Genomic DNA, 72089 nt, shown 5'->3' with positions numbered 1-72089 from the left:
TAGTGGGTTGAGCACTAGCATGTAACTCAGGGATAGGGATAAAGTAATGACAATTAAAAATCCAGTTTAACTCAATGTACATGTTCACATACATGTGTGCATACATATATACTTTTATAAAATGCTGGGATAGGAAACAAGACTTAACATGTACTTTAAAATTTTAGCCCGAATTGTAGCTTAACTGTCATATAACAGTACCCACGAGCTATATGGGCCCCAGATCTCACCCCTTGGTCTGGTCCTAGTACGTGTAGCCACACGGACCAAAGAATAATCTTATATATATGCATAAGGGACTCGAACCTCCCAATTATATACTAAGCTGACTTAAGAACCCGATCATGTAATGTAATATGGGGGACTCGAACTTCACAATCATATAACAAGATGGACTCAAACCACCTGGTCAAAAGTAAGGGGACTCGAACCCCAGGCCATTTAGACCTTCATGCTGGTAAATACGGTTTTCAATATTAGTCCATCGGGACCTCCACTTTCACAGCCTAGATATACAATCCTCTTTTAAGCCTCATCTAAACATTTATCACACATTCTCATTCATTGAACCACAATATACATTTAGGCATACATTGTTGGTATCATCATACCAACTACACTTGCAAGGTAACATCATCATGTCATTATAATTTTCATTAACTTGAGAACACCAACTCTCTTTGTTCATTAAATCAAAATATCATGTTTCAATAATCTCTTTATATCATGCAATTGTTCCGAAAGTAGCTCAACGCAATTTTACTCATACTCAAAACCACTTTCACAAAATTAAATTGGGTTTATTACCAATTCAATTATCAATATTTAAAAAATTTAAGAAAATCACAATCCCCTATGTTATTCACCATGCCCATGCACCCCACAAGTTTAAACCATATATAAAGCATGAAAAATGCATAATAAACTATGGGAAAATTTTAAAGAAAAATTCATTCCAAAACCCTCGACCCATATCAAAATCCATGTTCAAATTCACATAAACAATCATATAATTTCATGCTTTAAGTAAAATAAATTTAGGAGTAGAGTCACATGCCTGAAATATCAAGAGTTATGGAGAGAATTTGCCTTTGAAAGCTCTAATTGATCAACTCCTTGGAAATTCTAAGTATCTTGACCTTGGAGAATTGAGAGTGTTTTATAAGTTATTTCAATTTATTTTGGAGTGATAAGGACATCCTAAAGGAGTTTTAAATCGCGGGTCATGATTTAGGGAAAAGGAAAAATATCCAAAGTGTTCTTAATTAAAAACTGAAAAATTATCGCCAGTGACTACGAGTCACTAAACGACTCATAAGGACACGTTGCAGCTCGTCACCACGAGTCGCAGTCAAGATAGTAACTGAAAGACCCTTCTTTGGTGACCCTACAATTCACACCATATGACTCGTCAGGTGACCCTATGACTCGTAAGGTCTAAGTCATAGTCAAGATAGAAACACTTGGAGCACACACTAATTTGGCTATGGATAAGTCCATACAACTCATTTTGAGTCTTTACGACTCATAACCACCAGTCGTAGTCAAGGCAGAACATCACGCTAGCACAGTGGTCTAGCTACGCTTGGGTCCTTAAGACCCGCAGTGACACGTTACGACTCGTAGGGGGAGTCATAGTCTGGACAGAGAGTTTAAAAACTCAAAAATATTTCATGGACCAAAATCCGAGGTGTTTCAATATAGAATTCAAATTATTTTTATTTTTATGTGGTAAATGTTGAATTTTTTAAAATATATTTATTTTCTTATATTTTAAATTTTTTAAGTGAAAGTTTTGACTCTATTGAAATTTTAAATATCCAAGCTTCTAATATAATTAGTTTTTTGCCCAACTAATACTGTCACACATGAACTTGGTGGGTTAAAATCTAAAGTTGTTAATCAATTTCAAGATATTTCTTTTTGTTAGTTATCAAATAATTTTATAGAAAATATCATTAAACCAATCTATATATGTTTTACTAGAAATAAAAAAGAATTACATATATGATTGTAATACCCCATATTTTTTTAGCCTAGATTAACTCTCAGTACATGAGTGATCCAATATAATTTTTTTCTAAATACTCAGTATTTTTCAGTTTAGAGTCTTTCATTGCGTAGAAAATTGAATTAACTTTTCAATGATATAAAATTCGCCTAAATTCGATAACTGGGTAAGAAGTTATGACTATTTTAAGTTTCAGTCGCCAAACATCGTCATTTAGGCCAATAGCGCATCGCGAAGTATGTAAAAATGACAATTGTTAGTTTTCAGTGAGGTACCGTGATACCGGTGTAGCGCTCCACAACTTATTTTTAGAATTTTCAATTTTTAGTAAAGCAACGCGATTGTACCGCATCGCGCCAAGCTTTCAGGTTCAATCCAGTATTGCAACGCGATTCCACCACATCGTGCCACCAGCCACATTCCCAGTTATCATTTTCCAGTGGCTTGGTAGGATAGTGGCGTGTCGCGCCAGGGGGTAATTTTAGAAATTTTTTACGAAAATCCAAAGTTTCGTCCAGGGTTAAATTGGTCATTTTCCATAATTTTAATCTGCCCAGTTATGGTATTTAAGTCCTAAAAACATTTGAAGCTTATTTTTTAATAGTTTTACCACAAACCATGTAGCTCTCTTTCTCTACAATACAAAACCCTAACTTCAAGAAACCAAGAGCAATCTCAAGAATCACCAAGAACCTTCAAGGATTAATCCTCTCAGGTATGTTAGGTGTTCATCTATGGGACCCTTTCACCCATAGAATCCAAGAATCTACTTTTAAAACTTCAAGATTTATGATTTATGAATTCCATACTTGAAATTGAATGTATTTATGTTCATGATAGAAATTAGGATCCAATTCATGTTTAATATAAGTTTTCATGAAATTAAGATAGTTATGTGATGGAATATATGAATTTCATGCTAAACCCTTGAAATTGAAATTGAGTAGTTAATTATGATGTTCATGTGTTGACCATTATCATGTAAACAATCCATGCTTCCCAAGTGTTTGCTAAATTGCCTATGTGAAGTAAATAGTGGAATCATGACATGTTATTATGTGGTCCCAATCATGTACAAGCTTATTCCCTATAAGTGTTTGATGAAATGCTTATGTGATTCGACTAGTGAAAGCATGATATGTTATTATGTGATCCCATTCATGCACAAGTTCATGTATATCAAGTGTTTGACAAAATGCCTAAATGAGTGCATTGATAGCAAGTAAGTATTATTATGACTTTATGCTCATAATATTTTCTTCATTTTAAGCTATCGAGTCTTGAGGGTATTTAATACTCGATAATTTAGATGTGTACCTAGAACCAGTGTCAGTTACAGAATAGTATCAGTCATGTCATAATCAGTAGAATACAGTCAGTAATAGAACTCAGGAAAACTCAGTATCAGTCCAGTCCAGTTCTGTATACTCTGTTCATTATCTTTCAGTTAGGTGTAGGGTTTAGCATCGAGCAAGTATAGGGATGGCGGCTTTCCCGCCAGAGAGGCAAAGTCGTTAGCATCAGTCCCTGTACTCCAAAACTGCATAGCCAGCACAGGATAAGGAGTCACCTGTCAGGCTAGGTTTGACTACTTTCTAAGGGTCACACATTAGATTAGGCTTGGCTCCATTCAGGTGTCACCCATCAGTTAAGCTTGGCATCCTAGTTTTCCAGTATTAGTACTTGTGGCATGGTATTAGCACCCTTCTAACTGGGGGTCATAGGTTGGACCCCTAACAGATCAGATTTGGGGCATGTCGGTTAGATGATTACCTCCCACAGTTTCAATATCAGTCTTCAGTTTAGAACTTAATTCAGTTTTACAGAATTAAGACTGTTAGATACTAATAATCAGTATCAGTACATCAGTTATTAGTAACTTCAGATAACATTTACTTAGTTATCAAACTCAGTACTCAGCTTCAGAAAAGCTCAAATACAGTATATATCTATGTATGTCCACAGTATTGTATACTCAATGTTTTTAGTAGTATCAGTTATCCACGTACTCTTGTGGTCAGTTACTCTATATCATTCATTCTGTTACCGTTTATGCATATTAACCCTTATATTTATCCTTACCTCATCTAGCATACCAGTATATTTGACGTTCTGACATATACTCTTTCTTTGCGCTATGATGTCTCATATCATAGGTTCAAATGCTCAGGATCTCGATCGTTCTTAGACAAATCCAGTTAGTAGTCGTAGATTTAGTAGTGAGTCCTCATCCATCGGGGATATGCTTTTATTTCAGTATTTTTTTTAGATGGAGTTAGTTGGGGAATTTTCCCATCAACTCCACTTTTAGACAGTTATAATTAAAGGCTTTTCAGACTAGATTTTTAGATGGTATTTAGTTTTATGGATTGTTATTTCAGATGTTATATGTTATCAGTATTTTAGATTTTGAGCCTTATGGCATTTTAGCCTAATTCAGCATTTATTTTAGTATTATTATCTAGTGCTCACAGCAGATATCAGTCATGGGTTAGCTTGTGGTCTTTTGGGATTGTAAGCACTGTGTGACGACTAGGGGGTAGTTTTGGCTCATTACAAACCTGGTATCAGATCCTAAGGTTCAACAGAATCTTAGGGAGTCTGAAAACCACATTGAGTAGAGTCTTGTGCATAGGTGTGTAGGGCGTCATACTTATGGATATGAGGCTATGAGATGCTTTAAGAAAATTTCCCTTCTTTCAGTATTTATGTCGTGCGTGTGAGCATGCGCTCAAGTTAAAATATCAGTCTAATTATTTCTTCCTTCTATTACAGAACATACCTTCCAAAAATACTAATGTAAGGAGAACAGGAAATTTGTCAACACCTCAGCCCGTTTAGTTAGATCCCCTGGGTGAGTATTTCTCTCATACATAATTTGGAGCTACTTTCACTACTTTAGCCTATTAAGAAGTTGCTCAAAATAACCTATAGGCTATTTTCCAATCTAGGCTTGGGGTTCATACTCAACAGAGTAAGATGAAGAAGCATAGAAGAAAATATAAAGAGAATAAGAGAGTCAGAACAAGTGGTTTTAGGCCAAGGTCAAAGGGTGGTAACCGCTTCCAGTTCCGTCAGAAATTCTCAGCCTCAAATCCTTCTATAACTAGTGCTCTAGTACCAAAGTTTAGAAATGACACTCGAGGTAGCACGTGAGGCTCTCTGCCTCAAGGTATCATAAAAAGAGGTCGTACCTATCCGCTTTGAGAAGAACGTGGTAGAAGCCATCAGGGTATTTGTAGAGCTAGCAGCGATGTATGTTTTGGATGTGGTAAGCCATTCTATAGGTTGCAGAAGTATAGAGTAATGGCTCAGAGGGGAAAAGATTTGTACCAACAGGGTCAGTCCAACCGTCCTTCAGCTTAGTCCAATCGCTTGAATCAGCAGGTGCCATTTCCAGTGCCGCCAGTGGGTAACATCCAAACATGCTTTATGCACTTCATTCTAGGAAAGATTAGGAAAGTTCTCATAATATGGTCACGGTTACCTTACATATCTTCCATTTACATATTTATGTCTTATTAGGTACAGGAGCTTCTTTGTCTTTTGTAACTCCTTACATAGCATTCGATTTCAAAGTCAAACCAAAAGTCTTAACAGAACCATTCTCAGTCTCTACCCTAGTGTGCCAGCCTATCATGGCCAAACAAGTATACAGAAATTGCTTGGTTTTAGTATTCTAGAAAATTTCTTCAATTCAGTTCAGTTGTAGAGTCATTCAGTTTCAGTTTCTTGATGAACCAGTCCTTGAATGAAGGAGTAGTACCTCAGTTTCACTTGATTTAAGTTTGAATCTCTAGATTGAACTAGTAGAGAAGGAAGTTGAGAACTCTAAGTTAGTCAGTGTTGAGGTTTCTATATGATAATTGTTGGTGTAATAGATATCTAAGAATCATATATCAGAAGGAAGTACTACTAGTGGACCTTATATTTTCAAGAGTAGTCCTTCCGAAGGAGTTTGGTGTTTATGAGTATCGTCATATCTCAGACTCCAGAGTAAAGTGGTTTCAGTTTGATTTAGATTTTATTTGGGCGTTCAGAGACTTAGAATAATGGCTTTAAGCTAAGGGGGAGATGGTAGAACAAGTAACCAAATCAGACTTTCAAATTTTAGTAGTAATATCAGTAGGTATGGAGAAGCAGTGGGAGAGGTTGATGTCCAACTCGTCCTTACCTCAGTGAAAAATTTTTCACATCAGCTGTCACGTTATCTATTCATGCCTTACATGTCAGCTCTATGATCATAGATCCTATTCATGAACATTATCGAAAACTATATACGCTTACAGTTCCTAGTATGACCAGTTCCAGTTCACTCAGTGTTATGAATCATGTTTCATGAATACAAAAACTCCAAACTTAGGTCATGCAGCCTATGACTCATGTACTCATGCTTTACAGTATGCTCAGTTCCCATGGCTTATGCTATACTCCTAATGATCAGCTAAATTCAGAATTATGTCATGTATATCCTCAGCTTAGATCTATTGATAAAGTGTAGGATGTTGATGTTCTATTACTCAAGCCTCAGTTAAGTTTCATGTTTGGTATAGTGTCCATTCATGATTCAGGTCCTCATGGTTTAGCCTTTCAGTGAACTCTCCTTATGAGATGATGTAGTGATGAGCAATTACTTAGAAGAGAGAGAGTAGGGTAAATGTCTCATGTTAAGAAAAGATTATTGCATTCTTATTTTACACGAGGCTTTAGTTATGAAGATAGGCTTGAATATCATATTGATGTGCAAATGGCTAGATACATTTTGAAGATTTGAGTAGACTTGAACTTAGTGGGATAATTTAGTCCAGCTCAAACCTCAGTAGGTAGAGTTACCAGTGCCCATGTAAGTATTTTTTGTAGCTTCAAATGAGATGTGGTGTTGAAGTAGAAATTACAGTTAAGGGGATAATTGAGAAATGTGACTAAGATGGCAAGTTATTAGTTGCAGTGCATAAGGCTTAGTAACTCTATCTTAGATGAGGTTTCGTAGGCGTTAATTCATAGTATATAATCTTAGCCATGTTGTGATTTAGATGTCTTATTCAGACTATGCCAAGATTTCCTTGCTCCCTAAAGTCATTAGAACCTTGTAGAAAGAGTGTCGAATAAATGCTCCAGTTGAGTATAAGTTTTCAGTATGTGTTAGTCCGTAAAGCCAAGAATTTAGTTTGGCAGTCAGGCGGACAAGTTTGTATGATTTCCTCATCTTTCCACCAAGTCGTACTATCCGCAGTTTCATGAATATGAATGTTCAAAGATCGAGAATCCTAGTAGTTGTGAGTTTAGCGTAGTTCATGTATCATGCCTAAGTTTCAGACCCTAGATATTCAGTCACGATTTATTCATAGGTGCCCCATATATTGTCTCGATTTTTTCTTAGTAACTTATCCAAGTCAGCATTCTTCGAGGGACATAATGTCTCAAGAGGGAGATTCACTATAAAACTCAAACTTTCATCTCCTAAACCGTCTAGTTTCTCTTCATGTAATGAATCCAGTTTGGAGTAGTGGGTACGCATAAGTTGAACCTTAAGTTCAGATCTCAGCCATATGACATGTACCCAAGAAATCAATTCAGTTCACGATATTTAGTTTATGTATCACGTTTCAAACTCAGTCATGGTCTCATGGTCCTATTGATATATTCAGTAAATGACCTCAGGGTGTCATTAATATTCTCAATTTAAGGTAACAGTCCTCCTTAGCTCTACTCCATTTCATGTTCAGTTATAGTTTTAAACTTGGTATCCGTTACTATTGCTTAACCAGTCATGCATTAATGAATTAGTTTAGTCATGTATTTCATGCATCAGATATGCATGTTCAGTATGTAAACTCAGTGTATCAGTGTTTCTCAACTTAATCAGTCTTATTCGAGGACGAATATTCCCGAGGGAGAGATATTATAATACCCCATATTTTCCTAGCCTAGATTAACTCTCAGTACATGAGTGATCCAATATAATTTTTTTTCTAAATACTCAGTATTTTTAAGTTTAGAGCTTGCCGTTGCGTAGGAAATTGAATTAGCTTTCCCACAATATAAAATTTACCTAACTCCGATAACCGGGTAAGAATTTATGGGTATTTTAAGTTTCAGTCATTAAACACCGTCATATAGGCTAGTAGCGCATCGTAAAGTATGTGAAAATGGAAATTGTCAGTTTCCAGTAAGGTACCACAATACCGGCGTATCGTACCACAACTTATTTTCACAATTTTGAATTTCTAATAAAGTAACGTGATTGTACCATGCCGCGCCAAGAATCTAAGTCCCATCTAGTATTGCAATGCATTCCACCGCGTCACGCCACCAACCACATTCCCAGATGTCATTTTCCCGTGGCTTGGCCCAATAGTGGCGCTCGCTCCAAGGGGAAATCTCAAAAATTTTCAACGAAAATCCAAAGTTTTGTCCAAGGTTAAGTTAGTCCTTTCCCATAATTTTAATCCACCCAGGTGTGGTATTTAAGCCCTAAAAATATTTTAAATGCATTATTGTTTAATAGTATTCCCCCAAACCATCAAGCTCTCTCTCTACAATACAAAACACTAACTTCAAGAAACCAAGAGCAATCTCAAGAATCTCACCAAGAACCTTCAAGGATTAATCCTCTCAGGTATGTTAGGTGTTCATCTATGGGCCTCTTTCACCCATAGAATCCAAGAATCCATTTTTGAAATTTTCATATTTATGATTTATAATTTACATGCTTGGAATTGAATATATTTATGTTCATGAAAGAAATTGGGATCAAATTCATGTTTAATTATAAGTTTCCATGAAATTAAGATAGCTATGTGATGGAATATATGAATTGCATGCTGAATCCTTGAAATTGAAATTGATTAGTTAATTATGATGTTCATGTGTTGACCATTATCATGTAAATAATCCATTCTCCCCAAGTGTTTGCTAAATTGCCTATTTGAAGTAAATAATGGAATCATGATATGTTATTATGTGGTCCCAATCATGTACAAGTTTATGCCCTACAAGTGTTTGATGAAATGCTTATGTGATTCAACTAATGAAAGCATGACATGTTATTATCTGATGCCATTCATGCACAAGTTCATGTATATCAAGTGTTTGACAAAATGTCTAAATGAGTGCATTGTTAGCAAGCAAGTATTGTTATGCTTTTATGATCATGATATGTGTTTCTTTTTATGCTATCGAGTCCTGGGGATATTTAATACTCTATAATTTAGCTGTGTACCTAGAGCTAGGTCAGTTATAGAATAGTATCAGTTATGTCCCAATCAGTAGAATCCAGTCAATTACAGAACTCAGAAAATCTCAGAAAACTCAGTTCAGTGTCTTTCAGTTGGGAGTAGGATTTAGAACCAAGTGAGTGCAGGGATGGCGGCTTCCCCCTCAGAGAGGCAGAGTCGTTAGAAGTAGTCTCTGTACTCTAGAACTGCGTAACCAGCGCAGGATGAGGAGTCACCCGATAGACTAGGCTTGACTACCTCCCAGGGGTCACCCGTTAGATTAGGCTTGGATCCGCCCAGGTGTCACCCATCAGCTAGGCTTGGAATCTTGGTTTTCTAGTATTAGTAACCGTGGCACGGTATTAACACCCTTCCAATTGGGTTCACAGGTTGGACCCCTAGTAGCTCAGATTTAGGGCATGTCGATTAGATGATTACCTCCCACAGTTTTAGTTTCAGTCTTCAGTTTAGAACTCAATTTAGTTTTACAAAATAAAGACTGTCAGACACTGTCAATCAGTATAAGTAACTTTAAATATCAATTACTCAGTTATCAAACTCAGTACTCAGCTTCAGAAAAGCTTAGATACATTATATATTTATGCATGTCCACAGTATTGTATACTTAGTATTTTCAGTAGTATCAATTACCCCTGTACTCTTACATTCAGTTACTCTATATCATTCAGTTAGTTACTATTTCTGCATATTAACCCTTGCATTCAGCCTTACCTCATCTAGTACGACAGTACATTTCACGTACTGACACATACTCTTTCTTTGGGCTATGATGTCTCATATCATAGGTTCAGACACTCAGAATCCCGATCGTGCTTAGAAAGATCCAGTTAGCAGTCACAGATTTAGTAGTGAGTCCTCATCCATCGAGGATATGCTTTTATTTGAGTATTTTTAGTAGATGGAATTAGTTGGGGATTGTCCCATTAACTCCATTTTTAGACTATTACAGTTAGAGTTTTTTCAAAATAAATTTTTTGATAGTATTCAATTTTATGGATTGTTATTTCAGATGTTATATTTAATTAATATTTTATATTTTGAGCCTTATGGTATTTTAGCAAAATTCCACATTTATTTCAATATTATTATCTAGTTCTCACAGCAGATATCAGTTATGGGTTAGCTTGTGGTCCTTCGAGATCGTAAGCATTATGTGACGACTAGGGGGTAGTCTCGAGTTGTTACAAATTTGGTATCAGAGCCTATGGTACAACAGAGTCCTAGGGATTTTGAAAGCCGCATCAAGTGAAGTCTTGTGCATGGGTGTGTAGTGCGCCATACTTATGGACAGGAGGCTATGACATGTTTTTGGAAAAGTTTCCCTTCTTTCAGTATTCATGCCGTGTATGTGAGCATGAGCTGAATTTAAACTCTCAGTTTAATCCTCTCTTTCTTTCTGTTATAGAACATGCCTTTCAAAAATACTAACGTAAGGAGAATAGGAAATCAGTCAGCACCTCGGTCCATTCAGGCAGATCCCTTGGACGAGCATATCTCTCATGCAGGATTTAGAGCTGATTTCACTATTTTAGCCTATTCAGTAGTTGCTCAGAACAACCTACAAGTTGTTGTCCTACCTATGCTTGGGGTTTATACTCAACAAAGCAAGAGGGAGAAGCGTAGAAGGAAAGATAGAAAGAATAACTTTAGCTGTTACGATATCTACTCATGCCTTACATGTCAGCTCTATGACCATAGCTTCTATTCGAGCACATTATCAAAAATCATGTTCGCTTACAGTTTATAGTATGACCAGTTCCAGTTCACTTAGTGTTACAAATCATGTTGCATGAATACAGAAACTCCAAACTCAGGTCATGCAGCCTATGACTCATGTACTCATGCTTTACAGTATACACAGTCCCCATGGCTTATGCTATACTCCTAATAATCATCTAAATTCAGAATTATGTTATGTATACCCTCAGTTTAGATCTCTTGATAAAGTCCAGGATGTTGATGTTCTATTCCTCAGGCCTCAGTTAAGTGTCAAGTTCAATATAGTGTCTATTCATGATTCAGGTCGTCATGTTTTAGCATTTTAGTGAACTCTCCTTATGAGATAATGTAGTGATGAGCAATTGCTTAGAAGGGAGAGAGTAGGGTAAATGTCTCATGTTAAGAAAAGATTATTGCTTGCTTATTTTACCCGAGGTTTTAGTTATAAAGATAGGCTTGAATATCATGCTGATGTGTAAGTGGCTAGATACATTTTGAAGATTTGAGTAGACGTTCAGTAAATAATCTCAAGTTCATTATTATTCTAAGTTTAAGGTAACAATATTCCTTAGCTATATTCCATTCCATGCTAAGTTACAGTTTTAAACTTGGTATCCCTTACCATTGCATAACCAGTCATGCATTCATGAATTAGTTAAGTCATGTATTCCATGCATCAGATATGTATGTTTAGTGTGTAAACTTAATATATCAGTATGTCTCAACGTAATCAGTCTCATTTAAGGATGAATGTTTCAGAAGGGGAGATATTATAATACCCCGTATTTCCCTAGCCTAGATTAACTCTCAATACATGAGTGATCCAATATAATTTTTTTTCTAAATAGTCAGTATTTTTTAGTTTAGAGCCTGCCATTGCATAGGAAATTGAATTAGCTTTTCAATGATATGAAATTTGCCTAAATTCGATAGCCGGGTAAGAAGTTATGGCTATTTTAAGTTTCAGTCATTAAACACCATCATTTAGGCCAGTAGCGCATCGCGGAGTATGTGAAAATGGAAATTTTCAGTTTCCAGGGAGGTACCACAATAGTCGTGCATCGCGCCACAACTTATTTTCATAATTTTCAATTTTTAGTGAAGTAACATGATTGTACCATGTCGCGCCAAGCTTCCAGGTTCCATCCAGTATTGCAACGTGAATCCACCGTATTGCGCCAACAACCACATTCTCAGATGTCATTTTCTAGTGGCTTGGCGCGATAGTGGTACGTCGCGTCAGGCGGTAATTTCGAAAATTTTTCACAGAAATCCAAAGTTTCATCCAGGGTTAAATTGGTCCTTTCCCATAATTTTAATCCGCCCAGGTATGGTATTTAAGCCCTGAAAACATTTTAAGCTCATTGTTTAATAGTTTTACCACAAACCATAAAGCTCTTTGTCTCTCTACAATACAAAACCCTAACTTCAAGAAACCAAGAGCAATCTCAAGAATCTCACCAAGAACCTTCAAGGATTAATCCTCTCAAGTTTGTTAGGTGTTCATCTATGGGTCCTTTTCACCCATAGAGTCCAAGAATCCATTTTTAAAACTTCAATATTTATGATTTATTATTTCCATGCTTGGAATTGAATGTATTTATGTACAAGATAGAAATTGGGATCCAATTCATGTTTAATTATAAGTTTCCATTAAATTAAGATAGTTATGTGATAGAATATATAAATTGCATGCTAAACCCTTGAAATTGAAATTGAGTAGTTAATTATGATGTTCATGTGTTGACCATTATCATGTAAATAATCCATGCTCCCCAAGTGTTTGCTAAATTGCCTATGTGAAGTAAATAATGGAATCATGACATTGTTATTATGTGGACCCAATCATGTACAAACTTATGCCCTACAAGTGTTTGATGAAATGCTTATGTGATTCGACTAGTGAAAGCATGACATGTTATTATGTGATCCCATTCATGCATAAGTTCATGTATATCAAGTGTTGGACAAAATGTCTAAATGAGTGCATTGTTAGCAAGAAAGTATTTTATGCCTTTATGATTATTATATGTCTTTCTTTTTATGCTATCGAGTCCTGGAGGAGTTTAATACCTGATAATTTAGCTGTGTACCTAGAGCCAATGTCAATTATAGAATAGTATCAGTCATGTCTCATTCAATAGAATCCTGTCAGTTACAGAACTCAGGAAAGCTCAGAAAACTCAGTATCAGTCCAGTCTAGTTCCGTATACTTAGTTCAATATCTTTTAGTTAGGAGTAGGATTTAGCATCAAGCGAGTGCAGGGATGATGGCTTGCCCTTTAGAGAGGCAAAGTTATTAGCAGCAGTCCCTGTACTCTAGAACTACACAGCCAGCGTATGATGAAGAGTCATCCATCAGAATAGGCTTGAATACCTCCCAGGGGTTACCCATTAGATTAGGCTTGACTTTACCCAGGTGTCACCCATCAGTTAGGCTTGGCATCCTGGTTTTCCAGTGTTAGTATCCGTGGTACGGCATTAGCACCCTTCCAACTGGGGTCATAGGTGATTTGGGGCATATCGATTAGATGATTACCTCCTACAGTTTCATTTCCAGTCATCAGTTTAGAACTTAGTTCAGTTTAACAAAATAAAAACTATCAGACACTGTCAATCAGTATCAGTGCATCAATTATCAGTAACTTCAGATATTAGTTACTCAGTTATCAAACTCAGTACTCAACTTCAGAAAAGCTCAGATACAGTATATATATCTATGTATATAGACAATATTGTATAATTAGTATATTCAATAGTATCAGTTATCCACGTACTCTTATATTCAGTTACTCTATATTATTCAGTCAGTAACCGTTCATGCATATTAACCCTTGCATTCAGCCTTACCTCATCTAGCATACCAGTACATTCCACGTACTGATGTATACTCTTTCTTTATGCCATGATGTCTCATATCATAGGTACGGACGTTCACGATCCCGATCGCACTTAGACAGATCCAGTCAACATTCGCAGATTTAGTAGTGAGTCCTCATCCATTGAGGATATACTTTTATTTTAGTATTTTTAGTAGATGGAGTTAGTTGGGGGATTGTCCCATCAAATCCACTTTCAGACAGTTACAGTTAGAGGCTTTTCAGACTAGATTTTCAGATAGTATTCAGTTTTATAGATTGTTATTTCAGATGTTATATTTTAGCAGTATTTTAGATTTTGAGCCTTATGGTATTTCAACCTAATTCTATATTTATTTTAGTATTATTATCTAATATTCATAGCAGATATCAGTCATAGGTTAGCTTGCGGTCCTTCGGAATCGTAAGCACCATGTGAGGACTAGAGGGTAGTTTCGGGTTATTACAAACTTGGTATCAGAGCCAATGGTTCGACGGGGTCCTAGGGAGTCTGAAAGCCGTATCAAGTAGAGTCTTGTGCATGGGTGTATAGCGCGCCACACTTATGGACAGGAGGCTATGACATATTTTTGGAAAAGTTTCCTTTCTTTTAGTATTCATATCATGCCTGTGAGCATGATCTCAAGTTAAACTCTCAGTCTAATCCTTTCTTCCTTCTGATTACAGAACATGCCTTTCAAAAATACTAATATAAAGAGAACAGGAAATCAATCAGCACCTTAGCCCATTCAGGCAGATCCCCTGGACGAGCATGTCTTTCATACAGAATTTGAAGTTGCTTTCACTACTTTAGCCTATTCAGTAGTTGCTCAGAACAACCTACAAACTATTATCCTATCTAGGCTTGGGGTTCATTCTCAATAGGGCAAGAGAGAAAAGCATAGAAAGAAAGATAAAGAGAATAAGAGAGTCAGAACAAGTAGTTTTAGGCTAAGGTCTGAGAGTGGTAACCACTTCCAGTTCTATCTAAAATTCTTAGCCCCAAATCCTACTGTAACTAGTGTGCCAGTACTTATGTTTAGAAATGACACTTGAGGTAGCATGTCAGGCTCTTCGCCTCAGGGTAGCATTAAAAGAGGTCGTACCTACCTGCTTTGCAAAGAATATGGTAGAAATTATCAGGGTGTCTGTAGAGCTGACAGCGATGTATGTTTTGGATGTGTCAAGCCAGGCCATAAGATGTGAAAGTATAGAGTAATGGCCCAGAGGGGAAAATATTTGCTCCAACAGGGTTAGTCCAACCATTCTTCAGCTCAGTCTGGTCGCCCGAATCAGCAGGGTGTCACTTCAAGTGCCACCAGTGGGCAATGCCCAAACAGGCTTAATGCACTTCAGTCCAGACAAGATCAGGAAAGTTCTCCTAATATGTTACGGGTACGTTATAGATCTTCCATTTACATATTTATGTCTTATTAGGTCCAAGAGATTTTTTATCTTTTATAACTCCTTACATAGTAGTCGACTTCAAAGTAAAACCAAAAGTCTTAACAAAACCATTCTAAGTCTGTACCCCAGTGGGTCAACCTATCACGGACAGACGAGTATATAGAAATTACTCGGTTTCAGTATTCCAGAAAATTTCTTTAGTTGAGTTTAGTTATAGTCATTCAATTTTAGTTTCTTGATGAACCAGTCTTTAAATAAAGAAGTAGTACCTCAGTTTCAGTTGATTTAAGTTTGAATCTCTAGATTGAACTAGTAGAGAAAGAAGTTGAGAACTCTAAGCTAGTCAGTGTTGAGGTTGCTATATGATAATTATTGGGGCAATAGAAATCTAAGAATCATGTATCAGAAGGAAGTTCTACTAGTGGACCTTATATTATAAGAAGTAGTCCTTCCGAAGGAGTTTGGTGTTTATGAGCATTGTCATATCTCAGACTCCAGAATAAAGTGGTTTCAGTTTGATTAGGAATTTATTTAGGAGTTCACAAACATAGAATAATGGCTTTAATATAAGGGGGAGATGGTAGAGCAAGTAACCAAGTCAGACTTTTAAATTTTAGTAGTAATATCAATAGGTGTGGAGAAGCAGTGGGAGAGGTTGTTGTTCAACCTGTCCTTACCTCAGTGCAAAGTTTTTCACTTCAACTGTCACAATATCTACTCATGCCTTACATGTTATCTCTATGATCATAGCTCCTATTTATTCACATTATCGAAAATCATATACGCTTACAGTTCCTAGTATGACCAGTTCCAGTTCACATAGTATTATGAATCATGTTCCATGAATACAGAAATTACAAACTCAGGTCATGCAACCTATGAATCATGTACTCATGCTTTATAGTATGCTCAATTCCCATGGCTTATGCTATACTCCTAATGATCAGCTAAATTCATAATTACGTCATGTATATCCTTAGTTTAGATCTTTTAATAAAGTCCAGGATGTTGATGTTCTATTCTTCCTACCTCAGTTAAGTATCAAGTTCGTTATAGTGTCCATTCATGATTCAGGTCCTAATGTTTTAGCCTTTCGGTGAACTCTTCTTATGAGATAATGTAGTGATTTGCAATTGCTTAGAAGGGAGAGAGTAGGTTAAATGTCTCATGTTATGAAAAGATTATTGCATGCTTGTTTTACACGAGGCTTTAGTTATGAAGATACACTTGAATGTCATGTTGATGTGTAAGTGGCTAGATACATTTTGGAGATTTGAGTAGACTTGAACTTAGTGGGATATTTTAGTCCAGCTCAGACCTCAGTAGGTAGAGTTATCAATGCCCGTGTAAGTATTTTCAGTAGCCTCAAGTGAGATGTGGTATTGAAGTAGAAATTACAGTTGAGGGGATAGTTGAGAAATGTGGCTAAGATGGTAAGTTACTAGTTCCAGTGCATAAGGCTTAGTAACTCTATCTTTGATGAGGTTTCGTAGGCCTTGCTTCTTAGTACAAAATCTTAGCCATGTTGTGATTCAGATGTCTTATTCAGACCATTCCAAGATTTCCTTGCTCCCTAAAGTCATTAAAACCTTATAGAAAGAGTGTTAAGGAAATGCTCTAGTTAAGTATAAGTTTTCAGTATGTGTTAGTCCGTAAAGCCAAGAATTCAGTTTAGCCATCAGGCGGACAAGTTCGTATGATTTCCCTATCTTTCCAACCAGTCGTACTATCCGCAGTTTTGTGAATATGACTATTCCAAGATAGAGCATCCTAGTAGTTGCGAGTTCATCTCAGTTTATGTATCATGCCTCAATTTCAGATCCCAGATATTCAATCACGATTCAGTTCGTAGGTGCCCAGTGTATCGTCTCAGCTTTTCCTTAGTATCTCAGCCAAGTCAACATTCTTCGAGGGACATAATATCCCAAGGGGGAGATGCAATATAACCCCCAATCTTTTATCTTCTAAAAATTTTAGTATCTCTTCACCTAACGAATCCAGTTTGGAGTAGCAGGTACGCATAAGTTGACCCTCAATTCCAATCTCAGCCGTATGGCATATATACAAGAAATCAATTCAGTTCATGTATCACATTTCAAACTCAATCATGTTCTCGTGATCCCGTTCATACGTTTAGTAAATGATCTAAAGTTCATTATTATTCTCAGTTTAAGGTAACAATTTTCCTTAGCTGTATTCCGTTCCATTCTCAGTTACAATTTTAAACTTGGTATCCCTTACCATTGCATAACCAGTTATGTATTCCATGCATCAGATATGCATGTTCAGTGTGTAAACTCAGTATATTAGTGTTTCTCATCTTAATCAGTCTCATTCAAGGACGAATATTTTAGAGGGGGAGATATTGTAATACCCCGTATTTCCCTAGCCTAGATTAACTCTCAATACATGAGTGATCTAATATAAAAAGTTTTTCTAAATACTCAGTATTTTTCAATTTAGAGCCTGCCATTGCGTAGGAAATTGAATTATCTTTTCAATGATATGAAATTTGCCTAAATTTGGTAATCGAGTAAGAAGTTATGGCTATTTTAAGTTTCAGTCGTTAAACAACACATTTAGGCCAGTAGTGCATCGTGGAGTATGTGAAAATAACAATTTCAGTTTCTAGGGAGGTACCGCGATACCTGCGCATCGCGCCACAACTTATTTTCATAATTTTCAATTTTCAGTAAAGTAACGCGATTGTACCACATCGCGCCAAACTTCCAGGTTCCATCCAGTATTGCAACGTCATTCCACCTTATCGCGCCACTAGCCACATTCCCAGTTGTCATTTTTCAGTGGCTTGGCGTGATAGTGGTGCGCTGCGCCAGGCGGTAATTTCGGAAATTTTCAACGGAAATCCAAAGTTTCGTCCAGGGTTAAATTGGTCCTTTCCCATAATTTTAATCCGCCCAGGTGTGGTATTTAAGCCCTAAAAATGTTTTAAGCTCATTGTTTAATAGTTTTCCCCCAAACCATCAAGCTCTCTCTCTCTATATATATAATACAAAACTCTAACTTCAAGAAACCAAGAGCAATCTCAAGAATCTCTCCAAGAACCTTGAAGGATAAATCCTCTCAGGTATGTTGGGTGTTTATCTATGGGCCTCTTTCACCCATAGAGTTCGAGAACCCATTTTTAAAACTTAAGTTTTATGATTTATGATTTCCACGCTTGGAATTGAATTTATTTATGTTCATGATAGAAATTGGGATCCAATTCATGTTTAATTATAAGTTTCCATGAAATTAAGATAGTTATATGATGGAATATATGAATTTCATGCTAAACCCTTGAAGTTGAAATTGAGTAATTAATTATGATGTTCATGTGTTGACCATTATCATGTAAATAATCCATGCTCCCCAAGTGTTTGCTAAATTGTCTATGTGAAGTAAATAGTGGAATCATGACATGTTATTATGTGGTTTCAATCATGTACAAGCTTATGCCCTATAAGTGTTTGATGAAATGCTTATTGATTCGACTAGTGAAAGCATGACATGTTATTATGAGATCCCATTCATGCATAAGTTCTTGTATATCAAGTGTTTGACAAAATATCTAAATGAGTGCATTGTTAGCAAACAAGTATTGTTATGCTTTATGATCATGATATGTCTTTCTTTTTATGCTATCGAGTCCTGGGGATATTTAATACCCAAAAATTTAGTTGTGTACCAAGAGCAAGTATCAGTTACAGAATAGTATCAGTCATGTTCCAATCAGTAGAATCTAGTCAATTACAGAACTCAGGAAACTCAAAAAACTCAGTATCAGTCTAGTCCAAATCTGTATACTTAGTTCAGTGTCTTTCAGTTGGGAGTAGTATTTAGCACTGAGTGAGTGCAGGGATGATGGCTTCCTCTTCAGAGAGGCAGAGTTGTTAGCAGCAACCCCTGTACTCCAGAACTACATAGACAGTGTAAGATGAGGAGTCACCCATCATACTAGGCTTGACTACCTTCCAGGGGTCACTCGTTAGATTAGGCTTGGCTCCGCTCAGGTTTCACCCATTTTTTAGGCTTGGCATCCTAGTTTTATAGTGTTAGTACCCATGGTACGGTATTAGCACCCTTCCAAATGGGGTCATAGGTTGGACCTCTATCACCTCAGATTTGGGGCGTGTCGGTTAAATGATTGTCTTCTACAGTTTCAATTTCAATCTTCAGTTTAGAACTCAGTTCAGTTTTACAGAATCAAGATTGTCAGATACAATTAATCAGTATCAGTACATCAGTTATCAGTAACTTCAGATATCCGTTACTCAGTTATCAAACTTAGTACTCAGCTTCAGAAAAGCTTAGATACAGTATATATCTATGTATGTCCACGGTATTGTATACTCGGTATTTTCAGTAGTATCAGTTATCCACGTACTCTTACATTCAGTTACTCTATATCATTCAGTCAGTTACTATTAATCCATATTAACCCTTGCATTCAGTCTTACCCCATCTAGCATACCAGTACATTCCACGTACTAACACATACTTTTTCTTTGCGCTATGATGTCTCATATCATATGTTCGGACGCTCAGGATCCCGACCGCGCTTAGAAAGATCCAGTTAGCAGTCGTAGATTTAGTAGTGAGTCCTCATCCATCGAGGATATGCTTTTATTTCAGTATTTTCAGTAGATGAAGTTATTTGGGGGATTGTCCCATCAACTCCACTTTCAGACAGTTACAGTTAGAGGCTTTTCAGACTAGATTTTTAGCTAGTATTCAGTTTTACGGATTGTTATTTCAGATGTTATATTTTATCAATATTTTAGATTTTGAGCCTTATGGCATTTCAGCCTAATTCCATATTTGTTTCAATTTTATTATCCAGTGCTCACAACAGATATCAGTTATGGGTTAGCTTGTGGTCCTTCGGGTCGTAAGCACCATGTGACGACTAGGAGATAGTCTCAGGTCATTACAATGATATTCATATAAGGCTATGAACGCACAATTTTATATTCACTTATGAATTGTAGGTGTAATCATAGTTGACGTGCATATCAACTCGCAAAAAAAAAGATATTTAAAAGATTAATTTTTGAAAATGATTGAAGTATATTAAATGATTAGTGTAAAGAACTATTATTATACTAGTTTAATAAACTTGCTTTGCACGTGTGTCTCGTGTTAATTAATAAAATAATACATAAAAAATTATTAAAAATTTTAAAAAATGATTTTGACTTTATGATAAATGCTGTATCTATTTAAATGAGACTTTGATCATTCACAAAGTGCAAAATCTCTTAACCATTATTAACCAATATAAAGTAATAAAATAATGACTCAAATTTCATGTATAAACTTAAAAGCCAAAAATAAAAATCATTACTTAAAATTGATTTCAATTTACCTAAGTTACATGATGGAACTCTTTAAAATTAACTATAGAAAAATTATAAATTTGTATTAAAAGTATTCTAAAAAAGACATCTTGAAAAATAAAACAGTGAGACAAAAACACGCCATAACATTTGTCATCAAAGCCTTTGTTCCTTCAGAAAGCAAATCACAAACTATGTAATCTCATTAATTTTCGTTCTTACCACTCTTAGATTCTATTTTCCCACTTTCCTTTTCATAGTAGAACACAACTATTAAGCTGAGACAAAAGCTCCATTAATAAGATTTCAAAATAAGCTTCTAAACATAGTAAGTCATTAGTTACTTTTTCGGGGCCTTAGCTCAAAGAAAGAAATCAACTACGCGGAAGAAATCATTGTTTCAAGTTTAATTAGATTATGTAAATCTTATATATTCATTCAAAGAGTAGAGAATAAATAATATATTATTATTATTATTATTATTATTATTATTATTATTATATTTAAGTTTTATTGCCCCCTCTCTCCTCCCCCTTCACTTTAAGCAAATTTTATTATTTAATAAAAAAAAAGAATGAGATAAACCTTGATTTTTTTTGGCTACTTTATTCGTCAAAAACAATATACTTGTTTCATCCAATTTTTTTATCTGAAATTGTCAATTGACAAAGAAAACATGAGAAATTCTTAAAAAGGAAGAATCCATTGTCAATTGTTACTATAATTCAAATTAAAATTATTAACTAAAAGGAAAAAAAAGAAAGTAAAAAAGGATGATGATAGTGAATGCAAGAAAATGACTAATTAAAACAATAACAAAATAATAAAAAAACATAAAAGTAGAAGAAAACGATGTTCTTGTCAAATTTAATCGAAAATATTACTTGAATAGAATTTTTACCTTAATTTTTGGCTACTTTATTCGAACACAACAATATGCTTGTTTCATCCAATTTTTTTGTCTGAAATTTTCAACTGAAAAAGAAAACATGAAAAATTATTAAAATAAAAGAATCCATTGTCAATTGTTGATTATTAAAACTATTAATTAAAAAAAAATTCAAAAAAGATGATGATAGTGAATGAAAGAAGATGACTAACTGAAACGATAACAAAATAAGAATAAGAAGAAAATGTAAAAATAGAAGAAGCCAATGTTTCCTGGCAAATTTGATCAAAATATTACTTAAATAGAATTTCAGAATTTTTTTATTTAAGGTAAATTTTAACTAATTTAAAAGTGTTAAATTCATGATTTCTTACCTTGTTCAAATAAAGATCTTAAATAATTTTAAAAATCCAAATAATGTATAGTATTGAATTCTTTTAAATAATAATCCTAAATCGGTCGTAAAAATAAGTTTTGGTAAAAAAAAACTAAAAAGAAAGTCCTTAATCCTAAATCTATAAAAACTTATGTACTGCTAACATCCTCCCACTTTTTAACTAACCAAATTTTTTTGTGTGCTTTTTTAGCTAAAAAAAAAACGTTTACTTCCTTAATTATTAATAGTTTTTCAAATAATTCTTACCATATATTTGTTGTTAGTTATTATTATATATTTTAGGACTTTTTACTTTGTAAAACTTGCCATATATATTAGGATTTCTTACTTTAAAATATTATAAATATAATTAAATAATAATTTAAGAAAAAGGTGAAAATTTTTTTTTGTCTATTGCAAACTATTTTAATGAAGGACAAAAAGTTCGAATCACCTTTCTAAGGGTATTCACACTTTTAATATATTATAGATTATATAAATATATTTATATTTAAGCTTCCATAAAAGTTGAAATTTGTAATCTTAAAAATAAGAATATATACTACTCCATCCATTGCTTTTTATCTTTTCCATTTGGGTTGTGTTATGCTCCTAAATATTTGCTCCTTTAATCTTTCAAAAATAGTTTGAACCAAATCTTCATATTATGGTCTTGTTCAATAAATGTAATCATTATTGATTTGAAAACAACTGTAAAATTTAATTAGGGTTATATTAGTAAAATTATTTTTAATTTAATAGGAGTAAGAAATTTATTAAGGTGTGTGTCTAACCCAAATAAAGAAAATAAAAAGGAACGGAGGAGGTACGACATAATAGATAAATCAATCTGCATGTAAAAATTTTTTAAACTAACATGTAAATAATATATTTTTTTAACCCCTTAAATAAAAAATTTAACTCCACTAATATTAATTTAATTTATGCTCTATTTTTTATGGATAATTTTCAGCTATCAATAATGTATCTTTAGTAATTTTATATTATTTTATTATGAAAATAAATATATGATATATTTATATGGATAAGATCAATCACTTATTTTCGTAATATAAATATGTTATTTACTTTTATTTATATGGTATATTAGGTAAAAAGAACTATATTTTAAGAACATATTGCTCATAAGATTTAATATACTGACACTTATAATTTTAATTTATCCTATTGTATAATTTTTAAAGAAAATTTAAAAATAAAAATATTAAATTAGTTATTTAATTCAAGAAAATGTGTTTGACCTGATGTTAAAAATAAGCATTAAGGCATATTATAGTTTAATTTTATTTAGGGCAATTTAAATAAGTTGTAATCTATTATTTGATTTTATAAAAATAAATAATTATTTTTTAAAGTGATCTCTATTATCATTTTCTATCTTGTTTATTTAAAAATATTAATTTTTTTTTGGAAAAACTAATTAAATACCGATAAATACATTTAAAACTGTAATATTGGGCCCGTTCTTCATTATCTAGTTTAATTAAGTATCACATACAATGTATCGTTAATGGAGGAGAAATCTTTAGTTTCGATAAATAAAAGGGAAAAGGACACCCTCTCGCCATTTTTAAAACAAATGGCCAACATTTGATTGATTTATCATATTATTGTCAGTCGGTCAAATTATTATTTTTTAATGGCCATTGAGTTACTTTGGCCCTCCCCTTTCTTCTTGAGATATTTCGGCCCACATTTTAAAAGGTTGTTCATTTTCTTTTTGGGTTTCGCTTCATCCATCTTAAAATAAACTAAAATTTACATATATACACAACTTAAAGTTACCATATTACACTAAATACCAATTTGACAAAGTATTTACACAAACCCCAAAATAATTACACAAATTCCCCTTTTTTATTTTTTCACTCTCTTAAATATTATACATCACAAAACATGCCTACATATTCCGACTTTTGCTCCATAGTACATCCATTTTTTAAACCCACAAGTCACATTATTATACAAGTCCACTTACAGGTTAATAATTTTCTAACTGTACAAGCTTTTAATTGATTTTTTTGATTTACTTCATTAAATTTTTGAATTTTTTTTCAACTTTACCAAATTTAGGGATCTTCCGTTTCTTGTTTTGTTGCATGTTGAAATTTTTGTATTGTTCAATCATATTCAAGTTTATTTTGATTTTTTCGTTCTTTTTCATATTGTATAAGTTGGATCTTCGATTGATTTTATTGTTTTGTAGTTTGATTTAACAATACTGTTAAGTCAATATAGTGTCAATTGATAATAAATTATCCTCCAAGTTTTAGTTTAGGAATTTCTCAGTTTGATTCAAAAGAAAAAGATATTTTCGTCGGATTTGTTACTGATAAATTTGATTATAAGGATTCGAATTTCGCAGAGAATCGGTCGAAGCACCGAAACGATCCCGTTACAATGAAGAAGTTAAAGGAAGTTGCCGCTTCTAGAACGAAGAAGGTTGGTTCAAAAGCGGCAAGTAAGAGGAAGTTTGATGATTCCGGTCGACCACGTCTTCCTAAGGTACTAATTATGTTTGTACCTTCAATTATCAATATATAATAATACATTATACATTAGTTTTTTGTCTAATTAATGTATAATGTGTGTTTTTAGAATTGTATTTATATAGGTTATACATTGCCAGTTAGAAAAATCAAAACAGTTATGAAGTTTTATTATTGTATAAGTTGACATTATACATTAAAGAAGATTTTTTTTAATGTATAAGCTACCATCATACATGTCAATCAAAATGCATTTGATGTTAAATATGTTCAAAACATACCCCAGCAAGCATCTGAAAGTTTGTAAGTAAATTACAATTTTTTTTATAATGTATAACTATGTTTAAATTAATGTACTTATTGTTACTTCATTTTTATTTTTTTTAAATTAGGGACTGTGGCGTCTTTGTGGTTGCTTATGCAGAAATATTAAGTGAAGGGTAGCAAGTGCATTCAACGTGCATGCTATTCTTCATTACTAAGGCATAAAAGACAAATGAAGGGTACACGAGTGATAATGACGATCCTCCTCAGCCAAGGAATAGTGTGCTCCAAGAAATTGATGAAAGTGCAATTGTTACTTTAGAGTAGCATTATTTAATAACAGTCGAAATTGAATCAACTAAATCTTAGTTTTGTAGTTGATGTTAAATGAATTCAAAGATTACTTTCTAGATGTTAATTTACATTTATGGATGTCTTCATCTTATGAGAATATACTTTCTAGTCACTGAGACACTACTGCAATGTTACTAACTGATTCATGATACTTATTGAATTTCCCTTTCACTTATTTTGTTAATGATTAAAACAACATATTACTAATTAATCTGACATTGTATTTTGAACACATAGTATATTTTCTGTTATGTACCTTTGCTTATAAGTGAATCTTACATTGAACTAAAGACTAATACGTTGTAAAAGTATGTATTACATAACAACATACATGTTGTAAAACGTTTATTACTTGTAAAAAAATTACAGAAATTGTTAATACCATGCACATTTATAATGTATGATGCTATATCATACATTGATACAAATGTATAATCAAATATTATACATTCGTAAGTCTACTGGAATGACACAGTTTCACTATACATTGCTTTGAATGTATAACAACTTATTATACATTCAAACGTTTACTAGAAAGACAGACATTTATTATACATTAATTTGACTGTATAAAAACATATTATACATTCGTAAATTTACTGGAATGATATTGTATATAATTTTTTTTTTTTAAAATTGAATTTAGTTAAATTTTGTTATTATATTTCTAACCACATACATGTTAAAAATGTATAATGCTATATCATACATTTATTACACATTAACTATTAATGTACAACAGTTTAATATACAGTGCGTTTCAACAATTACTTACTCCTATAGAGGGTAAGTTACTTAGTTAATGTGCATTTATAATCATGTTCTAACTTCAAGTTATCTGGTTACGAACTATGATATAGGGAAAAAGCTTAAAATTTTTATACTAATATAAATCATTGATTAAAGAAATTAACATTTATAATCAATAAAAAATATATATATTACTTGCTCCAGCATTAAAAAAAATTAGTTAAAATGTTTATACAACCAAAACCATTCAAAGCATCCGCACATAGAAAATCATATTATATTTTTCATGATTCCTTTGGAAAGAAACTGCAAGTCCTGCGGTTGTGATCGACTCATCCGCATTTACCGAAATTACTATTGCGTCACTTTTGTATGACGTATAACTAATTTTTGACTCCCAAAGTTCAGAATATCGCAACAATACGGGGATATTCATACTGATTTTACTAGTATTGAAGAACGCATATAGAAGAAGATTTTAGTAGTTTTGAAGAACGGGTGTAGAAGAAAGTGGTTATTTTTTTACTTTTCAGATCTTGAATCACGGGAAAAAAAATTATTTATAACAAAATTTTTAAAATTCAAATATCAGTTACATATTCTATCAATAAATGACTTGATGTTGGCTAATTACTGCCTTTAATTAAGGAACTATAAAATAATTAAAGATTCTCTTACCTTAAATATAGAATTAGCTGTTACATCATACATTCAACCAATGTACAATATGTGACTGAATGTATGAGTATGTTTGCAAAAAAAGGGAGAGAGAAAACAAGAAGGGATTTTGTGTAATTATTTTCATTGTCTAGGGGATTTATGTTGTTTACACTAAAATAAATGACCCATATTTAGGCTATTGGATATGAACTTGTCAATCGGCCCAAAATAATTCCAAAACTCGTTAGTTGGGACTATATCAATATGGTATATGGATTACATCAATATGGTATAAGGAGTGTATTAATATGATACAGGGACTGTATCATCATGCTATAAGAATTGTATCAATGTGTATAGAAATTGTATCACTGTGGTATGTATTCCGTATCGATTGTGCATAGAAACTGTATAATAGTTGTTTAATATACATATATACGATGTGTATAGAAAATTTATAATTGTTGTATAAAATATGTATATGTACAAGATATGCATAGAAACTGTATAATTATTGTATAAAATATGTATCTTAACAATTATTACAGCTAAAGACTTCTGTGTAGAACTATATAATCATTGTACAGAGTATATTTTTTTGTATATGATATGTATAGAAATCGTATCATTATTTTATAGACCATGCATAGGTTATAAGATGTGTGTCTTTATGCTACTAAAGAAAATTAAAAAAAAGTATCTGTAAGGACAATTATAGTGCTACATAATAAAATAATTAAGAAGAAGAACAAGAAGAACAAGAACAAGAAGGAAGTATCAACGACAAGAACAAGAAGAAGAAGAAGAAGAAGAAGAAGAAGAAGGCAGTAGCAACGACAAAAAGGCCAAAATGACAACTTTTTGAAATTGCAAATGGGTGATTATTTCAGTGGAAACAATTTTGGGCAACATGACACTGGCGTTCTTTCCCCAAAATGAAAATAATGCTAGGGACAAATTTGATCCAATATACGAAAGATGTTATAAAATGATATATTTATGATGGATGTCAATAACTCTTTGAAATTAAGTCACTCCTATCCATATTCTCCATGATGACAAATGAACAATGAATGACAATGAACTTATAGAAAAATTATGAAGCATAAATAATGAATTAGTCTAGTTCTTTAAAAGAATGTGATTTGTGATAAATATTGTGGATGCCCGACCATTCATGAAAGAGAATATGTAAAGATGTGACAAAACTCATGGACATAGATGTGTCTATTTATGGTTGGAGAAATACCAAAACTCACCTCTATGGAGGTTTGAGAGAAACAAAAATTTTTAATTTTGGTATAAAAAGATCACTGATGCCATAGTATGTTTTATTATGATCTCTATCAAAGGGTAAAAAAAAGGGATTTTTGCCTATAAAAGTTTTTTTTGGCAATTAAAGATCACTTTATTAATTAGCAAGTGAAATATTTACAAAGCTAAGGGATGATACAGGCCATCAAACCCTTCTTAGAAATTACTCAATATCCTGGATACTAACCAGTTCTACCGACACTATACCTCATAAGCTTCTAATATAACCAAAAAGTTTAGAATTAGTTCTAACTCTAATGCATAACATCATTTTTATGGCTCGAATAACTCCTCTACTGCAACTGTTTGTTTCTGGAAAACTCTACTATTTCTTTCCAGCCAGAGAGTGTGCACAACAGCTGCCAAGATTTCCTTCAAGATGACCCCTCGAGTATGTGTTTCTCTCGTTCAATGATCTACCCACTCCCACATGTGTATCCAGTCTCTATGACAGCCATCCCATCTCCGCCACTTCAAGATAGCACTCCATATTGTATTTGTAATTCTACATTCAAAGAATGAGTGATCTCTCGTCTCATGTTCTACCTGGCAGAACACACATGCAGGCTCCACATTCATAACCCACTTCAGTAGCTTGTCTTTCGTTCTTATACTACTGTGCATACTTAGCCATAGCATAAATACATGCATTGGTTTGGCAACATTGTGACATAGCAGCTTTGTCCAAAGGATATTATCAAGTCCACCTCTTATTTTCTTATAGGCTTTGGTGATTTTCCTTGAACTACTATTTGATTGATATCACCCATTCTTTGCATGAGTTTCTTCATTGTGCATATTTTCCTGATAATCCAGCTAGCCTGCTGAGGGATGTTCATGTCAAATACATTCTGCCTCTTTATATATTAATGATATATCCAAGCTATCCATAGCTTGTTCATTTCTTGACTAAGAGCCCATAGCAGCTTACAAATTGTTGCTTGATTCCATATTTGAAGATTGATTAGATTAAACCCTCATGCCCTCTTTAGTTGGCAAATTTTCTCTCATACCACTAGTACTTTTTTGGTGATCGTTGCTTCTCCTAACCAAAGGTAACTTCTGCATGTAGCCTCTATAAGTTTTATTATATTTTTAGGCATTAAGAATATCTGGGACCAATATGCTTGCACTCTAAATAATACTAATCTGATCAGTTGCAATCTCCCAGCATAGGATAGACTCCTAGCCATCCAGGAAGTAATCTTAGAAGTAATCTTCTCTACTAAAGGCTTACACTGTTGCACTGTAAGCTTTTTGATAGATAGAGGTACTCCTAAGTACTTGAAAGAAAGTTCCCCCTTCTCATACATAAGGGTCTGGACTATTTCCTGCTGAACAGTTGGACTCACACCTCCAAAGAATACCTGTCGAATGAATTTACCGTTGATCGCGTAAATATGGTACACAAAAAAGGACTTTGTCAAATATTATAAAAATAAATTATTAAATACAAAAATAAATCAAGAAAGAGGTCTTTCATATACTGATTTTAACTACAATGACAATAATTTTCTCCCTAAAAGGAGATGGTCACCATATGAATGGTGTTTTGAAATATGAGGTAGTACACAAGTATTTAATAGCTTCAAAAAGCTGATATGTTACTAAATGGAGGAATAAAATTATTTATTACATTGAGATTATAGTAAATCTCCTAAGGAACTTTGAAAGTTTCAAGTACATTGACAAGAAAAGAAATTATTATTATTTTGAGACTATAAATTATGAAAAACTTTTATATCTATGGAAAGCTTTTATATCTTCATATTACTACAATTGAAACACATTATAAATATTTATGAAAAAGTCTATTCATGTTTCTTGATACAAATATGAGCAAATCACATGCGGCGGTAAACTAAAAATTTACAAAAAATATATAAGGCATGATTGGTTGACCATCCCGATTCAAATGCGATGTAAAAAATAATTGACAATTCATAAAATTTTACATTAAAGAAATAAATATTCTTCAAGAATTCTATTATGTTGTTCTCACGATAAAATATTATACCAACTAAGGTTATAGTTGTATCCCCTAAAATTTTAAAACATACAACAAGGTGATTATGGGCCCGTTCACCTGCCACATGGAACATTTACTAGGAAATGAGATGTATCTATTATTGGTCACATGCGCTTTCCTATCAACTTGCAATTTGATTCTTGCAAGGTTATTTCTCAAATTGTTAAATTTAGAGCATGGTTCCAAACTGTAAAAGTTGATACAAATTGTGTACCTCTAACTATAGTTGAACCATTGGTTATGAGAACGAATCTCCCCAAAATATTTTTTTAATACGAGATGAGTTTATTTAAAGGTATCAACATTTGTATGCATCAAGCCAACAAGGTTTCCCTATATTGTTGGTTCAGGGGAAGGAACCAAATATATCCATCTAAAAATTTGAATGTGCAATATCCATCACGCACAAAGATAGATCCCAAAATAAAATTGGGATAAATGTTAGATTTTCTAACATTAGAAAGAGATATGATTAATAGTTGAAATATATGGAATTAACTATCTAGATCCTCGTAAAAAAGTGAACTTAAAGTTCAACAGAATTCATGATTTGCAAAATGTTGCACGTTCATTGTCAGACTGAACCTATGCTATAATTCAACTGTAAATGCTCCAATGAAAAGTTCTTGAAGGACAGAGTCTATGGTACACCTAAAACGTGATAGACAAGTTGATTTCAAATGTAAAACTCCTTAAGGAATGATAGGATCAAATGATCAAGATGGTCTTGATAATGAGACAAGTGCTTTAAAAGAGCACCATGACATAACACTTTATAAAACCTTAACAAAGGTCCAAGTACCAGAAATAGATGAAATAAAGAGATCTTGATAAGTTCTATCTTATTGGAATCAATATCAAATAACCATATATGATATTTTTGGTATAATATAGTGCTCACCATTATAAATGATAATGAAGATATTGAATTTAAAGCTATTGAATAACGTGGATAGATAAAATACGCAATTTATGTATATTATGTTTCACTTGAAAAGTGATATTTTGGAAATAGTTCATAGACTAAGGTATAATGTCAGTGGGATATAAATTGGTGATTGTGAAAAAGTAAAATCGTAAGATATAAAATACGACTTGTGCCTTGAGGCATAAAGGTTATTTACAAAAGTCCCAACATTATTGTTTGGAGATGTGTTCTCCTATGATGGATGTAACAAGATCTGTGATAAGCCAAAGTCAAATATACTCTCAGATTCTTTCTCAAAATCCAAATAATCTAGGGTTAGGAGCTTGAGCTTATAAGCGTAGTGGCAGTAGAATGAGGATAGTGTTTATCTAGATTTAGTAGATGGAGTTATGTATCAATTAAGCCATTAGGGTGCTGTTAGATTTTATAATAGTACTTTGAGAGAGATCTACTGGTTAAGGGGACTTAGAGAATGTCAATGCTTTAGCAAGGAATCAAGCCTAGGTAGTGACTAAAAAGATGTAAAGCTTGTTAAGATTGAGTATGTTCATAAAATTTTAAGAGGGCTAGTGTTTCATAATCCCTATTCTATTGTAATAAGTTAGTATAGTGCATGAAATGTTATGGAGATATTTGTGTTAAGAGTTAGAATCTAAGGTTAGATTGTGGATGATCCAGATAATAAAATTGAAAGTTTTAAATTTTAAAAGAAAAAAAAAGGTGTGCCTAGGGTATTGTGACACTCCAAAAGATTCTAAGTTAGTAAGTGTTTAAGTTATAGTATGCTGACTATTGAGGCTAGAGAAATCTAAGAATTATACCTCAAAAGAAAGTACTAGATAGGTTTTACACTTTCAGATATAGTGTTCCAGGAGAGTTTAGTACTTAAGAGTATATTTATACCCCAACTACTAGAGTGAAGTGATTATACATCAGTTTAGGATTTAATGAAGAGGTCCACATACTTAGAATAATGGCTTAAATCTAAGGGGGAGATGATAGAACAAAGAATTAAGTCAAGTTTTGCAATTTTAGTAGTGATGTTAGTGATTTCTAGAACAACACTGGGGAGACAAATACTTGACCCATTCTTCTCTCACTATAATTCTTATACTTTAGCCATTATGACACCTTACTTATTTCATGCATGTCAGCGCCACAATCATAACTCGTATTCGTATAGCTCATACAGAATTATGTTCATTATCAATTCCTAGTATAAAGAGTAATAGTTCACTCAGTGGTACAAATCATACTCCATGACTCTATGATTTTTTGTCTTATGTCATGCAACTCATGAATCATACACTCATGTTTTGCAGTATGCTAAATTTCAGGTACTCATGATACGTCTTTCATGACTAGTGAAATCACACTACATCACATATTTTCTCAAATCAGATCTCTTGAACAAGTTTATTCCTATTATACTTTACCCCTTAATCCCCAGTTGAGTGTCAAAGTTACAAAAATTCTTGAGTCAAGATTCCTCAGTATTCCTCATATTCAAGATGCTCATGTTCTAGTTCTTCAGTGACCCTTCACATGTTTTTATTGGTGATGGTGATGGTTGTTAAGTAATAGGCTTGAATGAATTGTTGATACACATATTGATAATGACATAGTGGCTAGTAACTCTTTGATTATAACTTAAGGTTGATTGTTTAAGGCGACAAGAAAAAGTGTACCTTTGAGGGTGATAGCTCCAATTGAATTAAGAATATATATTTCTGTAGTTAAGACCAGTGTAGTCCTTTTAGTCGTAGAGGTTTGTATCTCAAGGTTAAAGTTGAATAGAGTGAGATTGTTCATCTAGAATAGACTTGGCCTTTAGCATCCTTGAACAATGTACTTTTAAGAAAATTTAAAGTAAAATACTGTTCGACAGTGAAATACCATGAGCCAAGGTACGATCATAGTTAAATAGTACAGTCGTACTATGTCTTCGTCTGAATAAAATATCCCTAAAAATATGACAATTGACAAATTATACCTCCTGGCCATGAAAGAAACCCACTATCGTGGGAAGAACCTACAATCATCGGAAGGGTCATGGTTCAAAAATTTGTCTTGGCTTGGAATGTCAAACTATGAAACAAAGGTGCGATCCTGGGAGGATCCCACAAGTCGTACCATTGATCTCCTAATAAAGTCTAGAGAGTCCTCAGTTCCAGCCTCCAACCTACGAGCATCTTCCAAGATTGAAGGTAGATCCCATGATCGTAGGATAGTTCGTCAATCGCATTCCACAGAATTTCAGAATAAGAGTATCTTATGATCAAATCTATATCATTTTATTTTTTTATGAACTCAGATCAGTGGCAAAATTCTTAGAATATGTCAAAATCTTATTTTAGATATCTCACTCAGATTATGCCTAAAATTCTTTCCTCCTTAATACTATTAGAACCTCTGACAAGGTGAATTGAAGGTAACAAATATTGTTTTTTTAGCGAACCTCAGAAAATCACATGTCCTTATGTATCACCTTATATTTATATACATACGCTCGTGTAAGAAATACTTCAGTTGAGTTATAAACTCTTAGTATGAGCCAGTTCTTATAGCCAACAATTCAGTTCAATGATCAAACAAATAAGCTCTTATAGTTTCCCATCTTTTCATCTAGTCTTACTATCCTAAGCTTCATCTATATGCTTATTTTATGAGGTCCTTTATTTTCATTCATTCTATGTGTATATTTAGCTGAGTCCTTACTCCCAATCTAAATTAGTCCTAACCATAATAGATATCCAGATTTAAAAATCGGTATCGTGTTAGTTATCCAACTTCAAAAATCAATCAGATAGTACAAGTAAGTTCCCTAATTTTTAGACTAGTCCAATTTCAGTTAGAAATTCAATTATCATGTTCATATTCACCTTTTAGAATTAAATGTTAGGGATTATAGCTCTTTCACTATCCTTTCAACCTAGTTAGTCTTCATTCGAGGACGAACGATCCCAAGAGAGAGATATTATACCACCTCAAAAATCAAAGTAAGATTATAATCATTCTTAAAGTGTATATAGAACCAAACTTAGTGAATTAATGGTATGAGAAGTGATTTAGACATGAATTAAGGCCACAAGTAACTCCTAGCACATACATGGACAAGTTGAAACCTTTCTTTTTGATTGATTTCTTGAGAATAATCTTGCTATGGTCAACTTAAAATGAGCATAACTCCTACATTTTGAAGTATTTTTTATATTAAAATTAACCAAATCATAGATATTTGAATTATCTTTCCAATGCATCTCGTTTATACTCAATTCAATATCAGAGTAAGAAGTTATGACCATTTCACTGAAGCACTGTCAAACTGTCAGATTTGGACGACCCATACCACGACTAGTAACCCACGATCATGGTTAGATTCTAAGATCGTGGTATGTGCCCGTATGATCAGCTTCAGATACCTAAAAAGGCCCTTAAACCCCATGATTTAGTACCACGATCGTTATTGGATCCCACGATCATGGTAGGATCCATTTGACGTTCAAAATTAGATTTTTTCTATAATATTTTTAGAGGGGTATTCCTATCCTTTTACACCTTTTAAACTCCTCAACTACGTCGTTTATGCTATCCTAAGACTGAATATAAAGTCTGAACTACTCCTAATTTCGCATCCACTTCACAATATACAAAATTACTCAAAGAAATATGCAATTTTCTCCTCCCCAAAGCAAGAAATTAGGGCTTTTCATCTTCAAGCTCAAATCCTCCAAACTTTAGTTCAAGAATCACAAGTAATCAGATATGTGGGCATTCAATTAGGATATTCTTTCATCTTCATGTCCAAATTATTGATTTTTCATTCATGAATTTTATGATTTCACGAACTAGGTTTTTTTACCCAATTATGACCCCAAGCTTAAATTTAGTCTCCATGATATATTTTTCATTCATGAGTATATTTTAATAATTATTTATAATTTATTATGGTTATTATAGCATTCATGTTATCCTCAAGTTCATGCATGATTTAAATGATATACCTAAGATTTCAAGCATATGATCAAACTATTTATTACATATCAGTTTTCAAGATTATTAAGTATTATTTATCATGATTTTATGAATCTCAGTCCATATTAGTTTGACATGCCATGTTTTTCATGGAATGTAGTATCTTTACATACGTAGAATTATGAACCCTCGGTATGTTTATAAATTCACACTTTTGGACTTGTGTTATGAAATTTCACATTTTTTCAGATTATAAAATTTATCATGATAGTTGCATTCTTCAGAAATGGTGGATTATGAACACACGATGACTTAGGATATCATGCATTGTTAGTCGAACACTCAGTTTCTCAAATTTATATGATTTAGAATAATTTCAGATAAAGCACTTATCTTTCAGTCTTAGCACTTCAATATTATTAAGTTATTCAATATTTAAGTTTAGTTTATATTCGGTTGGGAGTAGTACTTAGCACCGAGCGGACGCATGGATAAACTCACCCATCAATTAGGCTGTCCTATGGACAATTTAGTGGTACCCCGTCAGATCAGTCTTTATACCCTGGCAAGATATATTGGGCCCTTTTCAATAGAGATTATACAGAACCTCATGTTTAGGTCAACATGGTTATATGTCGGTTAATAGTATTCCACAATTCAAACTAAGTTATTGCATGACCTTGTAATCAATTTACTCAGTACAATATTGATCAGTTACATGTTTATTTACTAGATCATTTCATCATTTCACATCCCACAATTTCAGACTCGGTATTTATACATGACCCCTTGTTCAATTTTACTTGCTTTTAAACTATAACCATTTTAGATTATCATTATATATTGGTTTATGTATGATTGATATATGGTCATTGTACTCAAGTTTATCTCTCTGCTTTCAATTAACATTCAATACAGTTTTGCAGCATGGACATCATGAGCTTTAAATCATATTAAATATATATGCTTCTACATCTTTTCAATTTACAGAAATATTGTATCTCATGATTTTGATTTTTCACTATACCTCACAACTTTTATGTACAGACATATTTCAAATGTATATTTTAGCAAATGAATTATGTCCTCAGTTTCAAAGTATGTTTTAAGTGTTTTCATGACCAGTGAATATATCACATACTTAGTATATTCTGAAGTACTGATCGCGCACCACTTCTATCTATATTTTTCATTTAATGTAGATTCAGGTGCTTACTATTAAGATCATAGTCAGATAGATCACAACATCTATCAAGCAGGTGATGAGTTCTCTTACTTCGAGGACTCAAGTCAGTTACAGTTCCAGTATTTCATTTTCTTATTCATATGTATTGATTAGGGATAGTTGAGGTCATATCGCGGCTACCTATAGTCAGTATTAGTAGAGGCTGCATAGATAGTCAGTCAGAGTTGTCGTATTCAATTTCTCTTCTGTTCAGATTATAAATATTATAAGTATAACTTCTGATCGTAAATGTATCGAACCAATATATTCCATGATTATTCTTTCGCTTATTTATTTTGTACTTATACATGCTTATATTCAGTTGCTCATGATTATGCCGGTACCATGAGTTAGTTTAGGATCACTTGTAGTTCTAAACATCGAGTTTCGACTAGAGTGTAGTCTTGAATCGTGACAATAAGTCTTATATATCAATAGCACAAAAACAATTTTGATATATGATTTTGTCAGATTTTCCATCAAAGACATCTTTCTTATGTATCTGTAACCTAATATTCAGTACGATATATAATTTTTGTACATTTGGTGGAGGATTACTGTATCTTATTGTCATTTTTGATCAAATACATCATTCTTATGTATATTCTAACTCCCTTAACCTAGACATCATTTTTATGTATCGCCATTAACATCATCATCTTCAACCTTCATTGACGAATCTCTGAACTCTCTCCATACCCCACCCTCAACTCCATCCATCTCTATCTCAGGCTACCGTCACTAGTAAAACCTGACCGGCAAGCCACTAAATAGACCCCAACTCAATCTCTTACACACTATACATCTATAACCTCAGCCCGCTCCGGTCAGCATTGCATCACCTGCAAAATTCCGCCAAAGAAACACTATCTCCAACAAAAAGATAATGACAATTCAGAATGCCACATATGGCATACCGTCATTGAAATACAATTTTTGACTTTTCAACAATAGTGATTATGGTGAGAGAACTCCAAAATTCAAATTAAACGGAATATGTACGTTGATGGATTTGGTATAAAAAAATATTGAATGAAAATGAATTGAATTTGCAATTTGGCCTAGATATGCGGTTCATTAAGTGAGAAAGGGGGAGACTGTGATGTATACACAGTTTTTTTGAAAACTCCAGGAAAACCCGCAGCCGCTACAATCTCTCACAGCCTCTACTCTTCGGGTGAGCACTCTGTGGTGAGCACTCTGTGCACACTAGGTAAACCACTCACTGTGCAATCGCTCGTAAACCACACAGGAGATGTAAACCACACTAGGTAAATCCTGTGCGATGAGCTAGATTGAGGAGGCATTAGGGAGGATCGATACCGCGACCTCCACTTTGGAAGTCACCCCTCAAAACAACTCAACCACACCTGAAGGTGCTGTATTCGAAGTTTTGATGAGAGAAAATGTAAGAAGAAATTTTTATAATTTTTTTTTAAGGGATTCAGATTTTTAAATAATAATGATTAATTAAAGTATAGCATTATATAATTCTTCTTAATTTTTTGGACAATGAAAAAAGTTTCTTTTAGGACTCCATTAATTTCAAAACGTGTTGTAATTCTTTTCACACTCATTAAAAGAATATAAATATAACATCACACTTATTTAAGTTGCTCCTATTTGCTCGATATCTTATGAGTTTCAAGATTGAATAATATTAAGAAAAAATAACCCTTCGATATAAAAGTGTAATTAAAAACAATTACTAATTATTGTCTTAAACTTCTAAGGTAATAATTACTTAAGATAATATTTTTAATTAAAGCAAAACTCATTTTAAACGAAAGAGGTAATATTTTTTCGTTACGACCGTCTTCAACATGAAACTTAGAAAATACCTAAATGCTAAGTTGTCAAAAAAGTATGCTGTTAAAGTCAAAAATATCAACATCATAATCAAGAAATTGAGTTATATACAATGACAATAACTGTCAATATTATAATCGTTTTGTTATTAACTTAATTCTATAAATATTTTTATGCTAAATTTAAAGAATTTTTCATTAGACATTGTAAATAACAATTTTTTTATTAAACTTAAATCCATTATTTGAATTGTATTAAATCCGTAAGAAATTCAAATTTAAAAAAATGCTACTCGTGTGGCCTTTGTATAAGAATTTAACAATATAATAACCATCTTCATGATAGAATATATCAAGTTCCCTAACACTCCCCTCAAGTCTGATGTTAAATCGTTTCGTGTAGTTATACCTAGGAGTTTCTCCAATAACATATTCAATCAAGACCGTCACTTCTCAATTTCGGCATTCACTTTAGTTTGCTCAGCTCAAGCTGGACAGTTTCTTTTCTTTTTTGTTTCCAACCCAGTGTCCAGTACCTACATAGGAGCGCGGCTAAATCCAAATCAAACTCAAGACCTTTGATTAAGGATAAAAGAATGAAAGAGTACTTATCGCTCTATCACAATCCTTATTGGTCAAAGTAGGACAGTTACTGTTCCCCTAATAATAAATAGTAGGACGTCCAGAGGGTATGGAGGATAGTATTACACAAGTAGCCGCACATGTGACTTTACATAACCTATAAAATAATTAAGAAAAAAAATCTTTTTAAGAACATTTGAATGAAATTTCTTATGAATAAATTTACAAAACATCAGCCCAAATTTTGGTAGATTGAGCTACAAAATAGACGAATCAATAATCGACTCACTTCAACAGATTAGACAAATCGTGATTTCATGAGCTAATTTTAGCACCTCTATTTTGCCTATAATGACTGAGAATTGTTGTTGCCAACTACCTTGCATGCAATTTGCAATGATTCTGCTAACCTATGTCCTAAGGAGTTGAGACGCAATCAGAAGTCTCTTTAGGAATTTGAAGCTTGTTCCACGATTTCATCCACTTCATTGAGACATAGAAGGGCAGCCCAATGCACTAACCATCCCTTCATGCTTGGGGTCCAAGCACAAAACACAAAAATCTCTTATACACAATCTTACTTTGTAGACATATAAGTGCATGCACTAAATCCCTCTATGCACAAGGTCCAAGGAAGAGCTGGAACACAAGACTTTCATGTACAAAATCTTGCCCTGCATTTTTGCTAGAGGCTATTCACGCCCTAAACCAGGAACCTGGTTAAAACAAGTCTCATCGGAATATTAAGTTAAAAACTAATTTGTTGCACATAAATCTGGATCTGAACAGAACAATCAAAAGTTCAACCCGAAAATGAACATGTATAGTGAAAAAGAAAAGATAAAATGTCTAATCAAGATACTCTTCAAAAAGAAGTTACAGACCATAAGTTGCCTAAAGCATCGAGTAAATCTCCAGAAAATTGACCGATCTCACACATACCAAGTCATATGGACAGAACAAGTTCACCAAGTCCTATGCAAGGTTATACCTAAAACATGAATCATATACCAACCTATTCCTAAGCTGCATTACTCCAAACACACAACAAAAACTTAGTAATGCCATCTCATTTGACACAGAAGCTTTTTAGAAGTTCTTCCAACTCGTTCCTGCAAATCCCTTAAGTCGAACCAAACCTGTTGGGACAAATCTTGAGTTAGCTCCAACCACCTGTTAAAACACAGTTCATGGTAAGCCCTAATTAAAATCACGCTCGTAGTCCTTATATGCAGGGAACCTGGACCTGCAAAACTCATTAAACCTGTAAGCCTTGCTTCCATAAACAATAACTCCAAAACAAAGAACAGTTGGAAAACTACTAGCCTGGATGTGCTCTAGCGGGTCAAAGAACCTAAATACATGAATAACAACATTTGCAAGATAAAAAGGTCCATTAATGCTGTTCTCATTACAAGTCATTCTTAAACAGACCCCACAAACAAAATGACAGGACAACCACCATTTAAGGAACAGAAACATTTGGGTTGATATAACAAAGAAAAACACCTAAGAAAGAGAACATTAAGATGCATACAGTTGGCACAAAACTGAATAAACTCGATGAAAAACAATACCAATGTCAATGATGAATTAAATGGAAAAACATGATCATTAAGGGAATTCATATACCGACCCCAAGTTGTCTGGACCTATGGTGTAGTTGTTGTACAATACCAACGATAATTTAATTTGGAAGTCTTAACAATCATGGCAAAGTGTTACAAATGTCTCTCTCTGTTCCATTTAATATGTCAATTTCATATTTAATCTAGTTCAAAAAGAGAAGTACTTGTCCTATACTCTGAAGATCTTTAACTATAAACTTCACATTATACCCTAAATGACATATTATTACAACCATAGAAGTTGACGTCATTTTATCTTTCTTAAACTCCATGAGCAAGTCAAAATACCACTATATAAAATGATACAGAGCTTGAAAAGCTAAACTTAATATTGTATTGTACTTCTAAGAAATTATATGTTCAGTTCATTAATTTGGCACCCAACCTTCGCATTTAAAATGTAGGCTAAATGCCTAAGTTTATTATTATTATTTTTCTTTTTTGGGGGGGAAGGGGGGAATGGGTTGAGAAAGTGTGGGCTAGGCGCCTAAGTTAGGGGGTGCAAATTTTGGAAGTCTGAAAATTAGGCCAAAAGCCGAAGTTGAGGGATCATGATTTATTAAGTGAATAGCGTATGCTTAATGTGCCTCAACAAGATAGAAGAGTGTTGTAGAGAGATGAGAAAAGAAGTTAATGTATCCTTCCTTAGAAATGTGAAAAAGTGGACACATCTGTGAGGAGAAATAATTTATAAGAAAAAAAAAAAAAGGGAAAACCAAGTAATGTCTGAAAAGGAGAATAAGGTGGAAAAATATGAAGGAAATATGCTTTAAAATGATTGCATGATAGCTTTTAGGAAGGTCTTGAGTCACTTAACCCACATTCTTTCCTTCATTTACCTAAGCCTTCATTAATACCCGTAAGTCCTACGTGGATTTTGAACCTTGTGTGTCTACATTAGTGGCGAACTACATGAAGGACAAGTCTATGGTTCTATTCGTATGCACTAAGACTTCTTTTGTGGGAGAGAGAGGGAGAGAGTAAATTCTTCCTATTTTTTTGGTTTTGAAATACATTGTGTGAGAACAGGCTCATCTCTTGCTTGTGAGTGGCACCTCAGCCTTGAGTAGTGAAGTCTTACCCTCAATTAGGGGGGATGAGTGAGATAAATTGCAAAGTGAGTTTGAGGTAAGTCAAGACATGAAAAGCGAAGCGGCTTTGATTTTGATTGTGATTTCATTCCACTTCTGATGAAAAGAAGCCTTCTGAAAAGAATGTGAACTGTTCATCTGCTTAAGCTGTGGTGGATACCAATTGAATTAAGTGCATTTGTTTGAGTCGGTGTAGTCTTTTTATTGTTCATGATCGAGTCAATCCCTTGCAGTGATAGGAATGTCTATGTTTGCTTGAAGACAAGCAATAGTTTAGTTTGGGGGTTTGACAAGTTGGTACTTTAGTTCATACTTGCAGACATTCAAGAGATTTAATGATAAACAAGGATTTGGACCAAAGAATTGAAGAGTGAACAAAACAATCTGCAAGAGAATGCAAGCCACATTCCAATATGCGGACGCACTTTCAATGGGCCAAGTGCACATCCACTCCAGAGGCCGAAGATACTGTAAAGAAATCCAAGGAAATGCAGCCGCACAATCCAAAGTGCACCCGCACTTGAAGAACATCTGAACCGCACTTCCACTCTTGACATCTAGCAACTGACTGAATTGTGCGTTTCATGTGCGAGCGCACACTGGTATATGTGGTAAGTGTGCGGCCACACTTGGCCAGCATGGGGGGTATTTTGTCCATTTTTTTTGAGCCAAATCTGGGGGGATTGAAAACTGATTTCTTAGGGTTTGAAAAAGATTCTACAGTTAGTTTTCAGTGTCTTGAGCTAAGAACATTCCAATTTCACTTTTGCTTGAAGTATTTCATCTAAATTGTGAATTTTGTAAGGATTCAAAGTTTGGGTTTGAGGATAAAACTTCATCCATGGCAAATTTGGAGCATGATAGTTTGGGTATATGCTTTTTCCCTTTCCTCATGAGTAGCTAAAACCCCAATCTTAGGGGTGTGTAATTTTGGATCAAAATTTGTGAATGGGTCCTAATTATTTGCTTTGATTATTGATTATTTGATATGGATTTAGCTATTCTTCATGTTTTAATTAATATTAGAGATTGCAAACTCTAACTAACTTTCAATCTCTTATCTTGCTTGAGAAATTGGGTAAGGATTTGAGAGAAATTAGTTAACAAGGACTTGAATTTTATTCAATTAAGAGTTGTTACTAGAAATAGAGCAACTAACTTGAGGTATTTGGATGGTTGAAATTGTTCACACCTTGGGGTTTGAGAAACCCAAGGTGAAATATATTAATAGATGGATAAATTGTTAAGATAGTGTGAACCAAGCCTACCCATGATAATAATTAATGTTGAAGCAAGGTTTAAGGCTAAATTGCAAATACCTAGGTCGAAACTAAGACATACCCAAGGTCTCTCTTACTTGATCTGAATTCGAAGTTGACAATTGCTTAGTTACAATCCACAAGAGTTATTGTAGAAATAGAGCAACTAACTTTGAGGTATTTGGTTGGTTGAAATTGTTCACACATTGGGGTCTGAGAAAACCCAAGGTGAAATATATTAATAGATTGAGAAATTGTTAATATAGTGTGAACCAAGCCTACCCATGATAATGGTTAATGTTGAAGCAAGGTTTAAGGCTAAATTGCAAGTAGAGGTATGGACTTTCTACTTCATCAGAGGTAGAGGTATGGACTGCGTACATCTTATCCCCCCAGACCCCACTAAGTGGGAATACACTGGGTTTGTTGTTGTTGTTGTTGTTGTTGTAAGGTTTAAGGCTAAATTGCAAATACTTAGGTCGAATACTAGCACATCCCCAAGGTCTCTCTTACTTGATCTGAATTCAAAGTTGAAGTATGCAAGCAATTAGCAAATTAACACACTAGTTGGGTTGTGGGATCGACCCCGCCTCATTAAGTTGGGTAATTATATTGCAAGCCCCGCGTACACCTGTCATTTGGCTTGGTGGATTTGGACGTTCCAAAAAACTACTTCAAAAAAGTCAATCCAAACACCCCTAACACTAGTGAATCATCAAGTTGCTGATTTACTTAAAAACGTTCAAGTAGAATGACCACACATAGAAGTGATACGCCGCCCAAAGAACCTACAACCAAATTCTCAAACATAGGGAGCATTATCATTCATGTATATTTGACTGTATTTTGAAAATTATGCTTAGTAATGACCAGTAAATTATGAAGTACAATTTGCTTAATATGCTTATACCAATCTCAGTAATTTAAAATGCTTTTTCTGTTAACACTATATAGATCATCTTCCCATGACATAATGAAGATAGACGGTGAGAATCTGAATGGGCCAGAAATATTACTGAATTTTGAGGAAATTTGATCCATATATCACTAAATGTCATATCAAAAATGCTAGATCCTTACTGACCTCACACTACTCACAAACTCCCAGAAAAATCTTAGTAGCCAAAAAGACATAAAGCAGGTATAATTCTCATGGGAAAGAAAGGTCAAGTTTGTTGAAAACACATGAACAAGCAACGAGTTTCATAACAGGGAGAGAAGCAAACTGAAAGAAGGATGACCAAAACAAAGTTCTAGAAGGAGAAGAAAATATAGTAGAACGGTTACAAGGGTAATGATATGACAGTGCAAAATGCATGATGCACACGAAAACATGCAAAAGTCACAAAAGCATAATAAAGGGTTGAAAGTTCACATTGAATAGCACAGATTGAAAACCTGCACCACCTGCACAGTGGAAGATGGTAGTAAGGTATATCTCAGGGCAAGTGACCTTCCTTAGAAGACAATGACTTCCGGAGAAAATTGAAACATCAAGAATAAAGGAAAGGAAACAAACCTCTATAGGATACACTCATTAGTATCCATATCCATCCTGTCGTGGTGGCTGCTGATCATTATATCCATCTCCATTTTGTGCATATCCCATCTCATAATTTTTGTTGTTGTAATTAGTATCATCTGCATTAGTCCTGTTGGTATGTTCTGCCTCTTCTTTTTCCCTGTTCCACTGCTCAATTCTTGCACGTCTCTCTTCACTACTATCCCTAGATGGACTTCGATCCCTCCTGCCACGAGGGCTCCGGCTCCTACCCCTTCTATGGCCTGGACTAGTGGTATGCCTCCTGCTCCGACTCTCATGATAATAATCTCTATCATCATATTTTCTACTATGACTCCTGTGAGAGCACACTTCATGGCTACGATGCCTGTAAGGACTTCGACTTCGGCTTCGGCTGTGCCTTCTCCTATACCTCCCAAACAAATGGTGTCTCAACTCCCTAAAAATAAAAGGATAAGTCTTCATAAATTAAATCTGTAAAAATTGAACATATTGTTAAACGGTTCTCCAGATATAGTGAATGCAGTAACCTGCTAATCCTCTTTAGGTGCATAAAGTTGCAATATCCACCACGATTGCAGCTATTCTCTTCATACTGTCTACAGGTGGCTTCACGAAAATCAGTTACAGGAGAGAAGTCAACAATGATGGGCCTCCCTGCAGTTACACGCCGAAGTTTGAGGAAGTAGCCATATTTTCAAGTATCTAACCAAAAAGCATAACCAAGAGATAGCTCTCTGTCAACACACCCATCCCATTAACCATAATACTAGCAGGTTCTAACAGGTGAGAAGCACAGTTCAAGTCTGGTTCATCAGAAGAACCTAGTAATTTTGGCTCAACCCTGTTTTTGAATTAAAAGTATGTACAAACAATATATTCAGAACCCAGTAGGCAAAACGAATTATGATTCAAACTATAAACTAAAAATCCTGGCTCCAAATCTACGTATTAGCCTTTTTTCCATTTTAAACTATCCCACTTTATGCCCTAATACTTTTACAAGGGTTGGCGCAAGTTACCAGCATAAAATCTTCCGGTAAGATTTTTAAGAGCATTTGCAGCCTGTTCCTCCTCTCTAAACTCAACATAAACATTGCCAACCTGCATCCACACATTGTACATAAAATAAAATGTCAACCAATAATCTAAATCAGCTCCAGCAAAAGCTCAGATGGCTTACCATGTGGTCCGCCAGATTGTCACAAATGTTCAAACTCTCAATCTCTCCATATTTGTTCAGTTCTTCAAATAGATCTTCATAAAAATCCTGTAACAACACCAAAATAAGTAATATTCCATCAATACATCCACCTAAAGAACCTATCTGAAAAATATATTAAGATAAAATGTGGCACAAAGAAGTTTGCAAATATTTTTGTTGTACTTTATAAATGTAACAATTAGCAAGTATCATACTGCAAGCAGACTCCATTTTCAGATAAAGCTACAGATAAAATCACATACCAAGCATCTCAAAGTAAGACTCACTACATAATATCCTAAAAAACAAAAAATCTTGTTGCTGATCAAAAAACAAAAGAACTTTTAGCTTCATTTTGTTCTATCATTCTTCAAGGCAAATTCTAACGTTCCCGGTGCGACATGGTAACCTAACGTAGGACTAGAATCGGGATGACTATCCTTAAAAAAGAGGACATGTTGAGTAATTCCAATCCCTGAAACCATCTATATCTCACAATCAACTATCTTCAATCCAAAACTAGTTGTGGTTACAGCTTACAATGAAACCTCTGGCTCCATCCTGCTTTATTCAAGCCTGGTTTCTTCGTAGCTTCTTGTGTAGCATGGTAATGTAAAGTACAACTAGAATTTGGATAACTACATTTGAGTGGGACATCACGAATAACTCAAATCCCCCAAAACATCAATATATTAATCATTACCGTCAAACAGAAGTAAGTTGTGATCGGCTATAAAAGTCCTTGGAGTCCATTCTATTTTATTTAGACACATTTCATTACAATACTAAATGATGCATTTTAAACTACAGTTGTTTTCTCTCTATTCAAAACCAAAATCACTAAAATATAAGATAACTAAATGAAATCCAGAACAATTATTGAGGATAAAATCATAAGAAATCATTTAGTAAATCAACTACACCTCAATCTCTAGCTACTTAACCATATAAAATCCCCTATATGATTTGATTCCTCACAACCCGTTTCAGTAAATGAGAAAATAACTTGATATTATACAAAAAAGGTCGATCATTAAAAAGTCAGGAAAAATGAGTCATTATTTACCAATTGTGACTTATTCCCAAACAAGTTGTGATCTACCATATAATAGTTAATACCCGTCTGTCTATTAGAGAAAATTTCGCTGAAGCATAAAATAACTCAATGAAATTCATAAACAAGCAGGCAACTTGCTAGTTTTAAAAACATTATCATCACAAAATAGAATGGAGGAGGGCTCAGGTTCAAGCCATAGAAACAGCTTCTTGCTGAAATAGACTTTATGATCCAGCCCTTCTCGGCCCCGCACACAACTGAAGCTTTACTCCACTGGGCTACCCTTTTAACATCACCAAATAATATCACTTAAAGTCAAATAATTCAGTTTTAACCGTGAACTCAGACATGAACTCTTTTAACTTTTTAAAATTAAAATTTACAAACTTGAAATTATGAAAAAAATACTATAAATCAAAATAATCAATAACTCAAAATATTACATAAAAGATATAAGAAAATTACAGTCAAAGAAAGACTTGCTTGAGTGTCAAAATCTGAAAGGTGAGGGAGTAATTTTGATTTTATATTTTTACCTCAAAATGTTGCTGCATTTTTCTGGGATCAATAGGTTGACCATGTAAATCAACACCAGGAGTAATCATATCAGGCCTTTGATACATATTAGAAAGTAAAAGCGTTGGACTAATACTAGGTTTTGTATGAAGCCTAGAACAACGATCGCCATGTCTACATGCACCAATTTTGAAGTAAAATGGACAATTCACTCTGTCTTTCTCTGTACCAAAAATCGATGCTAAGTGCTCTGCCATTACTGTTTCCTTTTTTGCAGATTTTGATTTTAGTTTTTTTGTGTTAGGGTTTTTCTATTGGGTGTGAAGAAATGGTATAGTTTAGAGGAAGGAGAATTTATAATGATGAAGGAACTTCGGATGTCTGCTGCTTCGCGATAGCTCTAGAACCGTTTGAGTTGTTTTTATTTAATTCTCCATTCGTTAAACAAACTGACATGTTTTAATTTTAAAAAACAATGATTCATTTTATTTTTTGATAATATTTTAATTTTAATTTTACATGTTTAGAATTACAAGATTAAAAGACATTTGATATAACTTTAATTTAAAATCATAACATTCAAAAATTTTCTTTATTTCTTAAAATTTATGTCAAGTCAAAGTAGGCCATTTTTTTTAAAACGAAGCAAGTAATATTTTTTTATATGTTAAAAATTATGCATTAAAGGGTATTTGGATGAATTTTTTAAACGGTTTTTTTTAAAATATTTTGTAAGCCTAAATAAAGTGATTAAAAATGTTTTTTATTTTTTTCAATCACTATTAAAAATAAAAATAAAATACTTAAAAATCTAAAACACTTAAAAATAAGTCCATTTAAACGCCACCTAAGTTATGAATTAATATTTTATATCTATATCTATATCTGTAATTTATAATCTATATCTATATCTATAATCTATATATACATCTATAATCTATAAAAGTGTGAAGGAACTTAGAAATATTATTTGAACTTTTTGTCGTTCATTAAAAGTCTATGCTTTAAACAAGATCATTTTTTTTTTACTATTTCTCTAATATTTAAGAGTTGAAAATCAATTAAATATTTATAGTAAAACATTTTCTTATTAGAACTCATCGGAATTAAAGAAAACTAATACATCTTTCATTAGCTTAAGAATTCTGAAGGTTTGAAAGATCTATAAAATATAAGAAATACCAAAATTTTAAAAGTTTTTAAGTAAGTAATCAATTTTTTTTAAAAGATTTAACTTTAAAAATAAGAAAAAAATTTAAATATAGAAAAATAAAAGAATAATCGTACTAGAAATATGGTTCAAATCAATGCGTCTCTTAACTTCTAGCAGCAGTACACAAGATCCATTAACCACTTGAAACTTCTGGTGGTAAAATATATATGTGCTTACAATAAAATATACAGTATCCTATGTTTATATTATACTTTTTTGCACTTCATTAAAAATCTTCACAATAGATAAAATGATCTAATTTTAAATGATCAAAGGTTACACGTGCAAGACACGTGTGGTTAAACTAGTAACTAGAAAATGACAATGCATTCAACAATTAATAGTATTTAATAACAACGATAAAATAGGTAAATTATCTGTTGTTTTTCCAAGCTAAGTAAGTATTGATGGATATTTTTTTAGTAATACGAACAAGTAAAATATAGCTTCGTCTTATTGTTGTTGGTGGTGATGTTCTTGTTGATATATATGCATGATAAAAAAGTTGTTCAACAAATGTGTAATATATTGCAAAGAATAAGAATCTGTTGGAAATAACTATATCATCTATTAGTTTATTGTTATGCTTTTTTCAATAGATGACCCATCTGTTGCAGCAGATGAATCATCTGTTGGAAGAAATCAAAACAGTAATGATAATGCATTTAGCAATTAATAGTATTTAATAACAACGATAAAACAGGTAAATTATCTGTTGTTTTCTCAAACTAAATAAGTATTGATGAACATTTATTTTTAGTAATATGAACAAGTAAAACATAGTTTGTTGTTGGTGTTGGTGTTTTGTTGATATACATGCATGATAAAAAAAGTTGTCCAATAAATGTGTAACATGCTGCAAAGAATAAGAATCTATTAGAACATATTAAGCATCTTTTAGATATAACAATATCATATGTTGGTTTATTGTTATGCTTCTTCCAACAGATGAGTAATTTGTTGAAAGAAAGAAAAACAGTAGCAAAATTATTCTTGTTGATATATATGCATGATAAAAAAATTGTTCAACAAATGTGTAATATATTGCAAAGAATAAGAATCTGCTGGAAATAACTATATCATCTATTAGTTTATTGTTATGCTTCTTCCAATAGATGACCCATCTGTTGCAGCAGATGAGTCATCTGTTGGAAGAAATCAAAACAGTTAATGCATTTAGCAATTAATAGTATTTAATAACAATGATAAAACAGGTAAATTATCTGTTGTTTTTTCAAACTAAATAAGTATTTATGAACATTTATTTTTAGTAATATGAACAAGTAAAATATAGTTTGTTGTTGGTGTTTTGTTGATATACATACATGATAAAAAAAGTTTCCCAATAAATGTGTAACATGTTGCAAAGAATAAGAATCTATTAGAACATATTAAGCATCTTTTGGAGATAACAATATCATCTGATGGTTTATTGTTATGCTTCTTCCAACAGATGAGTAATTTGATGAAAGAAAGAAAAGCAATAGCAAAATTATTTTGATTTCTTCCAACAGATGACCCATTTGTTATAACAGATGACCTACCTGTTAAAAATAATATTGTAATGTGTTGTATTTGTTAATTTTATTGTTACCTTTTTAAATAATGAGTAAGCCAATTATAATTTTTTTTCTCTTGTTTGCAACTAAAATGCACTTGTTTATATTTCAGATATATTACTTTAGGCCTCTTTAATTTGGTGTATTTGTGAAGATTTCACTGACTTTAATTTGTTGTTAATGTGTTGCACGATATAGGTTGCTTCTGTCATGATTGTTTGGAATCACTTACAGCCTGCATATGCAGCTAATATGTGAAATGAAGTCTTAAACAAGTGACTTGGAACTCTGGTCATATCTGTTTTATTTAATTAGTGAAGCTGTCTCAGAAAAGACTAGATTTCAATTCATGGTTGAAGTGACCTCCTTTTTCTTTGAAGATTCTCTAAAACTTCTAAACAACCTAGTCATATCTCTATGAGTAGTAGTAGTGTCTTCTTATTAATATAGGAAAATAATTTCTGAACTAAATATTAGAAAAATTAATATGTTGCAAAGAATAAGAATCTATTGAACATATTAAGCATTTGTTGGAAACAGCTATATTATCTGTTGATTTATTGTTATGCTTCTTCCAACGGATGATCCACTGTTGCAATAGATGAGTCATCTGTTGGAAGAAATTAAAACAGTAGTGGTAATACATTAAGTAATTAATAGTATTTAATAACAACGATAAAATAGGTAAATTATCTTTTATATTTTGAAGCTAAATAAGTATTGATGGAATTTTATTTTTAGTAATACGAACAAGTAAAACATAGCTTGTTGTTGGTGTTGGTGGTTGTCGCGCCCCGTTTTCCTCGTGGAAGGTGGGATTCGACTTGACAAACTCTTTTTGGGATGCATTAAGAAAGGGTGTGAGAGTCGTCACCTAACGTATTAAGGAGTGTTAGGGCACCGGTCTAGGATACTACGAACCTATTTTTTGTTATTTAGTCTTAGTTCACCAGAGTTCGGATAAGGGTTCAAATTACCTCGAAAGGAAGGTGTTAGGCACCTTTCGAGGTCCACAAGGGTGGTTTCCGGCCGAATTCATACTTTACGTGGGGATTCTATGTGATCAAATAAAGTCTCTTATTTTATCATTAATTTAATGTTTAGATAAGCGATAAAATAATTAATAAGCAAACACATGTCATTTGCTAATTTCTAATTGTTGATTATCTAGGTGATAAAGCAAAATAAAACATGTAACAAACACAAGCGAGGAGAAAGAAGGCAAGACAATTCATGATAAAGGGGACTGCTCATGTAATAAACCAACTACCCCAAATAAACATGCAAAGTGAATAAAAAGACTAAAAAAAAAATCGTCTAAGCCAAACAAAGAGATGTTTTGGTTTTGTTCGGATTAGAAACTCAACTTGTTAATCATCATCCGACCCAAGGGCCAAACTCTTAGACAAGTAATAATGTCATTAGCCTCCCCGTTAATATTTGTTGAGATCATCATTTCCGAATAACTACCTGTCCCACCCCACCTAGGCTGGATGTCAAGTCTAAGGGCGTTCTATGACAAGGATAAAACTAACATTTTTAGTAATACTTATCATCTCAACTATCGTCCAAGAGGCATTGGACTTTGCTATTTTGGATTTGTGTTCTAGACTAAAAGAAAACTATGTTTCCTAGGACTCGAAGCGCGAACATATTGGACACCAGGTAGCACGTAATAATCCCAAGTTAGCCTCTTGATTAATTAACGTTAACTAATGTGATTACATTAACTACTGTGATTACATGCAGAGACAAATAATTATTCATTATTTTGTTAACCTATAGACATGATATCTAAATGTTCAACAAGTAGTGATAAAGGACGACTGTGATTCGTGTATGCAACAATGTAATGTGTGTTCATGAGGGGTGTCAAAAGTGTCAAGAAATGTGCTTGTGAATTAGGTGTTACAAACTAATGAGAATAGGAGAAAACAACAAGAATATTATAAAGCATTAACATGTTAAGAGCTGCCATAATATACTTACTCTAGTGTTTAAACATATCGAAAAGTGCTTCAAATATGTATTTTAATATACCAATAGTTGTACTATTGCAGGAACTTCATAGTGACATGCTGAAAGTGTACCAACATACTAAAGATGTCAAAAAGCTAACATTTTAACATGCTGATATTATATTTAAACATGCTGAGAATACTATTAAAAATGCTGGAGATATGCCAACATACAAAAACTTTAAGTTAATATGCTGGAAGTAGCTATGACATGCTGAAATTTGTTAGATGCGCAGAATTTTAATGTTATAATGATAATAACATGCTAAATTGTGTAGATATACAGAAACATGATTTAAACATACTGGAAACTAATTTAAGTTGCTAAACTAGATGTTAGACATGCTGAAACTTGATTTAAGCCATGCTGGAAACTAATCTAAGTTGCTAAACTAGATGTTAGACATGCTGAAACTTTAATGTTATCATGCTCAAATTTATTTTAATATGTCTAAAATTGTATCGACACGCCTAAACATGTAAAGACATACTGAATAAGTTGTGCTTAACATACGAAAATTAATGTAATAAGCTAACGCATCGAAATATTATCATGCCTTAATTCAATGTGAATAGGTTAAAAAGGTATTAGCATGCTTAGGTTCAAATCAATATGCTTAACATGCAGAAATACGTCAACATGCCTAATGTTAAATTAATAAGCTTAATGTCAATTAATATGGTACATCAATTTTAGATAGATAAGAGTAATTAATAAACCGTAGCAAGATTCATATTAATATACCCTAATTTTGTGCCTAGATGATTCAAATGACACGTATTGCACGTAATCCTAGGTTGTGCCTACCTGTACTATTCACAGAGCACGTAAATCCCCGCCCCCCATAGCAGTCCCCAAATAATATTATTACATCAATAGAAAAAATATTTTACAATAATATTACAAACCAAATAAAAATAAAGGAAAAACAATTAGTTAAAAAGAATACATAGTTCAAATATTTCGGCGACTCTTTGGAACTTGTAAGTGTCTATTTAACCTGCGAGACAAATTATAATGGCAAGCAGACAGGAACACATGATAGCACATATCAAAATATTCCTAAAGACATGCTTTCTAAAGGTTTTTACAACACGATGCAATCAACACAAATAGAGAATGAAAAATTACATCGTTCAAGAACTCACCAGTGAACAGCAGTACCCGTAATAGCGAAATATGCAAGCCATTAACAACAACCTCCAAAGAGAAATAAAAGCACTTAAAAATATTTAATTGCCTTTGTAAAAAATAGCCAATAATTTTTGTTAAGAGAGTGAGACTTGTGAATTGTGAACTTGAGTCCTCTGTTAATTGAAAAACATAGGTGTTTATATAGTGTGTGTGGGGGTGGGGGCGTCTAGAGGGTAAAAGGAAAAATATTTTTACAATCAATCAAAATCAATTAAGGAGAGTAAAATATTTGATTGAAATCAGTCAATGGGTTTTTCCATAAATGTACAGTCACACACAAAATTCAGTCAAAGCCAAATAAGAAAAGAAAATCAATTAAGTAAATTAATTAAAAATAAATTTACCCTAAATAAATAAGTAAAATAATAAAAGAATGCATTCACCATATATAGCAATCTTTATCAGTCAAGAGAGATTCTCAATCAATAGTTAAATTTACCAAAAAGGATGTTGATTTAAAAGAGGATACATAATGGCAGAAACACGTATTGACATCATTACTTGCCATATACCATCTATCTATTCTCAAATAAGTGGGGTAATCAATCCAGAAACAGGCATTTACAATGATTAACAAATTGTCACAGAATAGATGGTTCAAAACTTTATAAAAAAGTAAGCATTTAATCCATAATTAACAGATTATTACCGAAGAGAGAATCCAAAATTTCACCCAAACCAAGTGATTAATCTCTGATTAGCAGATTAATACCAAAATAAAGTTCGAAACTTTATCAGAATCGAACGATTAGTCCCAAAGCAATACAAAAACTTTACACAATCCAACCATTGGTCCAAATATTTCAAATATATATACACTTTAACTAACTAAAACCACAGTAAAGTGGAATAAAAAATGCATAAGTTTTAAGTCGCAGAAGAATAATAAAAGCAAGGAGCATTTTCACACGTAGCAGCATGCAGATACACATTGCAGGAAGCACAAATCACCAATTTTAGTTTTAGATTATAAATTAATCACGAAATCAAACCCGAGATGAGTTTTAAAACCCATCGACTTTGACGAAGGGCTTAGCAAATCTGGCCTCAGAGAATAAGAGGTGGACGATGGCTGGTTGGAGCGAGGCCTGTGGAGATGGCCGGAGTAGTAATGACGCGGGCTGGATCGGGTTTTTTTTAATGGGGGGAGGGGGTTACTGACGTTTGAAATGGGATGGTGTCATTACTATTGGTCGGCGCTGGGGGTATTCGAGTGGCGATGGAGGAGAGAGAGGCGCCGGAGGGGCTATTTTGACATCCATGGCTGGTGCGGCTGGTGGCGCTGTTATCGTGGTGGGTTTGCCAGCGGGATCGAAGAAAGAGGAGGCGGGAAAGGGGAAAGGCCTGCCGGTGCTGAGGTGGCCGGCAACCATGGCGGCTAGAGAGGGGAATAAGAGAGAGAGTAGAGGGATCATGGAGGGAGGCAAAAGATTTGAAAAATGAAATTAGGGTTTTGAGGGTATTAAAAAGGAAAGAATACCCCTTTCGATCTCAGCCGTTGGATCATCTTTGATCAACGACTGGGATTTAAAGGCTGAGATTTTGATAAAAAATTAAATAAAATTTTCGAATTGAGTCCCAATTTTAGTTACAATTGTAATAGATCAAGTGAATTAGGCTAGAATTGTAATAACTTAGATAAAAATGGGCTGCAAGATAAATGAATTAAACAAAGTGATTTTGATTAGGCTGCTATTTAAATTCTAGTAGTAGTAATTTATAATAATAATTAAATAATAAATAATAAATAATAATAAAAATGCTCATAACAAGAATAAGTAATGCTAAATAATGAAAAACTAGATAATGTATTTGCAAAAAATGTGAGTATGCACAATTATGTGAAAAAATAATTTAATGAATATTAGTAAAATTATATAAAGTGTTGTATTTGCGTTTTAAAAGTTATAAAAAAATGATACTAAAAGATAAAAAAAATTTATGAATTTTTTTCTAAATTGTGAATGCGATACGTCAGTATGCATTTATAAAAAAAATGATGTGTAAAGAAAAATATTGCTAATTACAGTTAAATAATTTGATAAAAAAAATAGCAGCCTAAAGGTGATATTGGGAGGTCAAAATTGGGTGTCAACAATGGTATTTTTATTGATATATATCCATAATAAAAAAGTTGTCTAACAGATGTGTAATATGTTGCGAAGAATAAGAATCTATTGGAACATATTTAAGCATCTATTGAAAACAACTATATCATTCCATCTGTTGCAACAGATGAGTCATCTGTTGGAAGAAAGCAAAACATTATCAAAAGTATTTTAGTTTCTTCCAGTAGATGACCTATTTTATGTAACAGATGACCCATCTATTAAAATATTATTGTACCATATTGTATTTATTAAATTTACTGTTACCTTTTTTTGAATGATGCATAAGTCAATTATAATTTTTTTATTTTGTAACACCCCGAATTTGATACCTGGAATGCTACACGGTGCTAGCAATCCCGAAGGACCATATACTAATCCATGACTAATATTTGTAACTGAGCACGACATAATATACTGTATAAATGCGGAATAAAATGGCTGAAAGGCCAGACGGTTCAAATATCTGATAAACCATAACATCTGAAAATACGGTATATCAATACCAGAACAACTGAAATAAATTATATGAACATGCTAGTATGAAAGCCTCTAAATTGTTTGAAAACTGTGGAGTTGATGGGACATGTCCCCAACTAACTCCGTTTACTAAAACTGAAATAATGAAGTACTAAAATAATCATGGTATCCTTGAATGATGAGGACTTACTGCAAATCTACTGCTACTAGTTCAATCTGAAGCTAAGTGTGATTGGGAATTGACCGTTTGAACCTATGGTATAAAACACCATAGCGCAGAAGAAAAGTATGCGTCAGTACGTCTGAATGTACTGGTATGTAAAGTGAGGTAGGTTGAATGCACATGGTTAATATGCATGAATAATAATAACTGACTGAATAACATGAACGTATACATACTTGAATACGTAACTGTAAATGAGATCGTGCTAATACTGACTACTTGAATACGTAACTGTAAATGAGATCGTGATAATACTGACTACTGATAACATGAGTTTGATATAATTGATATACTATTAATGAGTGATTGTGTCTGACAGTTTTGATTCTGATGGAACTAGCTGAGTTTCGTACTGAATTGAGTGACTGTATCTGACAGTCCAGAATCTGAAGAACCATCTGGATTCTTTTACAGTAGGAGTCCAACATGTAAACCCAGCTGGAAAGGTGTCAGTACCGCACCACGGGTAAAGACAAGCTGTGAGTTAACCCTCTCTGACAGAGAGCTCTTTCGTCAACCCCTCTAGTAGGAAAAACTCAAATGAGATATATAATCCCTAGACTCGTAGTGGTACATCTCAACCTACGCTGGATAAATAGTTCTGGAATGCAAGGATTGCTTCTAAGGATCTCACCCTCTACTGGCTGACAGGTAAGCCCTCATTCCTGGGTTCACTCGGTGCTGAATCCTACTCCCAACTGAATAGACACTGAATTGATTTTCAAGTTCATACTAGGCTTAAATGAGGTGTCACTGATCGTGTTACTTAACTGAAATGGACTGATTTCACTAGTTCCGTGGACTGACAGAATATTACTGAATTCTGTTAACTAACTAAGTTTACTGAGATTACTGAGTGGGACTGGACTGATACTGAATTTACTGAGTTTTCCTTAGTCATGTGACTGACTGAATTCTACTGATCATGGCTTGACTGAGAGCATCTTAAAAACTGACACTGGCTCTAGGTACACAGCTAAATTATCGGGTACAAGTACCCCCAGGACTCGATAGCATGAAACGGACAAGACATGACACTTCTTGAACACATGACCATAGTCAACCATTCATAATACAATCATTAGGGAGTTCATGAAGAGCTTGATATTCATAATCTTGTACATGTAGAGGAATGCATTCAAATATATATGTCATGGTTTCACAATTCCAGTCTCATGGGAATTCCATCAAATAATTTCAATGTATAAAAATAGCATGGGAGTCATTTTTGAACATAAGGGTAAATCATGAATTCATCATTTAGGCCCTAATGAGTCATAATGCTTAATTCTTGTTCTCTTGGGCATTTTATCAAACACCTTGCATGCATAACTTTAGGCTTAGGCATGAACATTAAATCAATACATCATGATTGCATAAATCAATACAATTTAATAGCTTTCAACCCACATGCTAGCATAGATTCATGAAAACACATTAAATATTCCAACTTGGGAATCATACAACAACATTAATATGGTCATAATCAACCCACAACATGAACATCATAATTTATGATTTTAAAATAGGTTTCTTGAGCTTCATGGATGAAAGGAATCCATGAATGAATACTTGACATACCTTAGTGGATGATTTCTTGAAGATTGATGGAGGAAAGTTTGAATTCTTGACTTGAAATTATCCACCTAGGGTTTTTTGTTCTTGAGGAATAGAGAAATAATGAATGTATTTGGCCAAAAGAGGGCTATATTTCGTGTTATGGGGGCTGAAAGTCAGGGGAAAATAACCTAATTACCCTTAAGGACGCAAACATTTAATGATTGAAAACTGGATATTGATGCGATTGGTGACGCAGCGCATTGATGGCATCGACGAGATACCTGCCGCATTGCGCCATGATCGCGCTAAGACTCAGTTGTTTTGACTCTGGCAACCTGCAACAATGTTAACCAACACGATAGGTGATGCGGCGCACCAAGATCGTGTTGGTCCACTAATTTGGGACACCAAACGTGGTCTCAACGAGGTCCAAAAAATCCAAAACTTATTCAGGAACACCTATTGACCTCCCTGGTCATGAATTAGCGAGAATACCAACCATTAAAGGACATGAAGTTCCAAAATAAGCTTGACAACTTTCGAAGGAGAAAAATAAACTAAGTCTGGAAACTTATCTCGAATTTTCTAAGTCTAGGACCCCCTTGACAAGCTTAAAGGACTGAATTAAGCTTAGAAATTTTATGGGGTCTTACAATATTGCCCCCTTGGGAACATTCGTCCTCGAATGGGACTGACTGAGATGGGAGAAATGATAAGTTGAAGTACATACTGAACATGAACAACTAAAACATGAGTACATGACTGATAAGCTGAATGTATTATGTGAACATGCATATCTGATACATGAATAGCTGACTCAATGAATGCACGACTAGGATTACTGTTAAGCTGAATTTATCAAGCTGAGCATGCATATCTGATGTGTGAATACATGAGTGAACTGACACATGAACATATGACTGAATATGCAATGGTAATTGATACTAAGTTTATAATAGGAATCTAAGCATGAAACTAAATACCAAGTTTGTAATGGAATCTAAACACAGAACTGAGTGAATTCAAGGAAGACTATTACCTTAAATCAAAATACTGATGAACCCGAGATCACTTACTGGGCACGCATGAATAGGAACATGGGAACATATCTGAGCCTAAAACGTGGTATATAAATTAAATACCGTGATCTAAATAGAGTACCTTGAATACGTGGCTTACGGCTGAGGTCGAAGTTTGAAGGTTAACTTATGAATACCCCTTACTCCTAACTATATTTATTACGAGGAGAGAGTGTGGCATGTTCATGTCGTAAAAGTTTGGGGGATTATAGTGTATCTCCCCCTTGGGACACTAGGTCCCTCGAAAAATACTGATTTTGCTAAGATACTGAGGAAAACTAGGGCGATGCACAAGACACCTACAAACTGAATTGTGACTGAATAACTGGGATCTAAAACTAAGACGTGATACATGAACTAAGCTGAGCATGCAACTACCTAGTTGGTCCATCTTAGAGAGATCACATTCGTGGGACTCTAGATAGTGCGACTAGATGGAACTAAGGAAAACCATACCATCCGAACTTGTTCGCCTGACTGCTGAACTAAATTTCTGGCTGCTTAAACTAACTCATACTAAAAACTTATTCTTACTGAAGGACTTCTCTAGCACTCTTTCAACTATACACTTCACCTCAGTACAACACGTTACTCGAGACTACCAAAAATATTCACATGGGTATTGAGAACGACTGCTTAAATATACTGCTCATCTGATTAACTAAAGGACTGATGACTGAATACTGGGTCTGCAAGACTTAATTGAATTTAGTCTGAACAACTAGACTGAAACTGTAGAGTATAAAGCATAGAAGGTAATGACTGACTGGATAACATGAGGTAATGATTATTAAAATACTCCAGACTCTGGTCGTTGCAAATTCCTTGAACTTTAAGATCACTTCCTTGCTTATAAATTGACCATATATTTTGTATGGTGTCTTGATGGGTCAAGTAACCCTAGTTATGAGGTGTCCAATAGATGGTGGTTAGACTTTCTGTCTTAGTTACGACTTGGTGTTACGACTCATTAGGGGTAGTGACAAATTGTTAGGACAAACCTTAACCAAATTGGTAACTTAGTGGCTTGACTTTCCTCTGAATACGAGTGGCTCACTAGGAGCTGTGAGGATAGGTTACGAGACGTGAGGTGAACTCATAGGTTGTCCAATGTTTGACCCATTCGGGTACTATGTTGGTTATGACTAGGCCTTACGAGTCGTTTGTTCAGGCAACAAGTGGGATCATGGAATCATACGATGGATAGTGTATGGGTTTCCAACTCACTGTCTAGGATACAACTCAAGGCTATGAGTCATATGATGTGGTGATGAGTCAATGGGGCTACTCGTAACAAAAGACAATATTTTTACAACTTTTAAGATAAGGGTATTCTGGACATTTCTCTCTTTAAGCCCCTTGATACCATGACTTAAAACCTTATTTGGGACTTTATTAACACATCATTCCTAATAAAGCACTCTCAAATTCTCTCTCAAATCCCCTGTTCAAGCTAAGGCTAGGTTTCAAAGAAAGTGGTCATCTAGGGCTCTAAGGGTGAAATCTCTTCCAAATTCATTGGTATTTCAGGCATGTTACTCCTCCCTCATTGTTATTTTTACTTAAAACACATGTTTTATGTATGGATTTCATGGTATTGTTATGGCTTTGAAACAAAGGTTGGGAGTGTTTGAATGCTTAATGTTGAATGATGTCTCTCATGGTTTAATTATGGTTTTCCATGTTTTAAATATGGTTTTGAACATAAGGGTGAATGAGTATGGTGGTGGAACTTGATAATGGTAACTTTTTCTAAACTTGTGACTTTTGAAATGGTTAAATGCGTATGAATGGTTTTGAAAACCTTGTGGGGCACACAGGAATCCTTCAAGTGATTATATAATGAAACCTTATGGGGTACACGAGAATCCCCCAAGTGATTTTAATAATGGAGTCTGTGGGGTACATTAGAATCCCTTAAGTGTTGGCTTAATGACATTGCTTGCAAGCTATAGTGGGTATGACGATACCACTTTATAATGCCTTAATAATTGACTCCTGAAATTGGTGGTTTAGTCATGTGCTAAATGTTTTAATTGATCAATAATAGGGGTTGTGATAGCTAGCCGTCAAGGTGTGAGTCCGAAGGACGGACACTGGAAACTCATGTTTGCCGACATGAGGGATGGTCTTAGTGGCCTTATGCTTTTGGGGTACATGTAAATCCCCCAAGTTTATACATGTATATATGTATCATGTAGGGCGAAGGATAAATCCTCGACCTATTATGATATCTTTGGTTCGCATGGCTACATGCACTGAGACCTATTTAGGAGGTAACACTGGACCCATATTGCCTGTGGGTGGACTTATGAAGGTAAAGCTACACAACCCAGGTTAAGTATTTAAAATTCATGCTAAACCTTGTTCCCTATCCCAGCATACATATGGTTATTAACTTGGTTTTAAATTGATGGCATTATTTTATCTTTATCCTTGAGTTACATGCTAGCATTTACTCTGCTAATGATCTTCGAGTGTTGTATCCCCATGTGATGAAGGAACCAACCATACTTTCACTCCTCGTGCTAAGTGACTTGGTGATTCGGGAATAACGTTTGAGTCAAATTGAAGTAGTGAGCTTTCATACTTTGAAAGACCCTATTTTATGATATGGACTTCTTTATATCATTTTGATTTCTTTGATTTGGTTTTGGCTATGTTCGGGGGCATATCCCGACTAGTTATTCTTTAAATCTAGTTAGAGGCTCTGTTGGAATACTATGTGCATAAGCGGTGTTGGTATTAGTGTTAGCATTGGTATTGGTATTGGCATTGAGATTGGTTGTGGATTTTGGTTTTGATTTTAGACTTATTATTATGTCTTTAATTTAATATTATCTTATCTTGTAATATGCTTGGAATTCATCCTACATGGGGTGTAGGGCGATTAATGGCTTGATTATTAGCGGTGGTTTCCGGTCCTAGTTGGACTTGAGATACCCAATACGACTAGGCCTTTGTACAAGTCGTGTCAAATTTGTATTAGAGTGATAGGTTCATGGTAAATTAGATATCCAATAAGCCATGTGGAGTAAAGTCTCTTTTAAGGGTGTGTAGTGCGCCACACTCATAAGGGAGAGACTACAAGGCATTTAGGAATGTTTCTCTTTCTTGTGTTCTATTTTCGGACTGTAGAGTCTAAGGTCTTAAAATATTCCCTAATTCTCTCTTATTTTCTTTTCAGGTCATGCCTCCCAAACAATTTAAAGCCCATGAAAACTCTTATGTCCCACCCGAGGACAACGTTGATGGGACACGTCTTGCTTATGGGGTCTAGACCCAATTTAAAGGTCCAGTCCTTGATTGACTTTCTAGAGTTCCAACGGTCCCCTCCAGTCCTTCTTTAGCTTCTCAGGCTGATGTATCAAATGTTCAGTTCCATCAGTCTATTCATATGTTGGCTCAGTTGGTAGCTTCTAAGTCTGCGCATGGTGCTTTTGTTATTCTATCTTTTGAGGTCACAAAGGTTGGCCAATTTATGAGGTTGAACCCTCTGACCTTTACTAGAGTTAGGGTCGAGGAGGATCCTCAAGGTTTCCTTGATGACATGGAGAAGATCTTCTATGTATTGCATGACACTAATGTGGAGGGCATAGAGTTCGCTGCCTACTAATTGAAAGATGTGGCTTATCAATGGTACGAGCAATGGGATCAGTCAAGGAGTGACGATGATGAGTCACCCCTATGGGATAATTTTTCTAATGGTTTCCTAGACCGCTTCTATACTAAAGATTTGAGGGAAGCAAAGGCGGAATTTTTTTTTAACCTGAAGCAAGGTAAGAATTCCACCATGGAGTATACCTTGAAGTTTCACCAGTTATCTCGATATGATCCAGAGTTGGTTTTTAGCATGAGGGACAGAATGAGGAAGTTTACTTCAGGGTTGTCTCGAGACTTGATTTTAAAGAGGAAGGCTGCCTTGTTAAACAAGGACATAGATATGTCCAGGCTGACTATGTATATTGTAATACCCCATATTTCCTTAGCATAATTTAAGTCCCAATACATGAGTATTCATAACAACAACAACAACAATAAACCCAGTATATTCCCACATTGTGGGGTCTGGGAAGGGTAGAGTGTACGCAATCCATACCGTTACCTCTAAAGAAGTAGAGAATACATGAGTATTCATATATTAAAATTTTGAAATACCCATTATTTTTCAGTCTAGAGCCTGCCATTGCGTAGGAAATTCAATTAGCTTTCCAATGATATAAAATTCACCCAAATTCAATCACTGGTAAGAAGTTATGGCGATTTTAAGTTTCAGTCATTAAACACCATCATTTTGGTCACTAGCGCATCACAGAGCCAGTCTAAATGACAATTTTCAATTTCCAATAAGGGACCACGATATTGGCGCATCGCTCCAAGGACAGGACCCAGTTTACATTTGGCAATTTCCAATGAGCCTCCGCGATAATGGTGCATCGTGGAGGCGGCCAAAATGGCATTCCAAAGGATTACCGCGATTCCACCACATTGTGCCAAACTTTTAGGACCCAGTTATCAATTTCTAGTGGCCCGACACGATAGCACCACATCGTACTAAAGCTAAAAATAGGGATCTTCAATTTTCAGCATGAGTTTTTAAATTCATTTAGGGGTATTTGGGTCTTAATCAACCTACAACACAAGATTTAACCCCTAAGTGACCTAAATAATCATCATTTATTCAATTCCTCTCAAAATTAAAGATCCCCTTCTCAAGAACAAGAAACCCTAGCTCTCAAATTCAAGACCAAATCTCAAGAACTCACTATCAATCCCCTCAAATTCATTAACCCAGGTATATTAGATGTTTATCCATGGGTTCTTTTCACCCATGGAGTTCAAATATCTGATTTAAATTGCAAAATTATCATCTTTTCAGGTTATCTTGATCTAAAATTATGATTAATCCATGAATTTCCATGAATCTTGTTCTATACCATAATTTAGCGAAATTGATGTCTATTACTACACTCGATATATTTGAATATTATTGTCCACTGATTTAATTCATGATTTATGATAATGGTGTAGAAGTTGTGCTTTACTAGAATCTTTAAACTAATTCCCATGCTCTATGTACACTATGCATATCAAGTGTTTGATAAAATGCTTACAATAATAAATATTTAATAAAAGCCTTTATGCTATGTCCTCCAAGCTTTAGTGTCATTTTACTATTATTGCTTTTGAGTCCTGGGGTATTAAATACCCTAAAATCATAGTTGTTTACTTAGTCTCATCTTAGTATCTTCAGAACAACTTTAGAATACATCATAAGCATTACTAGATTAGTCAATTAAACTCAGAAATAGTCAGTAACTTAGTGTCATTTAGATGGGAGTAGGATTTAGCACCGAGCGAGTGTAGGGATGGCGGCTTCCCCGTCAAATAAGTAGAGTCATTAGTAGCAGTCCCTTTACTCCAGAACTACGTAGCTAGCATAGGATATGATAAGTCACCCGTCAGTTTAGGCTTGACTATATTGTAGGGTCACCCATACGATTAGGTTTGACACCTTTTGTCCTTCGGGGCAATATAATATACCAGACTAGTGAATCAACAGAGCCAGTATTAGTAACCATGGCACGGTATTAACACCTTTCTAAATGGGTTATAGGTTGGACCCCAATTAACTCAAATTGGGGCATGTCGGTTAGATGATAGCTACTACAGTCTCAGTTCAACAATCAGACCAGTAGTTCAGTTTCAGTATTGTTTGACCAAGGCATACAAATATCAGTTATTTTAGTATTTCAGTTTACAGACTTTTATTCAATTTAATTTATATTCTTGGTCATGCATCCTCAGTATCTACAGATTTCACGTACCTTCAATATTTACAAACTTTCATGCATACACAGTATTTTATAGATTTCACATATTTTCAGTATCTACAGATTTTATTCTCTCTATTCAATACTCCATGTTTTATTTGTGTATTTAGATAGTTGTTATTCCTGTTCATGAAACTATGTATGCTAGCCTACCTCATTTAGCATACCAGTACATTCAAAGTACTGATTGTATACCTTTCTTTCGTGCTATGATATATTATGTCATTAGTTCTGATGCTCAGTTCTCGAATCACGCTTAGGCTTTTCAGACTTTTAGTAGTAGCAGCGGTGAGTCCTTATATTTTGAGGATAAACTATTTTAATTTATGTCTTTAGTTCAGTAGTTAGTGGAGTTAGTTGGGGCTTATCCCGTCAACTCACAGTCAGTTAGTTTAGAGGTTTTTAGACATTACAATTATTTATTCAGTATTCAGGCTTCAGTTGGTATGTCATTCAGTTATTCAAATTTTCTTTATCTTATTAGATTCAGATAGTCATTTCTTCAGATTCATAATTTAGTATTTATTTTAGATATTTATAACCTTATGGCATATCAGTTATTCTTTTGCATTTATGATTATGTTATTCAGTGCTCATAATAGGTACCAGCTTATGGGTTAGCTTGTGGTCCCTCAGGACTATAAGCACCATATGATACCCAGGGTGTACATTCGGGGCATTACAAATTTGGTATTAGAGCCTAAGGTTTTAAAGTGTCCTAGAAAGTCTAAAAGCCACGTCAAGTAGAGTCTTGTGTATGGGTGTGTAGATTGCCACACTTATGGGTAGTAGGATACAAGGCATTTGGGAAAAGTTTCCCTTCTTTCAGTATTCATGTCGTACGAGTGAGCATGAGCTCAAGTTAAATTCTCAGCCTAATCTATTTCTTCTATTTATTTACAGAATATGTCTCCTTAAAAGAATAATAAAAGAGGAGCAGGAAACCAACCAACACCTTCGCCCGTCCACGCAGACCCTTTGTATGAGTATGTCTCTTCTACAGAATTCAGAGCTATATTCACCATTCTAAAAAACTCCGTAGGATCTCAGAATGAACGACCAACTATTGTTCAGGCCAACTAGTGGCTAATACTACTGCAACCAGGATTAGGGATTTCACCTGAATGAATTCTCCTTCCTTCATGGGATCCAAGTTTGAAAAGGATCTATAGGAATTCTTAGATATGGTGCAGAAGGTAACGAATATTATGGGGGTATCATCTAGTGAGAGTGCTGAGTTGGCTACATATTAGTTGCAGGATGTGGCCCGTACATGGTTTAAGCAGTGAAGGTAGATAGGGATGTAGATGCAAGGCTTGTAGAATGGGTAGAGTTTTCTATAACTTTCTTAGACAAATTCTTCCCATTGGAGTTAAGGAAGGCTAAGGTGTTAGAATTTATTAACTCAAGGCAGGGCAGCATGAGATTGAAGGAGTATTCCCTTAAGTTTATTCAGTTAGCTAGATATGCTCACCATGTAGTAGCTGATAATAGATCGAAGATGAGTAAGTTTGTGTTTGGTGTATCTGATAGTGTGGTCAAAGAGTGTAGGACTACAATGCTGATTAGGGAGATGGGCTTGTCTAGATTGATAGTTCATGCTCAATAGATTGAGAAGTAGGAGATTAAGGAAAGAGACAACGGAAACAAGAGGGCTAGGACTGGTAGTTTTAATTTTAGTCAACCAAGGTCAGAAGGTGGAAACCATCCCTAATTTTATCAGAGGTCTTTAGCTTCAGCACCCTCTTCAGCTAGTGCTGCATTACCTTAATTTAGAAATGATAATCGAGATAGGACAACAGGCTCTAAGTCCTAAGATAGTGTTAACAGTGCCCGTACGAATCCTCTATGTCAGAAATATGGTAGACACCATCAGGGTGAGTGTAGAACGGGTAGTGATGTATGCTTCGAATGTGGTAAGCCAGGCCATCAAATTTGGGAGTATCAGGTAGTTGCTCAGAAAGGAAGGGTGTTGGGCCAATAGAGACAGTCTAATCAGTCATCAGTTTTATCCAGTCGCTTGACTTAGTTGGGTGCCGCTTCTAGTGCTACCAGTGGTCAACGTTCAAATAGATTATATGCTCTTCAGTCCCATGAAGATCAGGAAAATTCTCCTAACGTAGTTACTGGTAGGTTACAGGTCTTTCACTTACATATTTATGCTTAGACCCTGGAGCTTCTCTTTCTTTTGTAACTCCATATACAACCATCAATTTTGGAGTCAGTCCCAAAACTCTAACAGAGCCCTTTTCAGTGTCTACCCCAGTCGGTGTTTCCATTATAGCCAGGCAGGTATACAGAAACTGTTCGGTCAATATCTCATAAAGTTCCTCAGTTGATCTCGTGGCAATAGAGATTGGGGATTTTGATGTCATTCTCGACATGGATTGGCTCCACTCATGCTATGCCTCAGTTGATTGTAAAAATAGAATAGTTCCTTTTCAGTTCCCAAATAAACCGTCCTTGAATAGAGGGGTAGTTCTACAATGCTTAAGGGTCAGTTGATTTCATACCTTAGAGCGAGAAAGATGATATCCAAGGGGTGTATTTATCATCTTTTTTGAGTCAAAGACTCAAATTCAGAGACTCCAACTCTTGAGTCAGTTTCAGTAGTCAAGGAATTTCCAGATGTGTTCCCTGAAGATCTTCCCAGAGTTCCTCCCGAAAGAGAAATCAACTTCAGAATAGACCTTCTTCCAGATAATTTGTCTATATCTATTTCTCCATATAGAATGGCTCCAGCTAAGCTCAAAGAACTAAAAAAATAGTTGAAGGATCTCCTAGATAAGGTATTTATTAGACCCAGCATCTCCCTATGGGGTGCACCAGTTCTATTCATGCGTAAGAAAGATGGTTCTTTCAGAATGTATATTGACTACCATCAGTTGAACAAAGTCACCATCAAGAATAAATATCCACTTCCTGGAATCGATGACTTATTTGACCAACTTCAGGGTGCCAGTTACTTTTCTAAAATAGACGTCAAATCAGGCTATCATCAGCTCAGAGTCAGGGAATGTGACATTTCAAAAATAAATTTTTGAACTCGGTATGGTCACTTCAAATTTATAGTCATGTCCTTTGGTCTTACTAATTCCCCAACAACTTTCATAGACCTAATTAATTGCGTGTTCAAGCAGTACTTGGACATATTTGTTATAGTCTTCTTCGATGACATTCTTGTCTATTCCTGTAGCGAGAATGATCATGCAGAACACCTCAGAATCATACTTTAGACTCTCAGAACCCATAAGTTGTTCTCCAAATTTAGTAAGTTCAAATTTTGGCTAGTAGCATTCTTTGGTCATATTATTTTTAGTGCTGACATTAGAGTTGATCCTCAAAAGACTGAGAGGGTGAGAAACTGGCTTAGACCTATCTCTCTATCAGATATCAAGAGTTTCTTAGGTTTAGCTGGCTATTACCATCGGTTTGTTGAAGGTTTTTCTTCTATTGCATTCCCCATGTCTAGATTGACTCAGAGGAAAGTTAAGTTTCAGTGGTCAGATTCCTGCAAACAGAGTTTTTAGGAGTTGAAGACTCGAATCACCTCAGCCCCAATTCTTACTTTGCCAGATAATTTAGATGGGTTTGTTGTGTACTGTGATGCATTCAAAGTAGGTTTGGGTTGTGTCCTTATGCAGAGAGGTAAGGTTATAGCCTATGCCTCTAGACAACTTAAGCCTCATGAGAAGAATTATCCTACTTATGATCTCGAGTTAGTAGATGTAGTGATTGCCTTAAAGATTTAGAGGTATATGTTGATGTGTTCACAGATCATAAGAGTTTGCAGTATGTGTTCTCTCAGAAAGATTTGAATTTGAGTCAGAGAAGGTGGTTAGAGTTATTGAAAGATTATGACATAAGTGTTCTGTATTATTCGAGCAATACCAACGTAGTGGAAGATGCTCTTAGTAGGTTGTCTATGGGTAGTGTTTCTTATATTGAGGATGGTAAGAAGAAGTTAGTTTAGGAAGTTCATCAGCTTGCCCAACTAAGTGTTCGCCTAGTCGATTCAGCAGAAGGTAGTGTATGGGTGCAGAGTAGTTAAGAATCCTCTCTAGTTTCTGAAGTAAAGAAAAAACAGGATAGAGATCCCAGTCTAGTTAAGTTGAAAGAATCAGTCAGAGATCAGAAGGTGGAGATTTTCTCCCAAGGGGGAGATGGTATGCTGCGTTGTCACGGTCGGCTATGTGTAGTTAGTGTAGATGACTTGAGGCAATGAATTCTTGCAGAAGCGCATGGTGCACGCTACTCTATTTATCCAAGGGCCAATAAGATGTACCATAATTTGCGGGAGATTTATTGGTCGAGTGGAATGAAGAGACATATTTTAGAGTTTGTAGCTAAGTGCTCTACGTGCGAACATATTAAGATTGAGCACTAGAAGACTAGTGGGTCTATGCAGGAGTTCAGCATTCACACATGGAAATAGGAAAAAGTGAACATGGACTTTGTGATGGGTTTACCTCGTACTCGTCATCAGTATAATTCTATTTGGGTTATCGTAGATCGGATGACCAAATCAGCTATTTTTTGCCAGTCCATACCTCTTATTCAGCCAAGGACTATGCCAAACTCTATCTCAGAGAGTTAGTTAGGTTGTATAGTGTTCCATTATCTATCATCTCTGATAGTAGTACCCAGTTTACCTCTTATTTCTGGAAAGCATTCCAAAAGGGTCTTGGTACCCAAGTCCACCTCAGTACTACTTTTCACCCTCAGACAGAAGGTTAAGAAGAAAAGACTATTCAGACTGTTGAAGATATGCTGAGAGCATGCATAGTTAATTTTAAAGGTAGTTGGAATGACCACTTACTTTTGATTGAATTCACATATAATAACAACTATAATTCCAGTATCCAGATGGATCTATTTGAAGCTCTTTATGGTAGGAGATATAGATCTCTAATTGATTGGTTTAAAGTAGGTGCGGCCACGATAGTAGGGCCTAACTTGGTGTTTGATACATTAGAGAAGGTCCAGTTGATCAGAGAAAGGCTTAAGGCAGCCCAGAGCCGACAAAAATCATATGCAGATATAAGGAGAAAGGATCTCGAGTTTGAGGTCGGTGATTTTATGTACTTGAAAATATCTCCCATGAAGGGGGTAAAGAGGTTCGGCAAGAAAGGGAAACTAAGTCCCCGATATGTCGGTCCCTACAAAATTCTTAGTCGTTTCAAAAAGGTAGCTTACGAGTTTGAGTTGCCTTCAGATCTAGATTCAGTACACCCAATGTTCCATGTCTCATTGTTGAAGAAATGTATTGGTGATCCAGCTGTAGTTGTTCCCCTAGAAAGTGTAGATGTTCAGAAGTTCCAGTCGAAATTCTTGATTATTAAGTTCGTAGACTAAGGAACGAAGAAGTTCCACTATTCAAAGTTCTTTGGCAGAATCAGTCCGTTGAGGAAGTCACTTGGGAAGCAGAAGCAGATATGCAAACCAAGTACCCTTATTTTTTCTCCGCAAATTCAGATTTAGTTTAAGGTACTAATCTTCTTAAGGTTTTCTCTATCATGCTCAATTTTAGTTGCATATCAATTTCATGTAGTCATGCATTTACAAATCAGTTCAGTCATGCATTCCATGCATCAGATATGTATGTTCAGTGTGTAAGCTCAGTCCATCAGTTTTTCTCAACTTAACCAGTCTCATTCGAGGATGAATGATCCCAAAGGAGGGATATTGTAATACCCCGTATTTTCTTAGCATAATTTAAGTCCCAATACATGAGTATTCATATCTAAAATTTTTGAAATACCCATTATTTTTCAGTTTAGAGCCTCCCATTACGTAGGAAATTTAATTAGCTTTCTAATGATATAAAATTCACCAATATTTGATAACTGGTAAGAATTTATGGTGATTTTAAGTTTCAGTCGTTAAACACTGTCATTTTGGTCACTAGCGCATCGCGGCGCCAGTCTAAATGACAATTGTCAATTTCTAGTAAGGGACTACGATATTGGTGCATCACGCCAAAGACCCAGTTCATATTTGACAATTTTCAGTAAGCCTCCGCGATAATGGCGCATCGTGGAGGTGGACAAAATGACATTCCAAAGGCTTATCATGATTTCACTACATCGCTCTAAACTTTCAGGTCCCAGTTGTCAATTTTTAGTGGCCCAACGTGATAGCACCGTGTCGCGCTAGAGCCAAAAATTAGGATCTTTAGCCTGAGTTTTTAAATTCGTTTAGGGGTATTTGGGTCTTTTTCTACGACCCTAATCAGCCTAAAACATGAGATTTCACCCCTAAGTGACCTAAATAATCATCATTTATTCAATTTCTCTCAAAATGAAAGATCCCCTTCTCAAGAAAAAGAAACCCTAACTCTTAAATTCATGACCAAATCTCAAGAACTCACCATCAATCCTCTCAAATTCAGTAACCCAGGTATGTTAGATATTCATCCATGGGTTCCTTTCACCCATGGAGTCCAAATATCTGATTTAAATTGTAAAATTATGATCTTTTCAGGTTATCTTGATTTTAAATTATGATTAAACCATGAATTTCCATGAATCTTGTTCTATACCATGTTTTAGAAAAATTGATGTCTATTACTACACTGGATATGTTTGAATATTGTTGTCCACTGATTTAATTCATGATTTGTGATAATGGTGTTGAAGTTGTGCTTTACTACAAGCTTTAAACTAATTCCCATGCTCTATATACACCATGCATATCAAGTGTTTGATAAAATGCTTACAAGAATGAATATTTAATAAAAGCTTTTATGCTATGTCCTCCAAGCTTTAGTGTCGCTTTACTATTATTGCTTTTGAGTTCTTGGGGTATTAAATACCCGAAAATCATAGGTGTTTACTTAGTCTCATCTCAGTATCTTCAGAACAATTTTAGAATACATCAGAAGCATTATAGATCAGTTAGTTAAACTCAGAAATAGCCAGTAACTTAGTATCATTCAGATGGGAGTAGGATTTAGCACCAAGCGAGTGCAGGGATGACGGCTTCCCCGTCAGATAGGCAGAGTCATTAGTAGTAGTCTCTCTACTCCAGAACTACGTAGCCAGTGTAGGATATGAGAAGTCACCCATCAGTTTAGGCTTGACTATCTCGCAGGGGTCACCCATCAGATTAAGCTTGACACCCTTTGTCCTTCAAGGAAATACAGTAACCGGACTACTGAATTCACATAGCTAGCGTTAGTACCGGTGGTATGGTATTAATACTCTTCCAGTTAGGGTTACAAGTTGGACCCCGATTAGCTCAGATTGGGGCATGTCGGTTAGATAATAGCTCCCACATTCTTAGTCTAATAATCAGACCAGTAGTTCAGTCTCAGTGTTGTCTGACCAAGGCACACAAATATCAGTTATTTCAGTATTTTAGCTTATAGAATTTTATTCAGTTTATGTTATATTCTTGGTCTTGAATCCCAATAGCTACAGATTTTACGTACCTTCAGTATTTACAGACTTTCATATATACATAGTATTTTATAGATTTCACATATTTTTAATATCTACAGATTTCATGCTCTCTATTCAGTACTCCATATTTTATATGTATATGTAGACAGTTGTTATTCCTGTTCATGAAACCATGCATGTCAGCCTACCTCATTTAGCATACTAGTACATTTAAAGTACTGATCACATACCTTTCTTTTGCACTATGATGTATTATATCATAGGTTCTGATGCTCAGTTCTTGGATCGTACTTAAACTTTTCAGACTCTTAGCAGTAGCAGCAGTGAGTCCTCGTATTTTGAGGATAGACTATTTTAATTTTTGTCTTTAGTTTAGTAGTTAGTAGAGTTAGTTGGGACCTATCCCATCAACTCACAGTTAGTTAGTTTAAAGGCTTTTAGATATTATAGTTAGTTATTCAGTATTCAAACTTCAGTTGGATGGTTAGTCAATTATTCAAATTTTCTTTATCTTATCAGATTCAGTTAGTTATTTTTTCAGATTCATAATTCAGTATTTGTTTCAGATATTTAAAACCTTATGGCATATCACTTATTCTTTCATATTTATAATTATGTTATTCAATTCTCATAGCAGGTACCTACTCATGGGTTAGCTTATGGTCCCTCGAGACTCTAAGCACTGTGTGACGCCCAGGGTGTACTTTTGGAGCGTTACATATATGCAGAAAGTTGAGGAAGAGAAGAAAACGAAGACAAACATAAGGGAGAGGCAGAGCAAGAAGTTTAAATTTTCTAAGAAGGGCGGTGGTCAACAACATAGTGGCAGAGATGGTAAAAAGTGGTCCAAAAAATAGTAGGGTAATTTTGGGTCTCACTCGATGGCTAGTGCTCCCTACCCAAA

General features: G+C 34.3%; 1 protein-coding gene across 5 annotated transcripts; it reads right to left on the bottom strand.

Annotated features, from left to right (window-relative positions):
- Positions 1-39037: 39037 nt before the first annotated feature.
- LOC107852116 (splicing factor U2af small subunit B) lies at positions 39038-46945 on the bottom strand. Of its 5 annotated transcripts, none has more exons than XM_016697161.2 (6): positions 46534-46945; positions 44920-45006; positions 44759-44840; positions 44267-44393; positions 43734-44175; positions 39038-39409 (listed from the first exon to the last, which is right to left on the bottom strand). In XM_016697161.2, exons 1-5 carry the CDS (start codon positions 46768-46770, stop codon positions 43752-43754), a joined length of 957 nt encoding a protein of 318 aa, XP_016552647.1. In that variant the 5' UTR covers positions 46771-46945; the 3' UTR covers positions 39038-39409; positions 43734-43751. The 5 variants fall into 5 exon arrangements, with proteins under 5 accessions (XP_016552647.1, XP_047256573.1, XP_016552648.1 ...); XM_047400617.1 differs by having other exon boundaries at positions 39038-39482; positions 46534-46943; XM_016697162.2 differs by having other exon boundaries at positions 39038-43621; positions 46534-46940.
- Between the last annotated feature and the right edge of the window lie 25144 nt (positions 46946-72089).

Source organism: Capsicum annuum, chromosome 1 (genome assembly GCF_002878395.1).
Source record: "Capsicum annuum cultivar UCD-10X-F1 chromosome 1, UCD10Xv1.1, whole genome shotgun sequence".
NCBI lineage: Eukaryota > Viridiplantae > Streptophyta > Magnoliopsida > Solanales > Solanaceae > Capsicum > Capsicum annuum.
The sequence above is the reverse complement of the archived record's forward strand: the minus strand, read 5'-3'. Positions and strand labels throughout refer to the sequence as shown.

What these genes read in the sequence shown, in the direction of transcription:
- LOC107852116 (XM_016697161.2), bottom strand. Translation starts at nt 46,770, where the DNA reads ATGGCAGAGCACTTAGCATCGATTTTTGGTACAGAGAAAGACAGAGTG. An exon ending in TACCGGAAGATTTTATGCTG is followed by an intron (nt 44,394 to 44,758) that starts GTAACTTGCGCC and finishes GTGTAACTGCAG; the next exon opens with GGAGGCCCATCATTGTTGAC. An exon ending in CACCTAAAGAGGATTAGCAG is followed by an intron (nt 44,176 to 44,266) that starts GTTACTGCATTC and finishes TTTTATTTTTAG; the next exon opens with GGAGTTGAGACACCATTTGT.